Raw genomic sequence first — 72,089 nt, forward strand, 5'->3', positions numbered from 1 at the left:
TTAGATCCATGACCAACTAGAGCCTCATTGGATGAATAGGCTACCAGATCTTTTATCCCCCATCCATCAACCACGTGTTCTCAAACTTAAAATGACATATTTTCAAATAACTACAAGGGGCTAATTGGAGTTGAACAAGGTAGTAATTAGATCCTACTAGAGAGAGTACATTGGCCTCACATATGAACAAGTGTTTCCCAATCACCAAAGAATAGAAATGTGTCCAATGTTTCTTCTATTCTTTTGAATCCTTTTCTTCTATTTGTTCAAGTGAAGATGACATTTTTTTCCATGATATCGGAATCCTCCTGCAATCTATCATACTCTACCTGAGTAATAGGTACCTCTACTAGCATCCCGCTCAGCCCTATCTTGTATCTTCTCTCCTCTTCCTATGGTACATATGCTTCTACCTTCTATTGCACTTGTGCACCTATACCTTCTACTACACCTATGCATGTCCCTACCCCCAAGATACTTGTCCTCCCTACAATGCTATCTCTACTCTCTAAGCTCATACCTACCTCCCCCAACCCTATCTCCCCTGCCTCACAAATCATACCTAAGTAAAATAAATGTAGAGACACAAAAAAATTTCTTCCAAGTTTTGGGGAGATTATTTATTCCACAACAACGCATCAAAGAAGGAAAATATAGACACACTAAATTTGACTATTCGAATTCATTAATTTGGGTTCACCATAGCCTTTATTTTTTTAAAATAATTAATTAAATTATATTTAATTAATTATTGTCCCTAGACATAACTAATTATGTTGCTTTTTATTCCTCTAAGGTTTGATTAATTCTAATATATCAAATCCCATAGCCAAAATCCTAAATCCTCTAATCTAGATTAGTTAATTAATTCTTAATTAACTACTGATCAAAACAATTTCATTAACGATTTTTTTTATTCCTAGCCTCATTAACATTTCTTCTAATTTTAAATTCATCCTATCTACCCAAGCTCACATGTGAGTACCCCTCATAAATGACTTACATGCACATGCCATTTTTTATCCTCCACTCCACCTTTTGGAACAAATATTTTATTTGATGCTCACACATGTGTGAGAAGTGTTATTTCCAACACAATTTCCTCTTTGCTCTAATTGTCATCTCCCTCCTCTTACACCTCATTAACTTTGCCACTTTTGTTTCCAATTGTCATCTTCATGTTCTTCCCAAGATGTGTGAGCACACCTTTCCCTCTTCCCCATTATAAGTGTTCTTCTCAATGTGACACATGTCACAAGGCTATGAGCTCAATCCAACTCATCTCCTTCCTTTCAATCTCAATCCTCCATGCCACTTTTAATCTTAACCATCCATTCCTCCATCAAAAATTTATAAATTGGAGCCTCCTCCCTTCACAAATCCATCACTTGCAATCAAATCATCATTATGCTCAAGTTTAATCGTGAATCCTTGTTGTTATGTTGTTGAGAGAAATCCACATAAAAAATTAGCAAAAGATAAAATCCAGTGAAGCTTGGGTGCACTCACTTTGGCTCAATCAAGGAAGTAATAAAGGTATAATGCTTATGTTTACATTAATTTAGTGTGTTTATGCATTTAGTTAGCTTTGTACTTTTGTTTTATGCATTTAGTTAGCTTTATACTTTTGTTTTTTTCATGTATGCACACACACACACACACACACACACACATCAAGCTCTAAAAGGTGCATATCTACATAATATTTTCATCACATTCTAAGACCAATGGTAAATATATGTTTATAGGTACTTAACGTAGTTATGGACAAAGCATCTAGTTAAGAAGTATCCAACCATGTAGCTTGACACTAAACACTTCTAAATTCACACAATAGAATTCAAATGCATTATACATATATTCTCCTTGGCTAAGCTCCATGCATCCGATTTAATAGTTTTTGATAAAACAAGAAGACAACAAGCATCCATGCAAATGTAGAAGTATGTGAAACATGATACTTGAAGAACGTGCAAAAAGGGTGATTTAATGACCTAGTGCAAGAGATAGACTTGGAATTTTGTTGACAAAGAGGTTGCACAATCAAAATAGTCAATAGAGAGTATTATTATGATAGGTGCAAGAGTGATTCTCAGAGGCACTTTGCTAGCAATGAGTGATTCAAGGTAGTAAGGAGTGGTATTGACAATAAGTGATTGTTGGTGTCCTTTTATACATGTTTTAACCACACAATTTGAAATTTTTGGCTTAAGAGTCAATACAACAGTTAGTTAAAACTAAGTTGGCTTGGGTCTAGTGTAAAATGTATATCTAGACACGAGGGTTGATTCTGAATCGCCAAACCAATTCAAGTTGTTATGTGTTTGCACACTTAACTTAGCTATTATTGGTATTTTGATGATGTTTAGTTGTCATTGTCATTGATGGACACACACTTATTTTATGTATGAGTTAATCTCGATCGGTAATATGTGTTGTATTGTTCACACCGGTTTTATATGTCATTGAATGTTTAGTCTTTGTTTGTACAAGACTACCGGTGTTTTTGCAGAAAATGCTTAATTGTCAAGGCATGACCAAAGACTTGAAGCGGAATGAAGACAACAAGCGGTGTGAGGATATCAAGCGGTATGAAGACCTCAACCGGAATGAGGACCCCTAGCAGTAGTTAATCTTTTTGATCGGAACACTATGTTCCAATTTACTAGTCTTTGTTTTTCAGTACACTGTGTTAAACTGGTAAAATTATAATGTGTGATGAGTTATTATCCACTGACACTTTGGTGGTGTTTTTGTGTCGTGTTACCAAATGTGTCTAGATGCTTTGAACCTAGGAAATTGTAATCCAATCTCATTGGACCGACATGAAATCAACTTCCTATTTAAGGACATGATGTCTAGGGTTTTACAATGAATGTATGTATGTTCATGTGTGTATATTGAAGATAGAAGTTGTTATAGAAGCATTGTGGGATAGAGATTAAATATGCAAAGGATAGAAGACTGAAGTAATGTTGCAATGCATTAACAAAGAGATGTCAAGGATCTAATCAAGCATTTTGTGCTATTGTCTTGATCATTCACTTGTTGATTATTAATCTCTTCGACAAGTTTGAAACCCTTAACCAGGTAGGCCCAGTCAAGCCTTTTGTAAAATCCTCTAACAAGGTGGTTCACAGTTGTGGATCTGAAATCCTTTAACAAGGTAGTCTTTAACAGGACTTATCTCCTAACAAAGATCTAGATTCCTAACAGGATTTGTTTTGGTGAAGAACATTGTGAGGCCTTAACCGGTCTGACCTTAACCGATCTGGTTACTATTCTGCAGATAGTTGAATTGTGAGTTTTAATCACCGTGGTTTTTCCCATTTGGGTTTCCACCTCAAAATATCTTGTGTTATGGTGATTGTGCTTTTGTGGGTGAATGCTCTATTTGCTATTTGGCTTGTTTGTGTTTTAACCGGTTTGTTATTTAAACTACTATACCGGTTTGCAGTAAAATTGCTTAAGAGTTTGGTTAAGTTTTTGGGCATACTAATTCACCCCCCCTCTTAGTATTCATCAATTGGTATTAGAGCTAACCTTTCTCTAAGTCTAACCACTTGAAATGAGATATGGGGGAATATAGCATGAGGGAACTCACTCACCGTTTGGCTAAATATGAAGGAGCCTATCATGAACTGAAGATCAAATATAAAGCCTCTTTAGCCAAAAGAAGAGAGCTTGTTGAGAAAATGATGGAAATCACTAAAAATAGCTCTTCTGATGAAGCAGACATGGATGCCCTAGTCCAAGAAGTGGAGAAACTAAATGAGTCCAAAACTAACCTAAGGAGGGAGTTGGGAGGACTGACTATTAGGATGAGTCAGGAGCTAGAAAATAGAAGAAAAGTTGAAGATCTAGTGAATGACAAGGAGCACGAGATCTCTAAGTTGAAAGTGAAACAAGAGATTGGTACCATCACTGCTTATCTGCAAGAGGGTAACGAAGAGAAAGAAGAAATGCAAGTAGACCTCAATGCAGCCATTTCTCAGAATGAGACCTTGATGAAAACCAATGATGCTCTTTCCAAGGAACTTGCTGAGACAAAGGAGATACTTGGAAAGTTCAACTGGAGTGCTGCAAAGTTGGACAAAAAGCAGGAAATAATGAAGCCATCAAAGGATACCTCTGGACTTAGTTTTTCTGCATATGAGGAAGGTGAAACCTCTGGAACCAACACTCGTGCACCAAAGGAGCAATCGACACCTAAGATAAACCGAAGCAAAGGTAAGAAAATTTTCAAACCTATATGCTTTAACTATCTTAAGGAAGGACAAACTACCAATGTATGTAGGAGCAAGGCTTATAACAATTTCCCTTACATGCAAAAAAATGTGCATAACCACAAGGCTAGAACTGGTAGATTTAATGGTCATTGTTATGCATGCAACAAGATTGGGCATAGATCTTTTGAGTGCAGGACGGTTATGAATAACCCTGGAGTCTATGCACCGAGACCAAGAGGGATTGTCCAAGTACCTCCTATGAACCGGAACCGGAACTGGTATAGAACCTATGACCACCGGTCAAATGGTTATGAAGCACCAACTGGTTGGAGAGAAACCTGTTTGATTTGTCATGGTAGCAGTCACACTACTACAACATGCATGAGGAAGAATGTAAATGTGAACACCGGACCATGGAGAGCACCTGGTATGGTATGCTATCATTGTCACAAACTGGGACATATTGCCAGAACATGCATACTGAAAAAGAATTCATTGGGAGACATATCGGTTGACTCAGAAGGAAAGGTCGATGTTGAAACCATTCAGGCCAATATGGATAAAATTTGGAAGAAGAAATCTGAAGAGGAGCCACAAGATGTACCAATTTCTGCACCTAGTGTAGAGACCCCTGAATCGACAAACTGAGCTTTGAAAAGCTTAAGGGGGAACATATCGGTAACAATGTTTCAGACCCCCGGTGTGTATCGGTAAAGTGTTTTATCGGTATTAGTTACCTGTCAACTGACGGAAGAAATGAAGTGGTGAAATTAGGGTTTGTACCCTATCGATGATGCATTTATTATGGTAGGTAGGAGCATGTTTAAAAGTGACTCTTGTTGTCATTTTACTTACCTATTTTCAAAGGAGTTTTTTTTAAGCCTGATCAATGAAACAAGAGCGATTCATCTTGCATTCGAAAGAATCAAGGAAGAAATCTTGCGCAAGATCCAACAAACATTCAAGCTATTCAGAGTGGAGGGCAGAGTGGTAAAACAAGCTTTTGGAGAAGTGTGTTGTGTTCGACATCGGTGAACCCTAGTTCAAAGTGAAAAGGTATTCTTCATTGAAACACTCTTGTCATTTGAAATTATTTAGTCATGGCCTCTACATCCAAAATCCCTTCTAGTTCTACCGAACTAGAGGAGTCATCCGAGTTTCTTAGGAAGAAGGTGAAATATAATGCCCTATCTCAAATCCTCATCAGAGTCATTATCGCAGGGGATGTTTCAGGATACATTGACTGCAAACTAGAAGATCTAGGGTCTCTAGTGATTCACCCCCAGTTGATTTTGTTCTGTGGAGATGATAAAAAGATCAAACCAGAGTATAGCGTGATTGACAAGATGAAATTCCACAATGCAGTATATTTTCTCGAGGAATTCAAAGAATATCACATAAGGATCATTCTAAGTAGGGTTCATGGCGACAAAATGTATCTTGAGTGAACCCATGATATTACACCGGAGGCAATCCATGTCATGACCAGTTTCTTCAAAGTTGGAGAAGTCCCTGTTCTTCGCAAGATCACCAAAACCAAAGTGATAGAGCTCACCAGTTCTGTGAGCGACCAACGGGTAATGACTGTAAATACCATAAAAGATGATTTGGTGAAGTATGCGTGCATGGTGATCGGGTATATAGTATTCCATGATAGTAGAATAAATTCAGTTCCTATAGCTGTGGTGCATGCCTCTTATAGGATGATCAAGATGCAGATTACGACTTATGTACCTACATGCAAAAGCAACTCATGGAGAATCTGAAGTCCATCAAAGAGGATAAGACACTGAGGTTTAAGTTCGGTCAATTGCTTGTCGGTTTGTTTTTCTATTTTTAAGGGTATTTTCCTAGAGTCGGTGATGTTCAATGGTCAACTGACCTACCTGTTTCAAGACAAATAAAGGAGAGTTTGCAAGTAGTGGGTTCTGCTTATCCAGAGACTCTGAACAAGTATTTTGATGAGTTCAGACTAAAAATGAATGAGAGAATGAGAATATCAGGTGATCTGATTAAAAAGTATGAAGATAATATTTTCTTCACAATCAAAGTAGATCACTTCATAATGGAAGAAGTTGAGCCCAGAGAAGATGAAGTTGAGCCTATTGGCTATGAAGTGGTAAATGATATACTCACAAGGTATGCCTCTACCCTACTTGCTTCACCATTGGATCCAAGGAAGAAGAGGACTGGTACTTACTCAGAGAGGATCAAATATATTGAAGTACAAAAGCACAAGAAGAGGAAAGTTGTGCCATTAGCATCGACACTGGTTACATTTGCTGCTAATCCTAAAGTGACCAAGATGTCACTAGCCAAAAAGAAACCAGAGGCAATTCCGCCTGAGGTATTTGAAAGGAAGAGAAAAACCAAGAATAGCACACCGGATTCAGAAGACACTGAACCGGAGGTAGAAATGAAGAAGACAAGACAATCAAGTAAGAAGACGAAGACAACCGGTAATGTACCAACAACCTCTGCACCGGTAAGTATACATATTGCTTCTTACCAGCCTATGACACATTTTCAAAGAATTATGAAGAATATTGAAAGGAAAGTTCTTGACGATCTGAAAGATTATTTTGATGATCTTAGTGATAGTGAAAAGGAAGAAGTAGAGCTAGAGGTCATTAAATATTCATGTAAAAATTATCAGTCACCAGCTGATATTAAGACTATTGTTTCTAGTTCTTTATATGATTCTTTGGATAACAAATGGCGCATTGTCATAGAAAAAGAACAAGCAATTAGGGAAGAAATTTTTGCCCAATATTTTCCTGATGCCTCTAATTCAGAATTATTTGAGATTCTTAATCAGTACAAAGGTACCTTTTCCTTAAGAAGGAGAAGACTTCAGTTACTTGGAGGCAAAACCTTTGAAGTAGAAAAGGACACCCATTTGCGAGCTGAAGAAGTTGTCAAAATGGAACAGGTAGCTGAAGCAAATCGACAGGCTGAGCAAGAGCCTAAATTATCTACATCCAAACTCGATGAAACCTTCAATAATCTGGGTGAGAGAGTAACTGAACAAAATGAACTAATTGATGTTGATGCACTAGATGTTGAGGACTCCACTCCAGAGAAGGAGAAAGCTGAAGAGGAGAGAGTGGAGAAAGAAAAAGAAGAGAAAGAGAAACAAGAGAAAGAAAAACCAGAGAAAGAGAAACAAGAGAAAGAAAAAGTAGAGAAAGAGAAACAAGAGAAAGAAAAAGAAGAGAAAGAGAAACAAGAAAAAGAAAAAGCAGAGAAAGAGAAACAAGAAAAAGAAAAAGCCGAGAAAGAGAAATAGGTAAAAGAGAAAGCGGAGAAGGAAAAGACAGAAAAAGAGCAAGCAGAGAGAGAAAAACAAAAGAAAGAGCAAGAGGAGAAAGCAAGACAAGAGAAAGAGAGAGCTGAGAAGGAAGAAGAGAAGAAGAAGGAAGAAGAGAAGAAGAAGGAAGAAGAGAGGAAGAAAGTGGAAGAGGAGGAAGAGAAGGCTGCCAAGGAAGCCCAAGAAAAAGAAGAACAAGAGAAGAAAAGACAAGAGGAGATCAAGGCAAAGGAAAGACAACAGACTCCTAAGGCAACCAGAGACCAAGCTAAGCAGGTTGATCCCAGTAGTCACACCGATTTGACTCTTGCCTGTCTTACTCAATCAGTTGATGAAAATGAGTTATTGAGGAGTATTCAACTAGCTTAAGTTAGATTGGAAGAACTAAGGAAAAAGAAAGAACAGGATGTCATTCAATTTGCTGTTGACACTCTTTCCAATCTAATCCTCGCTACTAACCTTCCCAGTACTGATTCCTCGCTGGCCAAGTTAAAACTTCTTTGCACAGGTGTGGATGATCAAGTACAATGTTTCGAAGATGTTGCCCAGGCCACTGCAAAGAAAAATCATGAAAAGGCACTCAAAGTTGCATTGGTGAAACAATTTAATGAAGACAAAGACTAGCTGATCCACTAGAGGGATGATATCTGTTTGGCAATAGTTGAAGGCCATAAACTGTTGAGCAAAATCTACCAGCCTGATCTATTATGTGATGATGTTTTGAAAAAAAAGAGTCAACTCCAATCGGAGTTAAAGCAATATATCGGCAACTTCAAATTGCCATATGATTCCTTCACAGTGTATGAACAAACTGTTCACACTCACCAGCATCAGATTGCAAAGATTGAATTTGAGATCTGCAAGCGAACACAAGATCTGCATGATCTTCAGTTGCTTCTATTACCAAAGCTGCAAGTTCTTCAAAAGTGTTTTCTGAACATGGAGGCTATTATTGTTACACAGGAATTGAGCACCATCGATGCCATGGAGGACTTAGATTTCTAGATGAAGACTCGGAGTGAAAATGTTGCCTCACTCCTAGATACCTAGTCCACCAACATGAAGGATTTCATAAAAAAATTTAAATCTATTTTTGAAAATTTTTACTCTTTATTGTCATGAACATATACTCTATTTTTATGCAATATGACCAGGAGTGTGGTGAACTTACTATGTTTTGTATTACTTTGTCATTGTTGGCAAAGGGGGGGTAGTATTCATGAAAATTTTATGGGGAGTAGCATTGAATTTGTAAATGCTTGTAATTTTTGGCAAAGGGAGTAGTGTATATGCTTAGGGGGAGTAAGTTTTGATTATGACATCATTTTTTGTTTTGTAAACACTTAGATGTCAAATTTTCCTAAGTGTGCCATCAATGCCAAAGGGGGAGATTGTTGGTATTTTGATGATGTTTAGTTGTGATTGTCATTGATGGACACACACTTATTTTATGTATGTGTTAATCTCCACCGGTAATATGTGTTGTATTGTTCACACCGATATTATATACCATTAAATGTTTAGTCTTTGTTTGTAGAGGACTATCGGTGTTTTGCAGAAAATGCTTACCAGTCAAGGTATGACCGAAGACCTGAAGAGGTATGAAGACATCAAGCGGTATGAAGACCTCAAGCGGAACAAGGACCCCTAGCAACAGTCAATCTTTTTGATCGGAACACTATGTTCCAGTTTACCAGTCTTTGTTTATCGGTACACTGTGTTAAACTAGTAAAATTGTAATGTGTGATGAGTTATCATCCACCAACACTTTGGCGATGTTTTTGTGTCGTGTTACCAAATGTGTCTAGATGCTTTGAACCTAGGAAATTGTAATCCAATCTCATTGGACCGACATGAAATCAACTTGCTATTTAAGGACATGATGTCTAGGGTTTTATGATGAATGTATTTATGTGAGTGTGTGTATATTGGAGAGAGAAGTTGTTATAGAAGCATTGTGAGATAGAGATTAAATATGCAAAGGATATAAGAGTGAAGTAATGTTGCAATGCATTAACAGAGAGCTGTCAAGGATCTAATCAAGCATTTTGTGCTATTGTCTAGATCATTCACTTGTTGATTACTAATCTCTTCAACAAGTCTGAAACCCTTAATCGGGTAGGCCCAGTCAAGCCTTTTGTAAAATCCTCTAACAAGGTGGTTCACAGTTATGGATTTGAAATCCTTTAACATGGTAGTCTTTAACAGGACTTATCTCCTAACAGAGATCTGGATTCCTAACAAGATTGGTTTTGGTGAAGAACATTGTAAGGCCTTAACCAGTCTGACCTTAACCGGTCTGGTTACTATTCTGCAGATAGTTGACTTGTAAGTTTTACTCACTGTGGTTTTTCCCATTTGGGTTTCCACGTCAAAATATCTTGTGTTATGGTGATTGTGCTTCTGTGGGTGAATGTTCTATTTGCTATTTGGCTTGTTTGTGTTTTAACTGGTTTGTTGTTTAAACTACTATACCGGTCTGCAGTAAAATTGTTTAAGAGTTTGATTAAGATGTAAAATTTGAAATTAATAAAGATCTCAAATCAATCAAAATCATATGTTAAAATTGCATGATCAAAATACCCATATTAAATTATATAAACAAATTAATAATTAAAAAATTAAAATTATTTTATTAAATATTATATTTTGCTTCTAAAAATTATCTAAAATTTGAAATTAATAAGAATGTAAGTCAATCAGAATCATATCATATGTAAAAATTACTCAAGATACCCATACAAAACCATATAGCAAAAATTAAAAAAAATACAAATACTTTTAACCTTTACAATTATGCTCTATACTTCAAAAGAGTATAAATATACAAATTAGAAAGGATACAAAAGTGATACGAGCACTCCATGAAAGTGTGTAAGAAGGAAATCCATGTAATTAGAAAAAAGGATACAAACTTCACAAGATAGTATGCAAAAAGGGATTAGTAATGATGTACGTATATAATCATCATGAATAAGAGATTCTTGATTGAGTAAGAATCCCATTTAAGAAAATAAAATGAAAAGAGGGCCCATGCAGATATTCCGTTCAAACCGACCAGATGATAAGTTAAAAGGCTCCAACACATGAAAATAACGTGCCATGTTGTTCAATGAGTCTTTGTCAAATACAACTAAATATTTATGTCGCTATCTTATAATCCCCCATTGTCCTAACCGCCACCCATCTTCTGCCAGCAGATCTCTTTCTTTTACACCGACCAACAGAAAAGATAGAGAGCATATGAAGTCCACATTAAAGAAACATTATTTCTTTCTCCTCATATAGTTCCAAAGAATCTATTTTATGACAAATATAATGCTTATATAATTAAAATGTTTTTATTAAAATTAAAGAGAATATGATGATGGAATTAAATGGTTTGTGAAAAGTTAATTAAAGATAAAGTCCGGGTAAGTATCAAAATCTTAATTTTTTTTTAATATAAAATGATTTCCTTCAATTTTTAAAGGAGGTTAATAATTATGGTTAAAAGTATGATTCTAATGGTGATTTTTGTTTTTATAAATATGTATGTTAACAATTTTTTTTAATATAAATTTGATTAACTATTATTTATATTAAATTTGAAATTATGTTTAGTATTATAAATAAAAAATTAGATATTTACGGCACGTTTCCTGTTGTTTATTTTTAAGCGACATCTTAAAATTGGTATTAATAATATTAGTGATAATTTGTGAACAAGAAAAAAATTAGAAATAAAATGTTAAGAAAAAGAGGGAAACAAATTTGTGAAGCCACATGACATTTTTGGCAACAAAAGTCTATTTTACCACAACTTATTTTTATGCAAATCATTTTGTAAATGAAATTATTGGTAATATTTTTTACAAATAAAATTCATAAGCAAAATTCTAGGCAAGTAAATAGGAGAGCAAAAAAATATGGTGAAGCCATGTGTCTTTTTTTTACTTGTAAATGATTGACTAATATTAGTTACAATAAATAAATATTTCTAATAATTATAACAAATATTATTATTAAACTAAAAATTATTAAGACAAGTTCTCGCCATTATGTGACACTTGTTATATATATAAACACCCCCGTAAACAATAGTACAAAATATACAATTATCTACAATATTACTTAACATCTTCTAGCAAATCACACCATTTATTATTATATATAAACACTCCAGTAAATAATAGTACAAAATATACAATTATCTACAATATTACTTAACATCTTCTAGATAACTTTTTTTACTAATTGTTCATACATTTAATCTATTATCTAAATGAACAGTCTTCCTATAAAAATATTAGCAAATATTTGAAATTAGTAAATAAAAAATTATTCCTAAATGTATTTGATAATAGATAAATTTAAAAGTTAAAAAAAAATTACAATGTTGATGGTTTCTTGATTTTTTTGAAATATTAGCAAATATTTGAAATGAGTAAATAAAAAATTATCCCTAAATGTATTTGATAATAATCTTAAAAATTAAAAACTAATAATGCATGCAAACAAAATCTTACCATCCTAAAAGCATATCTAAAATTTTTAAATAGAAACTTCTAATTTCTTTGGAAAAAATCCTAAATTATCTTGTAACAATTTGTTTAAAACAAAAACAAATAATTTTTTAATTGGAGTAACCAAGAACCACTTCCTTATATAAATGTTTATCCTCCCAACTATTAAAAAATTATTTTAACAAATAAGACAGAGTTAAGGGTTACCCATACCGAAGCAATAGGAAAAAAATAAAATGAAATCCTTGTTATAATAACAGATGGTTGTCCCTTAGCCACCGTAAACCCCGCCGTGAGTTAGCGAAACCTGTCATTTGACGAGTTGAATATTTACAGCGCATCATTAACTCTGTTCCTTGTGGCACCCGTGCACCATATATATCTTACAAATATACGCGTTTTAGCAGACATTTTTATGCGATTCACATTTCTTCCATCAGTTTCTGCCCTTTCTTTGAAGAGAGAACAGTTGTTTTGATAATCCAATTGAAGCTCGAAACATAATTTATTTTTTTTCAGTAAGGTTCATACAGTTTTGGATATGGAACCCATTCCTGGCGGCGTTAAATTGACAGGATATGTGGGTGTTTTGGTTTCGGATCCTTGGTTGCAAAGCCAATTCACCCAAGTGGAGCTTCGCTCTTTGAGAACACAAGTATGCGAAATTTTCCCGGTTAATTTTGAGACATTGTGTAGTGAATCCGACTTTAAAAACTGTTAAACTATTGTATGAGCCCTTTTTCAGCCGGTTTAAATGCAGTTTGATGTGTAATTGCTCTGTATAACATGTGGAGTTTTAGGTGATAAAAACTAAAAATATAATGAATAGAAGAATGAATGGTTGGGTGGCAGAAAATCTTATTCAATAGATTGAGAAAAAGTTAAGACATTGGGAGCTTTAGAAGCAAAGAAGAAAAGTACTGTTTTAATTTTTTTTATTCAATCAAAATAGGTTTGAAAATAATCAATAGCAATGAAGACAGGATTGCTTGAAAGAATTTTTTATTCAATGATATTAGTTTTTTGAGATTTTAAAAGTTTTGATAGATTGAGAATAATTTGGGTTTCTAAAAACTCTGAAATAAAATTTGAAACAATTTCTTCAAAGGAATCTTTATTCAACTGATTGACAGGATATTTAGATTTTCGAAACTTTAATAGCAATCAGGAAAATGGTTACAATGTTAATTCGGTTACGTGAAGAAGAAAATTAGATTCGAAAACTTCAGCAGCAGAGAGTGGAGGGATTCTTGAAAGACAAGAAGGAAAGGATTGTTGGAAATAATTTTTATCTTTAGATTGAGAAAAAAATTAGTTTTTAAACCTTGGAAGCAAAGAAGAAAAGGATTGTTAGAAATAATTTTTTATTTGGTAGATTGAGGAAAAAATTAGATTTGAAAGACTTAAAAGTACAGAAAGAATTACTTGAAATTTTTTTTTTTATTCAATAGATCGAGGAGAAAATTATCTCCAAAAAATTTCAACGGCACTGATAAAAAGATTTGAAAAATGCGTTTTTTGACAATTAAAACGGTGTCTAACAGGGGGACTGTCCCCGAAAACCTGAACTCTGTCAGTCGAAAAATCAAACCAGTCGAGATTACACTACGCCTAGTTCTGGTCAATATTAAAATAATGATTGAAGATGAACCAGGACAAATTACATTGAACCAGTTTTCAGAATAGAACCCATTTAAGCTTTAGTGCATCCGTAATGGAGTACTCAACATAACAATGATGGCTGACTAAAGTACTGCATGAAATAATTAATTAATTTTGTTTTATTATTATAGTCCACAATACCAGGCCATCTGTTTATGGGACTCCCTGTGAGTCCCAGCACAGGAGGCAGCTAACTGTGCTTCAATATGATACCCCTGCAGGATTTGAACTCTTGACCTCTATCGCTAGAGTACAAGTTCTCTAAAATAAAATTATTAAAGAAGCTGAGACAAGTTTAGGTTTTAAAACTTGACAAGCAAATGAGAAAAATATTGCTTGAAATTATTCCTTTTTTGCTTCTTGTAAATAACATGGGTTGTCCACCGATGAGCCACAAAAATGTGGTAGGCTTATCACACTAAAATGTTCTATTCTATATGTTTTGGAACCATTATACACTATTATGTCTGCTTTATGAGCTTCTTACAGTCGCTTCGTTGATTTATTCTGTAAATCTGGAAGATAACTCATCTGCATTCACGATGACTCGTTCCTTATCGTTATGAACAACATAAACTCACTCTTTTTTCCCTTTACTGCGCTTTCATTGGAATAACGTGCCCCGAGCACAATAGTTATACACTTTCACCACTCGTCACACTCTACTGCAGAGTGAACAATCAAAATGATGCTAAGTCTATCCATTGCTTCACACCCTAAACTTACTCACCTTCCTTCACATGAGCCCCAATTAATGATCATACAGTCTACTAGAGATCAAAGCTCGTTCATATATATGATTATTGATCACCTTCCCTCTTCTCTTTTTCAGTAACGATATGCAATCATAAAGGTAACACCTAGTCGCTTAACAGGAGCATCTTAATTCAAAGGACTTGATATCCTTAGCAATGAGATTGACAGCAGCTGAAGGGAAACCCGTCCCAAACATTCATATTCCTTTCCGTGTCCTTTCATAATCTAACTCTTTCATTGGCTACCCAGTCAGTAACTGCATTTCCTGCCCTCTTTACATGACAACAGGAGATTGATTCGAACTCCCTAAAATGCGGCCTTAATCTATGGTTTTTCTCAGCATCCATGACTAATACCATATCAAATTCAGAAGATTGAGACTTTGAGTTAAAGTTTGAACAGTGAAATCAGAAATTCAAATTATAGCTGTTAATTTTAACTGTTATATAATTTTTGTCATTAGATATGAATCTGAATTATGGTATATTTATTGCTGTTACATTACTGACACTGCTGTCATGATATATTTAGTTCTGCTGTTATAATGCCGTCATGATATATTTAACTTTTATTTAATATCATGAATGATTTTTTTTTCAAACATTATAAAAGCTTGCCTTGTTGTCGGGGATGTCTGGCTTTCACCAGGACAATTGAGGAACATCTCAGACATTGTCAGCAATCTTGGGGATGTCTGGCTATCCCCGGGATGGTCAAGGGACATCTCAGACATTCCCAGCTATCTTGGGGATATCTGGCTATCCCCCTGATGATCAATGGACATCTCAGACGTTCCCAGCCATCTCGGGGATGTCTGGCCATCCTCGGGGTTGTCAACGGACATCTCAGACATTCCCAGCCATCAAAACTTTTTTAATATGTTTCAAAGAAGAAAAAGTTAACTTGAAAGAAATTTTTATTCAGCAGCTCAAGAAAAATGTTGACTTTAGAATATCAAAGGTAGACCAAAAAAGACTGCTCTAAATATAATTTATGTTCAAAAATTGAGAAAAATTTAGAATATTTAGAAACTTCAAAAGCATAGATAGAAAGAATTGCTGGAATTAAAGAACCATTAACTCAATAGATTATAAAATTTAAAAAGCATGGTAAGAAAGAATTATTTGTAAAGAAAATTTTATTTAGAGAAATTAATTGCTTTAAAAAATTCATGAGCACATAAGAAAAGAATTTCATCTAAGGGCATTTTTTTGTTATTAGAAAAGGTTTCACAGGGTCCTTGACTCCCAAAACCCCAAATTAGATTCAATTACACCAATCAGAATACTGAATGGGGCCAAATAACACCATGCCTGGTTCATAACCAATATTAAAGTAAGCAAAGTGAAGACAAACATGCCAACTTGTTTTGCACCTGGTGAAAGGTGGCTAAAAGGATAGCTTACAAGACCAGTTACTTGCAATTCTCCAAACTAATTTTTGTAAATACAAATTCGAATTCAACTCAACATAACAATGTGCTGGCCTCAGCTAGTGCATGAAAGAAAATTTTAATTTATATATTGGGACAAGTTTAGATTTTAGAAAAGCATGTTGCTTTAAAGGCTTTTATTCAAGAGATTGAAAATGTTACATGTTAAAAATTTAAATTGGAAAGAAGAAATTTATCATATAAGAGAAAAGTGCAGAATTGAGATATAAATTTATATTTAAGGAACATTAAAAATCAAAGATGAAAAATATTGTGTTCAGAGAAAATATAAATTTTACAAAACTTTTTAAAGCACAGAAGAAAAGGATTGTATAAAAGAAAATTCTGTTTAATAGATGGAGAATAACTTTGGTTTTAGCAGGGATGCTGCTATCTATGACAATTCTGACTTTTTGGGAATTATGATTTTTGTTTACAGTTTCGGTCCATGAAGAAGGAAACTGGCAGAGTGACTTGCAATCTATTGAAAACTGGCTTGACCAATCTGAAGGCATTTAAGGAGTTGTTTAGCGAGGAGGAAGTGGGAGATATTGTGGCTAAAGACCATCCAGATGCTGAAGAGGATATTGATTTTGAAGCTTTTCTAAGGGTGAGTCAAATTACAATTGAAATAAATTTGTAAGAAAAATTAATTGTTCTAACTATATTATTAGTTTGAGCTGCTGATTTCAAGGCCCAAATGCGAATCCATGTTTATTAGAATCTGTTTATAGCATTGCTGCAGAGAAATTTGTATTGAGAGATATAACTGATTGAAGGGATAATATCCCCCAGCCCTCCTGGACCAAAACATGTTAATGCTGCATTGCAAAAGCTAAAGTCCTAAATGAAAACTCTCTAGGAGATTCATGGCCTAATTACACAGTTTCGTGGTATGGAATAGTTTGTGGCTTGTGCATTTGCATGGGATATTTCTTTCATGGTGGAGCCCAAATTAGTGTTTTTATAGCTGATATTGATTTTAATTTTTTTTTACCCCGAGGTTTAGGGCTCCAAGACTAATGCATGTCATTACAATTTAGGATATCAAAACTCAGCTGCAGGAGGATGTCTCAGTAGATTGTAAACGCTGTCATTGAATGCTGATGATCCAGGTGACTCTGAGACTACGCCCAAACAAAAGAAGAATCACCTGTGGCCTGCTGGATCAAAATATGTTAATGTGGAGTACTTGTTTTGATGCCAAAAACTAAACCATTCTTGTGTTACATGGGCTTTGTGTAGGATTAGTGGTCCGATTACCCATTTTGTTGATGTATTGAAATGCTTCTGGAAAAATCTGTGCGAGCCTTTTTGAATCAATCTTTCAGATCACACTCCACAATCCATCATTAGCAATGGAAGAAAATGGGTGGTGGCTTGTTGGGTGTCATGATGATACTTCCACACCAAAGCCTAAATTGGCTGTTCTATAGCTGATATTGATTACTTTGGTTTTGAGATGATGAGGCTTAGGGCTTAAATCCTAAGCCATGCTTATTAGGACACCTGATTTTAAAGCCTGGCTATTGAGGATGCTCTTAAAAGGATTACGTACCTTTCACCCAAGGCCAGGCAACCCATAAGGATGCTCTTATAAGGATGTTAGAGGTTGAAGCTTGGCTGCAGATAAATCCTTGGGGAGGGGGAATGTCATTATGGAAGATCAGGCAATCCCAGTTATTTATGAATTACATCTAATTCCAGGATGAAACGCCCAGACTTGCAGAATGACATAAGCCCAATAATCTAACCTGTATGGATGTTCCCTACCCAAATGGTTGTTGCTTTGTAGATTTTATGTTGATATTGCGTGTATTAAACTTGTTGACATCAGATTCAAAATGGTGTAACTATTCTTAGGCGCCTACACCTAGCAGGCTCCTTGACCCCAGGGACTCTTTTATCGATGTGTGTAGATTGCCTGTGGAAATCATAGCCACAGAGTACAGTCCTCAGTACTTAAAATTTTCTTCCCTTTTTTGTGCAACACCTAGTCCCATGAAATCTAGTCAATTTGATAAATGCAAATTCCAAAATCTTCAGTAAAAACTAAAAGTATAGAGCAACTACTGTTTAGGAAGAAGACTTCAAGGGTCTGCTGAGGAGAGAGCAGTTGGCAGAGGATGGGTTGTTTACTGAAAGTTGCTGCTTCTTCTTTTTAATAGTTCTCCCCAAAATATTATGTGGTAATTTCCCCACAAAAGGCTCATAAATATTCACAGCGGCAGGCACCTGAGAAGAGTTATGATGTGTACAGGACCATTCCTTGCCGAAAGATGACTCTGGTTTTTTCAGCAGCACCTACCAAGAAAATTTAGGAAGTTGCTTTCATGAGATGATGACATTGCTGTAATTTGTAAACTCCTTAAATTGGTTAATGCTATTTGACACAGATTGGATACCCTTTTTACGACCTGGTAGAAGTTAAAGTTGCAAAGGGAGCCTGTTTGTCAGAAACACAGTGATCAAATTCAACCTTGGTCCATACTCACAGAGTTGTTTGGCAAGATTCGACAAAACCTGGAACAAAAACTCCATGAGAGAGAGATTTGGAAAATTGAAGATCATATAGTGTATTGAAAATTAAAAGTTTTTGGGGGTTACTCAATTCTAAGAGAATTAAACTTCAAAGTTCATAGTGATCGAAATATACAGATGCTCCTACTATGACTTTCTTTCAATCTAAAAGTTCCTGCCCTACTGTTTGGACACCTAATTGCAAACAACAGCATTCAGAAATGTGTCAAATGGTTTCTCTTCTGGTCATTGGTTCTTACAACGATGTTGATGAGTCTTCTTTCTGAACTTAGTGGCATCTGAACTGAAGTCACTGGATTCAACTATTTATACATCTGTGCTTTCCTACTCTGAAGCATACATACTTAAACATTGCCCTATAATAACTATGGTTATTTTTTTAAGAGGAAGAAACTCCTTTCTAGGATGTTTAATGAACTGGGTCTGTTTTGCAACAATAAGAAGTTGGATCACAACGACCTTGTTTTAAGTTTTAATGTATGCTCATGAACCCATATATTTCTATTTCTTGAAATTAATGCTGGATTTTATCATATTATTTTCAGCTGATGAACTTTATTCAAAGGGTCACTGAATTTCTAGCTGAACCCGCTCTGGTAACTTAGCCCTGGAGGGACTCACCAGTATTGGTGATACTGTCCCGAGTTTGGGCCAACTGACTAATTCATTCATGTTTACACAGATTTCTGGCTGAAAATGATTTGTGCATAGTCTGGCTGAGCCTTGTAACTGGCTTCTGGAACAGAACTCAGGGCGCATGTTTCCCATAGTGTTAACATCACATGCCAATTTTAAACTTTTTATTGCAGGGTTTATACATGGCTATAGGTTTTGTCTAAAATTATGTACCTTATCTGTTTTCTGTTTGTATTTTCCAAATATTGGCTTTTTTGTGTATTTACATTTTACATGTCTAGTATCTTGGGATTATGTTTATTGTTACTCAAGGAAGTTAAACTGATGATAAGAAAGGTGTATTGTTGATGTTCTGAACTACAATATTTAGATCCATGTTGTTTTTTGTGTATTTACATTTTACATGTCTAGTATCTTGGGATTATGGTTATTGTTACTCAAGGAAGTTAAACTGATGATAAGAAAGGTGTATCATTGATGTTCTGAACTACAATATTTAGATCCATGTTGTTTTCTCTCACATTGAAAGTATGATGCTAAGTATAATACGTTATCAGCACTTGTGGAAATGATGCTGTTTGTATATGCTACTGCTCAGACAAAATATGAGGACTGAAGTATTTGTACAGTGTATTTACATTTTACGTGTCTGGTATCTTGGGATAATGGTTATTGTTGACTCAGTGAAGTTGAACTGATGATAAGAAAATTCTATTAGTGATGGTGGGAACTATAATATTTGCATCCACAGAGTCCTCTCTCAGATTAAAACCACGATGCTTTGTATAATGAATAATCTGTAATTAGCCCTTAGAGATGATTTTGCTTGTGTATGCTATTTCTTGGATGATATAGGGGTACTTAAGTCTTTGTCCACTACTGTATAAGCATCATTAGCATTGGGTTCTATAGTTAGAGTCAATACCATGGGGTGTTACCTGATGAACTTGCGAATAAGGAGCATAGAACATTTGTTTAACACTCTCAATATCTCTATGCTATGGAAATGTCCTTAATGTTTTTTTTAAAAGTAGTTTTTGACTCTTTTTCTACAATTTTTTATGTTTTTTTATAAATCCGATTGATTCAAAAAAACTTTTATACTTTTGGTTTGCTGATTTTTTCCCTAAAAGATTTTTGCTGCTATAATTTTGATCCATCAACCTTTCTATTTATAAAAACAATAGACAATTGCAAATTGAACCTGATGGAGTTGAAACACTCAATTTAACAATATATAAACAGATGAAAGGGAATGCCATGAATAGATATAGCTATGGCTAAAAGTAATAAAGTTAGTGCCAAAAGTTATGGAGATCTGAACTTATTTCATATACCAGTATAACAATTTCAATTTTAGTTTTAACTGATGTTCAATAATACATGGATATAATGTTTTAAGTTTTAACAATAGATATACTACTATTTTGCAAAGCTATTTTTTAACTTGGGGCAATGTTTTGGCAGATATACCTTAATCTGCAGACAAACGCAACCACAAAATCGGGTGTTTCAAAGAACAATTCTGCATTTCTGAAGACTGCTACAACCACCTTGCTTCACACAATCAATGAATCTGAGAAGACTGCATTTGTGGCACATATCAACAGCTACCTTGAAGATGATGTGGTGATGAAAAGATACCTTCCCATTGATCCTCTGACAAATGATCTTTTTGAGATCGTCAAAGATGGCATTCTTCTATGGTATGAATAGTCAACTCACATATTTGAAACTTTGTATTTAATTTCAACCAATAATCATAAGGCGGGAATGAATTTGCTTGGCTATTAGTCCTATGTAGAGATCCTGGTTTTGTTTTACCTCATTAATATATGTTTGTCATGGATTTAAGAATGATGAAAATGACTCTTTCATATTTTTGTGGGCACGATGCAGTAAATTGATTAATGTAGCTGTTCCTGGTACCATTGATGATCGAGCAATAAATACAAAGAAGAATCTCAATCCTTGGGAGAAGAATGAAAATCATACACTTTGTCTCAATTCTGCAAAGGCAATTGGATGCACAGTAGTAAATATTGGAACACAAGATTTAATTGAAGGGCGGGTAAGTAAAATAAACAAATTAGTAAATTTGCTGAAAGTCTGTTTTGGGGTTTTATGGATTACATGCCTGCATAATTGTTCAGATCCTTAAATAGCTATAAGATTTCATAAGTTCAGCCAGCCAATCATAAAGTGATCCTTTTGTAGCTTTAAACTAATGGATAAGAACACCGTTGTTTTTTACCTTTGAAATCCTTTGAAACACGATGAATTTTGCTTTCTTTTAGATGCATTTCAATTTCTCTCAGTGTTAAAGAAATTCTACAATGTCATATAACTAAGAAAGTTTTGAACATGGATTTTGATGGCTCAATTGCCTAGAGTATGTATGAATTCACATAATTTCCATAAGCAACTTGTGCAAATAGAAATGGATGAAATACTTTTAATGAGGATTTCATAGGCATTCTTTCTTGTTATTTGTTCAAAATCTATATTGTAGGCTTCTAATCTACTCTTTTAGTAGCAACATGCTTTGCTTTCATGAATATTTTGATGTTTTCTTCAGTTCTGTAAATTGCTTAAATGTAAATGGTACTTTCGACTTTTTCTTGATAATGTATTTTCTATATTATCTTGCAGCCACATCTTGTTCTTGGCCTGATATCTCAAATTATCAAGGTACATATAGAGGAGCTTTCATATTTAGTATTTACTTTAGCTGGTAGGAGCAATGATCTGGTATGGTGTATTTAATTTGTGTTATATATATATATATATATATATTTATTTATTTATTTATTTTTGAGCTTATTTTCCTGTGATATGGAATTTTACAGTCATTTTCAGTCTTGGTGTAAGGAGGATGCCATCATTTGCTTCTCACCTATCTAAAATATTTTAGTATGACAAGCTTCTAAAGGGTTGATGATTGTTTAAATTCAGATTCAATTGCTAGCAGACCTAAATTTGAAGAAAACGCCTGAACTTGTTGAGTTGATTGATGATAGTAAGGTCTGGAAAAAGAAATTCTTTCCTCTGCAAAGTATTAGTCTTCTTGAATCTTATGCTATTATTTGTGAATTCTTATGTCAGTTGAATGCTGATAACATGCTTTTCTGAGTCAAATTTACAGGATGTGGAGGAGCTCATGAATCTACCACCTGACAAGGTTTTGCTGAAGTGGATGAATTTCCATCTTCAAAAGGCAGGTTACAAGAGAAATATTACAAATTTCTCTTCAGATGTAAAGGTAAATGAATGCTGAAACTATAAATTCTTGTATTTTGGGTAGCCTGATTCTTTTCTCATATCGATTGAATTTTGGCTACGGTAAAGCCCAATTTATGATTCACCAAGCCCGTGTAAAGCATCCTAACTTTTTTTGTTTATGCATGAAGATTGCTTGGAATTTCTGTATCTTCCCAAATTGTCTTTCGAAAAATCACAGCCATGCAAATGATTTCCTCAACTGTTTACTGCTTTAATGACCTGAAAAACCTTCACATTGCATTGTGCTGTGTAAGGGGACATGTTTGTGAGCCAGATGTTGTCATTTGAAAATTATTTGAGCATTTAATAATACATCTAAACACTTGTTTGTTTCTAAAGGTGTTTTGTTTAGTTAATTTCTATATCCTACTTTAGGATGCACTTTGTGTGGGCACATGGATTTATGTGCATGAATTAAACCGTTTTTACAACATCTTTGTTGCCTGAGTAGAAGTCCTATTGTTCTCCAGAAATTTGGCATGTAGAGCTATCCAAACTTATGGATACTTTTATGATAATTTAGTTGCTTTTGCAAGACCTTTTTTTAATTTTCTATTGGGTTTTCTACAGAATTAGGGTCTATTAAATTTTTTTTATGAGCATAGTGTCAGTGAATTTACCAATGCTAAAACAAAATTAACCAGTATGTTTAGCTCTTCTCTCCAAAAATTGCCTGCTTCTTTTATTTAATTTTTTGATTGATACAGGATGGAGAAGCTTATGCTGTCCTGCTAAATGTCCTGGCACCAGAGTATTGTAGCCTCACTACCCTGGATACTAAGGATCCTATGGAAAGGGCAAACATAATTCTTTCCCAGGCAGAAAAAATGAGCTGTAAACGATATTTGTCTCCAAAAGATATTGTGGAAGGGTCACCAAATCTTAATCTTGCATTTGTTGCTCACCTTTTTCATGAAAGGTAAGAGGGAATCATAATGTAATTGTAGTTCTTTTAAAGTCACTGCATGCTTTTCTGTCATTTTCAAGGAAGCATTTTTTATGATAGTGTGTATTACTAACTTTTTTGTATTTAGAACATGAGGGTTGTATATAAGTTTGAAGGAAAACATAACTTGAAGGTGGTTCCTATAACCTTTTTGGCTTATACATAATCTCAAATACTAAGTCTTAAAATATGTGATTACTATTTAGAAATCTTTATATTACCAATGATGCCACTGGATATATATAGACGCTATTCCTTCAGTAACTTGGTATTGTAGAACAATCTTCTTGTATCAAGAAGTTAGTTTGGTTTTCATACCAATCTTTTAATGAGGTGAGGGACTTGGAGTACAATATCAATTCTTTCATATCTCTTTTGAACAGTGACCACTTCTCTTTCCTTGCAATTCAATTTGATGGGAAGAGAGATGTCAGATTTTTACATTGTTTGTGTATGATCACCCATGCTCTGCCACTGCTAGCCTTCCCTTACGAACAGGACATCACAAAGAAAACTAACAAAAGATAGTAGAGTGCTGAATGTCCCAGGCATTCCCTTTTTGTGGTTTGAATCCAAAAGCTGCCGGTGATCTGATTACAGTCTTTAGCACCTAGCAGATCACAACATATTCTTGAAGCTATTGCGCAGTCTTAGACTCTTAGTGCATCAGATCTCCGTTAGGAGGAACCCCAGGAGTGTGTTGCACGAATAATTGACCTTAATGACAAGATGGCATGGTGGGCCAGAACTTGGGATTTGCCAACCTATGTTTTTATTGTCCACAGCTATTTTATTCATTTATTCAGTTTCTGAAGCCCAATCATGAAGTTATGGTTTGGTGCTTTAAAGAATGATCTAAGAGGTAGAGGAAATGCTTAATAAACTGCATTTATTATCATATTCATTTTCCTTACGCTATCATTTGCTACAGAATAAACTTGATCTAAGTAATGGATTCATCTTATACTATCAATATCTGATCTTACTGTATGACTGTCTTTGGGATTTTCCTGGTTACAAGTTAGCACTTTCTTGCTTATTTCATGATTGAAATTATATACTGTAGTACCTTAAGAGTGCTAATAAACCAAGCTGTCCTTTTTCATACCTATATGTGTGGTTCTTGGAGTTCCCTTCCATTAAATATTGATATTTGCTGCCAGTATCGAGTGACCTGCTGACATGATTAAACATTTCAATTGTCTTTGCTCAAGATCTGAGTTACTTTATAGAAAGGTAACTCCTTTACTATTATCTTGTTTTCTTATATTAGCTCTCCTGTCATTACCACATGTTGAAAGGATCTCATAGAAATTGAATGCACTTAACTGTGGGGTAAATCTGCCCACTTGAGGCTTTTTATAGAGGAGCACAGCCAATCAAGTAATAATGAGACAAACTGTAGTGGGGCACATTTTAATTGCAAGCATTCGTTGCAGAATAAATTACATAAAACAAGTCATAGTTGGCCTCTGTGTACAGGATTTCTTTGGTTTCTCAATTAGTGAAGAGTCTATTGAAAGAGATATAATATATTCCAGAGTTTTCTTGTACAGCTTATACACTCTGGAGATGTAGATGCTTTACTCTTAATGATTCCAGTTAGTATCTCTAGTTTCCTAAAACTTAACTTCTTAACAGCTCACAATGTGTGCCTAGACTCACTTTCAAGTTGAAGTATCTATTTCTAATTTTCTATACTAACATGTTCTCAGTTTGTTTTTTCCTACATTAAAGTTCTTCATTTTTGGGTTACTCAACTGTTGGTCCTACGTGCAGAAAATAGCAGAAATATCTTAAATATAGTAAACTATATTTAGCTTTCCTAAATTTAGGACACTATATTTAGTGTTAGCTTTCCTAAATTTAGATGTTATATTTTTTTTAGTTTTTTTTCAGGGGATAGGAGCATTTAGCTTTAGTTCTATAAGGTTATGGTTGACCTTTTGGAATCCAAAAGAGGTGGGGGAACACATGTGAAGTGCTATAAGGATTCCAATTTGCTGGCTTTCTTTCCTTTCTTTTCATTGTTAAATGCAAAATATTAGTCTGGATGGTGAAGTTGTTAGGGGGTGGGTAACTTTTCTCTAGAGTCTGAGGACCCATATGCCAAGTTGGCTGTTAAGAAGGGGGCATGGCTTGGAAGCAATCAAAGGTGATCACAACCCAAGCAAGAGTATAACCCTTATTCCAATTTCTTTGGAGGGAAAATTTCTTTGCCAACTAAATATTACCAATATCACTGAGGATAAAGAAGCATTTCCAGGAAAGTGTAAAGAGCTAGTGTTTTTGAATATGATAGTGAAGCTGCTGCAAAGGATTGCTAACTTTAATTTTGTCATAACGGAGTGTAAAGCTGTCTTGAGAATTCACTTGGAAGAAGAGGTCAAGGAAGTGGGAATAACTCCTGATTCAAACCAGCAAAGACAAGGAATTTCTTTGTGATTCCTTTTTGAAATGCTTTATATTCAATTTCATGGGGAAGAGGAAATATTATTTGCATCCATGCCGTAGGAGGACAATAATGTAAATGCCTCCACAACTAAGGAGAAGCATGAGAAGACATAGTTTTATTTTAGCTACAAACTCTGCTTTGTTTGAAGTCAACTAAGGTCTGGACTCCCGGAGACTCTAGAACTGGCCTTGCCTTGCAAGTTATTTTAATTTGTCTTGTGGATGCTCTGTTTTGACATCTGTTTGTCTTAGCTACCATGCAAATGAGGGAATCATCCCATTTTTTATCACTGAGCTTCAAATTTATCAAATATAATTTAAGTACCATTCGAAATTTATATTAGCCATGTCACTTGCTAATTATAAATAGCATTTTTTTCACCCATGAATTCATTGCCTTCAATAAGGATTCTTTGAATAATGTTGGAAATTCATGCTTTTCTTAAAAAAAATTTGCACTTGCTGTGATGAAACTGTGAAAGATGAGGCCACCTGGCTTGGATGGCTATATTGGTTGCCAACTGTGCAAGTTTGTCTCCTTCTAGAAAAATCAGAGGAAGAAATCAGATTTATGCCAGCTGTTAGTCTTATCTTTTGTAGGAACAAAGAACCAGATTTGGTCTGGAATCTTCTATTAGAACCATCGACTTCTTGAAGAAGCCTAGTTTTGTTTTCTAGTGGCAGTTGTATCCATTTTGTCTTGTAGTGACAGCTGTATCCTAGAAGGGAAATTAGATCTGTTTTGTCTTTAGCGTCAAACCGCCCTAGGATTTCTCTTTGGCAGCTATGTGCCAACTGTCTGCAGCTTTTTGTGAACCAGAAGCTTCTACCAACTTCAGCCAACTCGTTGCTAACTGTGGTTGACCTCTTTACAGATTGGCATCCCTTCATTGAAGGCAATCAGATTGTTTACTTGCCTTGCACTACAAGTTAATGTACTGCCCGAAGTGGGTATGTATTGAAGAGACTACTTTGTCTTTTGGTATGCTGAATATTTTGGTCTGCCTTTCTGCATGATTTGGATCGTGGGACGGAACCCCCAAGAGATCACCACTGCTGCTGTGTGTTGCTATTCGAGCTTTATATGGTCTTGAGACGAAACCCTCAAGAGCGTGTGTTGCTGTTTGAATTCAATATTGAGTTCCATGTAATCTGAAAGCTCAAATTGCTGTTGTAAAGAAACTCTATATCAGTTCAATAGCAAATATATTCCTGATTTTGCATTTCCTAAGTTGAAACGTGTTTATTGATACTCTAAATCTGGGTAAGCACTAAAAAATCTGAATGTTCTATAAGCAATTTTGTGCTCCTTACAGTGTGTATTTCTTTTTCTAAACTAGTCTGAATCTATATTGTGCAACCAGTTTGTATCTTTGAATTTTGGTAAGGAATCAACTTGAGATTTGGATAGTGATAATGTTCATGTATATGAGAGCAATATAGAATTTCGGTCATGTAGTGAGATTGATTTTCTTTGCCACATGTCCAACATGTCAAGAACATATGACGCATGTTGTCTTAATGAGCTGATTGTGTAGACTAAGAGATTGCTTAATAAGAAGGTCGTACGGTTTGATAATGTTTGGTTTGTTAAGGACATTACATCATGGAGTTGGTCGGAGGTAAGAAACTTAACAGCTAAGGTAGTCAGGAGAATATGTGACTTCCAACTGAGCTTACCCCATAGAACAGCTCTTATGAAGAAGCAACTTACCCTAGAGATAGATGTTCTAAAGGACAACAATGACACCTTGAAGAGGCAGGAACATGATTCTAATTTTTTGAGTTTAATTAGCAGTCCTTTGTTATCATATGATCCTTGCATGGAGGATATTCAAGAGTGGATTAATAAGCGTGGGGTAAAAGATAGATTTCATATTAGAGGAGGATATTCACAGTTTGATTTCATATTAGAACTTGAGAAAGGGCATGAGGTAACTTCTTCTACTCGCAGTTATGTTGGTGAGCATTTGATTGAGTGTGATGATGGCCTAACTACAAAACATAAGTTTGGTAGAAGAAATGATATGAAAGAAGCTGAGTTGGAATGGTCTGATTATGAAGGCAAATCAGAACATAGGTTTCCATTTGAAGATGTTAGAATTCAAGAGTCATATCACTTGGAAGGACAATTGGGGTTAAAAAAAGACATGAGTATTGCATCTCTAACTCACATTGTTGATACTCATAAGATAATGGCAAATTATTGGGAAGCTCAAAGGAGACATAAAAGCCTTGAAGGAAAACTATCTTTTGCAGCCTCACCTAAGGAGGAGGAAGATTATGCAAGAATGGTAGAAATTGAGCAAGAAATGGAGGATCTTCATAGAGAAGGGGATTCAGTTTGCAAGCATGAAGAAGGTATGTGTAATTTTTATAAGGATGCTTATGTTGGACCAGTTTTAGTTATGGAGCAACCTTCCCCTGAAAAAGTTGCAATGAAGATCTTTGGGGAAAAAATTATCTTTGATTCAGCATGGAGGAGATTTTCTTATATTTTGACATCTCACTGTGAAGAGGGTGTCTCTTGATTAGACATGATGCTGTCCTAAACTCAGAAAATTCTGATTTAAAGATTGTTGACAGCAGTACTCCAGTCGGGATAGTTGACAACCTTGTGGAGGGTGGTCTTTGGTGCGGAACACACTATGGGACAGCAAAAATCAATGGCACACCTATGAACAAGACAGCCAAGAGGTTGGAGGCTCTAATTAAGCCTGAAACATGTAACTTTCAGTTAGAGATCTCTCTTGTATCAGCACCTGTTGATGACCAGCCACTCAAGAACCATGATGGCATCAGTGTCACAGAAAGGCATGAGAAAAAGGCTGATTTACTGATTGGGGACAACAGTTCCTTATCTTTACAGAATCATGAATTGGTAGCCCGTATACACGAAGATGTTATTGCTACAGAAACTTCCAATGCTGGTACTCTAGATTTGAGAGTCAAACACGAGGCATTGATTATGGATTTAAGGCACAAGAGGTCCAAGTTAGTACATTCCAGCATGGAAGATGTAAAGAAGACACAAAGTATGTGTGGAGGGCTACAACGAGCAAGGGATGCAAAGTGGCCGGCTGCCCAAACAAGACAGCACTTACAAGATGTCAAGAAATGCTGCAACCATATAGATCAAGCAGGACAACGAAGAGAAATTTATCTTCGTTCACTGTTCCTTCTAAGTAAAGAAAACATGGACCATACAAATGATGAGAGCCTCGAGATGAGGAAGCAAGAAGATCATGATGTGTCTGAACAAGCAAAGAGGTATGATCCATGAAATTTTACTGCGATCTCTAATTTGCATCATGAGAATCGTAAGTTTACTCTTTTACAGAATCCATTGAAAGATCAAATCATAAGAGAAGATGGGATAGTGGAGCACGCATTGGGAGGATCAGTCGCTAATGTTAGACCTACACATGTAGAGGGAAACATAAGTGCATTGGACCTGGTTAGGCCTTTGATCACTCATGGTGAGTTTGGGGAGTTATTTCTTTTGGGGGTACACATGGTAGAGCATATATATTTTGGACCAGCCTATGTAGTAGTGTACATGGATAGTGGTATTGCTGATTCAACTTTGCTTAAGCATGTGGATTCTCTTGGGAAGGCCATTGATGGAGATGCTCAATTTTCAGAGTATGAGGAATGCACAAACAATGTTCTTCATATTATGTGGCTTTTACTTTGGGTGGATAAGTCTCAGCTGAGCTTTAATGGGAGGAATATTGAAGTACACATACAAAGAAGCACTTCAATCCTAATTTGTTGGGTTGTAGTCCACACATTGGCATTAGGCAGCTGTTATGTATTGTTAACCACAAAGATGTCAAGTTGTCTTTTGGGGATAACAGCTAATTGGAGTTGCAGAGGATTGTATCATCTTTCTCTTTTTGGAGGTTGGCGTATTGTTGAACATCCATCGTCCCTTGTCATGGGAGGTACTCATTGTTTCACTTGGAGTTATGTTCATAGTTAGATAGATGCTGTCTTGGTTTATAACAGCAGCACATGGTGTATTGACATAATTGAGTTTGCACTTGGGACGATCATTAACCATACCCTTGGGAACTCATACAGATGTCAATGGTCACTGAGTGTTGATGGCATGATAAGAGGCATCTACCCCTCCACTTTTTGTTGGTGTGAGAATGTGATGATTTAGGATCTAGCGAGCAACTTGTTAGTGGGAATGCTTGAAGATAGCAGAGTTGTAAATTTCACCATGGCTGGGTGCATCGAAGTGGAGCAGCAGAATGGTACATTGTTTTTTATATAGTTAGTTTGGGATCCAGGTGGAGCAGCAGAGAATTGCTTGAGGAATCTTAGGGAATACTAAGTACAATACAACTTACCATATGTTGATTGGGATGTTCCCCTTAAAAGCTTTGTATGACTATGATCCCTTGTGGATTTGATACTCATTGATAGTAAAGTACCCAGTGCTAAGGATTTGATTCAGCAGAGCAAGGATATTCTAGATGCCCTCAAAGATAACTTGCAATAAGCTCAAAGTCAGCAAAAGCTGTATGCAGATAGACATCAGATAGAAAGAGCATTTGTAGTGGGTGATATGGTGTTTTTGAGGTTACAGCCTTTTAGACAATCGTCTATGAAGGGAAGTAGAAAAGAGAAGTTAAAACTTAAAACCATGCTTTTTTGGTCCTTATCGAGTGATTAAAAAGGTTGGACAGGTTGCTTACGAATTGGAATTACCATCTGGCAGCAGGATCCACAATACTTTCCATGTTTCATACTTAAAGGAAGCCCTCAGACAATAGATCAACCCGTGTATGGAGCTTCCTCCACTAGACTGTGAAGGAAAATTGATCGTTGAACTTGCATCTATTTTGGATGTAAGGGAGAAGAGACTAGGTAACAAGGTTATCCCAAAATAATTGATCAAGTGGAAGAAATTACCACCTGAGGATGTGTTGAGCGTGGATTTTGTACACGACCAAACACAGAATAAAATACCTAAAGGTACCTTATCCTCTCTTGAATAAAGTCTCCGAATGCTGAAGATGTCGCGAAAAGGATCAATTGGGATGACTTCAAGGTTCTTTGCTGTAGGATCTCTACGTGTGGATAAGCTCTCTGTGGTATGATGTGATTTGCTGGAATCACAAGGGGACTTACACTTGTCGACCTAAACGTCTGATTTGCTTTGAATATTGCTGGAACACAAGATTTTACTGGCTTAGATTTAAAAAAAAGGAAAAAGGACGAGGTCGAGGAAAGGATCTAATTCTGACACTAAGAATGTAGGAGCAATGAATGATCTTTGATGAAATTCTAACTAAGTCTTGTTTTGACATCCTAGGACCATCTCCACAAGGTTAGTGCGATCTTCGGAGGAGAGCTTTATGATGTTTAGATCATCGCCACAGGCATAGACACCATCAAGTTGATGCATATCAATGAAGAAGCGACAATTGAAGTTAAGCTTAGGCTGAACGATTCCAGTTGACTACACAAGGCAAGTCTGCAATCAACAAACTGCTAGTAGTATGGATGTACGAATTTCACCATCAATCAAACACATTTCTTCCACTCATCTAATAACATGAAATCAAAACTGAGAAGTATAGAGACCATGCAAATTGTTGAATTGACCCATAGATTTCACCATTTCTTCAATGAAGTTTTACAAGTCTTTTACAACATCTTGGCAACAATCTTTGCCTTCTCTCTCTACTCTACTCTAATTGCTATACTATTAACTGGCTATCCACTATTAGCTAACTATTCACCTTCTAACCACTCTCTATTCACTAACTCTTTCCTATTAGCCTTTACAAATGAAGAGCCGGGGCTTATATAGTGCCCTTAATACAATTCAATGGCTAAGATCAATTTGAGATCAATGGCCAAGATTCTACAATGAAAACCCTAATTAGGGTTTGTTACAACAAACTTAATTCCGACCAATGAAATAATTGTATTAATTGGACACATGTCTTCTATGGAAAATTCGACCAATGGATAGCTGGGGTAGGTACATCGAAGTTTGTGCCACCTTTAATGAGTCAGGTACATTGAATCTGGACACGCCGAGGTGGACCAATCCGACTGGAGGAGTGATGACTGGGATGCCACCTTGTCTGATACTTGCAACTTGGTAGATATCCAATTTGATGATGCTGAGAAGCTAGCTTTAATTAATTCATTTGAAACTATTTGCTTCTTCAACGAACCCTTGCTCTGACTTCTTTTGTCTTTGATGTGCAGGATGATGATGTACCTCGCCTTGGAATGCTGGATTGGAAGAGGTTATTCCTGATGATGCTTGACCGAAGAAAGCCGTCCTTGTCGATGCTAGACTGGGGAGGTCGTCCTTGTCTTGACTTGATCTTCTTTGATGAGGGTCCTCCAAGTAGTTGATCTTCCGACTCCGGGGCTGCCATTTGATGCCTACACAAAAGATTTAAAGTTAGTCTTTGAGCATCAAACCTTAAAGCATGAAATTTAAGACCTTTCAAGGGTATAACTTAAGATATTAATTTGAAAAAGACATGATAAATCAAGAATTATACATTTTCAAATTAATTATGAATGGAAATTGGATTTTCAAGACTTAGACTTTACAAAATTGCTACGAAATCACAATAAGTCTTGAATAAGAACTTAAAAAAAATGATTCTTCATACCTTTTCCTTGAATGCTTAACTACAAAACCTTGAAAAATGATGAAAGAAGACCGGATTTCGATGGACAAGGCTTAGATTATAGTCCTCCCTTGGTGAATTTCACCTTCTTTAGTCTCTACACTTAGCAAAAAATCGCCTTCAAACACCTTCCAAAATCTGGAAATTATCCTCCAGCGTGCCCAATTTCGCACCTCCAAATATGCTCCTCTAAATTCACATAAGAAGGAATGAAAGAATGATTCGCATTTGCCACAACACCCCTCTCTTATAGAGCGCTCACCTTGATTCACCATGAGGCCGACCTAGCAAATAAACAAAAAAAATAAAATAAAATCCCTTTTAGAAGGAGGCCGACATAAGTATTTAGTAATAAAATAGGATAAAATCCCACTTAAAAGGAGGCTGACTTGTTTAGCGCTCACCTTCATTTAAAATTTGAAAATTAATTTCAAGGCTTTAAAGGTGGGTTTTTTCATTTGTTTTAAGGCTTAGAATTTAATTAATCAAATTATGAATGCCTTAATTTATGCGAACTTGATTTAGCTTCCCATATGTCTTGAATTTGGCAATTTTGGTGATTTAGTGCAAACTGGAGAATATCAATTTTTGATCAAGGCCTCAATGAAGCTTGCTAATGATTTTGCCCTGGACCCTCTCCAAGGGTCAGGAGCAATTTTCCAAATTTGGCCTTGAATATTTCATACCTTGACTCTAAAATCTCCTGGAGGGTGAATTCACATCCAGTTAAGGTCTTGCATTTCAAATTTTGGTTTTCTGCATGAGGAATTTAGGTGGAAATGTGGATTTCGCCCTGGACCTCCTGAGAGGGTCAGGAGCGAATTTTGCAATTTTAACCAAAATGTTCCACTTTTCACTTTGAAATCTCTTTGTCAAGTAAGATCTCACCCTGTGATATGCTATGAATATGATTTCATGTCCAAGAGAGGTAAAATACTATGCTTATAAAGAATTTCGCCCTAGACCCTCAGTAAGGGTCAGGAGCGAATTTCCTCTTCTGGGCAAAATTCCTTCATCTTCAAGCAAATTAGGGGCTTTATTAAGTTCATCTCACTATTCATCATACCTTTGGCATTTCAATTCAACCAAAACTGAGGAAAAAAAACATCTCCCACAAGATTTTCGCCCTGGACCCTCAGCAAGGGTCAGGAGCGAATTTTAAGTTTTCAACAAAATCCTTCACTTTTTCAAATTGACACTTTCTCAGGTGGGTAAAGGGAGATGTCCTTATTTCACTCATGTTTTAAGACTTGTTCTTTTTCACTACAAAATAAGGGAAATTCAAAATTTCGCCCTGGGCCTTCAGCAAGGGTCAGGAGCGAATTTACCTTTGTTGCCCAAAATTCACCATTTTTCATGCTTTCAAACCTCCAAATGCATCAAGTGACATCCAATCTTCCTTCCAGGAGACCCTGCACATAAAAAATTTAGCCAAAATTAGTGACAAATAAGCTCAAATAAGATTTTTCGCTCTGGACCCTCTGGAAGGGTCAGGAGCGAAATCTTCATCCCAGGCTAAACTACTCAATGTTCAAGTTTCAAACCACTTCACAAGGCAAAATTATATGGTTTTCCAAGTTAGGAACAAGTTTTCAAGCTCAAACGAGGTGGCAAATGAATTTTATAATGAATTTCACTCTGGACCCTCTGGAAGGGTTAGGAGCAAAATTCGCTTTGGACCCTCTGGAAGGGTCAGGAGCGAAATTCCTCTTCCAGGCTAGAATCCATCATTTTCTTCAAGGTTTTCAATCATTTCCAATTTTCCCTTCAAAATGCCTTGCAAATCAAAATTTGGTCAAATAAGGCAAGAAATGAGTCCTAGGTTGATTTTCGCCCTGGACCCTCTGGAAGGGTTAGGAGCGAAATTTGACTTTTTGAACTCTCCGTCAGGATCATTTTATGGAATATAACATTTAAGTATAAGAAAGAAGAAAGATAGCTTATACTTTAAGTTATATTCCATATATACTTTCAAGATGTTTGAGAGTGGTTTCAGACCTCCAGGAGTTATATTGCAAAACCTAGTTTTTGGAGGATTCTTCAGTTTTCCAGACTTAGCCAAATTTCAGGATCAGGACATTCCAGACTTCATCACTCACCAACTTGACCCAACTCAAGCAGAACCTGCTATCCAGGTGATCCCCTTGGCGACACTCGAAAGCTAAAGGCTAATAGACAAAACCCTAAAAGACCTAGAAAACAAACCCTAGAAAGCAAAAAGCAGGGGTCCCCATTTGCAATGGGGCGATGTGTGAATACGTCACAACAGGATGCGCTTGGGAAGGAATTGAAATCTTCAAACACCCTAACCTGAAATTGCTTGAGGACAAGCAATTAGGGGATGGGAGGACTGTGATGAACCCGTGAAAGATGAGGCCACTTGGCTTGGATGGCAATATTGGTTGCCAACTGTGCAAGTTTGTCTCCTTCCAGGAAAATCAGATTTATGCCAGCTGTTAGTCTTATCTTTTGTAGGAACAAAGAACCAGATTTGGTCTGGAATCTTCTATTAGAACCATCGACTTCTTGAAGAAGCCTAGTTTTGTTTTGTAGTGGCGGTTGTATCCATTTTGTCTTGTAGTGACAGCTGTATCCTAGAAGGGAAATTAGATCTGTTTTGTCTTTAGCGTCAAACCGCCCTAGGATTTCTCTTTGGCAGCTATGTGCCAACTGTCTGCAGCTTTTTGTGAACCAGAAGCTTCTACCAACTTCAGCCAACTCGTTGCTAACTGTGGTTGACTTCTTTACAGATTGGCATCCCTTCATTGAAGGCAATCAGATTGTTTACTTGCCTTGCACTACAAGTTAATGTACTGCCCGAAGTGGGTATATATTGAAGACTCTACTTTGTCTTTTGGTATGCTGAATATTTTGGTCTGCCTTTGTGCACGATTTGGATCTTGGGACGGAACCCCCAAGAGATCACCACTGCTGCTGTGTGTTGCTATTCGAGCTCTATATGGTCTTGAGACGAAACCTTCAAGAGCGCATGTTGCTGTTTGAATTCCATATTGAGTTCTATGTAATCTGAAAGCTCAAATTGCTGTTGTAAAGAAACTCTATATCAGTTCAATAGCAAATATATTCTTGATTTTGCATTTCCTAAGTTGAAACGTGTTTATTGATACTCTAAATCTGTGTAAGCACTAAAAAATCTGAATGTTCTATAAGCAATTTTGTGCTCCTTACAGTGTGTATTTCTTTTTCTAAACTAGTCTGAATCTATATTGTGATCATATACACTTAAGGTCCTTACACTTGCTCATGTTTATTTCAACTCTGTAACTGTAACCTTTGTGAAAAAGGTTGTCATAAACTAGTAGTTGACAAGTCCAACTTGTTCTAAGTGAGGATCTCTTTAATGAAAATGCTTGGCCTAATGAGATTAGATAAATTATGGAAAATTTTGCCATAATTCTTGTTTCATTTTTTCGGTTTTTTCTGTATTCCTTTTCTGGATTTATTTTTGTTCTCACACTTTACTTTAGATACATGTTTGGAGCTTATTGGGTGGGCTATCTTGTCCATGCAAAGCGACTTTGATTAGCATAATATTCCACTAACATGAAAATCTCACTGAATCTATTTGGTGGGTGGATTACATTTCCACAATGTTTCTGCTTTGGTCCACATTTTTTATACTTAGTACAAAACGAGGACTGGTACTCCTTCAGAATTCATGACAATGAGTGGTTTTAGTGATTATCAGAAGCATAGCAGCATCTGCACTCTTATTGAAGGGTCAAGAGTTCTAGTAGTGCAGTAAACTTTTTAATTTAATGTTGAACAGTGAGATCCTCTTCAAATGAATTCACACAACTCTTGTATTTATGATGATGTTTCAGGAATGGATTGTCGCTTGATTCAAACAAGATATCCTTTGCGGAGATGATGAATGATGATGTGCATGTATCTAGAGAAGAGAGAGCTTTCCGCTTATGGATTAACAGTCTTGGTATTGACACATATGTCAATAGTGGTTTTGAGGATGTTCGAAGTGGGTATGTATGAACTGGTCAATTATCATGACTTTATTTGCATTTGAATTGCAAGGCATTCTTCATTATGTACCTGTCAATTTTATTTCCTTGTCATTTATAGCTTTCCACTTTGTTGCAGATGGGTCCTCCTGGAAGTGCTTGACAAAGTGGTCCCTGGAATTGTAAACTGGAAACAAGCAAATAGGCCTCCCATAAAGATGCCGTTCAAGAAAGTGGAAAATTGTAACCAAGTAATCAAGATTGGGAAACAGCTTAAGTTTTCACTTGTTAATCTTGCTGGAAATGATATAGTGCAAGGAAATAAAAAATTAATTCTAGGTATGTTTTCTTAATTATATCAAAAACTTATGACCTACTTATGTTCATACCAATATACTTAATTGATTTTGATATGAGTTCAAATCTGCAACTATATTTCAGAATCATTGACCAAACTGTTATGAACATGGTGTGCTAATGAACAAAAGAAATGCCTAGAAGTTGAAGTTCAAAGCAGATTTATAGACAACAATATTTATGATCTATTGGAAAGGAATAGTTGATGCCTAAGAATAAATATCTTAAGAATTATCAACTCATTTTTTTGACATGAAATAACCTAGTCATTTGATTACTGCAATAACATTAAATCTACACAACAACATATGTGAATACAATATAAAGTATAGGGTACAATATACCCAATAATCTTCACTCTAGCAATGAATTAATCAACCACTTCAATGATCTATTTGGGATATTGATTAACTCTTTCTATCGATCACTAATTGATAACTTTCTCCCAACAGTTTTTGTCAATATAGCGGATGTAGGGAGCATAGTGGGTTTCAGCAATGGTTGTAGCTTTCACTAACATAGCTGACTTGGGGAACATTTAACATTTCTGTTTTACGCATTATCCAAAGGATGCCAAACCAACCTCGATAATTCATTGGGATGCTTATCCAATGCTTACAGTACTATCCCCTCTTAAATTTGACCAAAGGGCACTAGATGAAGTGTACACGCTATCATATCCCTCGTCACTTGGGGCTCTAGGGTACAAGATGGTGGGGCAAACAACCATGTGTCTATAAGAGGGCCGGCCTACACTGGCAATCTGCTGGGACAAAAACTCTACTCTTAAAGCTGGTGGGTGCCATTCACGATCAGTCTGGGCCCTTGGCATAGTGGTTGCCTTGTTATGTCATCAACCTTGCTATGTCATCAAACAGCAACATCTCCTCATTATAGTACAGTGGGACTAAAAGATAAAAGGTGACATTGCTATGATCACATATCAACAACCCTATTTACGCTACATTAACATCCCTCATTAATGACACCTTCCCCATTGACTAGATATCTCTCAGTGGGTGTTGAAGGAAACATGGTTTGCCTATGATGTGCTTCATCTGAGAATCAAAGATCAGCCAATGCTCCAAGCAAGATGCTTATGCTCCATTATAAGGCTTGAAAACATGGTTTGCCTATGATGTGCTTCATCTGAGAGTCAAAGATCAGCCAATGCTCCAAGCAAGATTCAAAAAAGATATCTTCTCCCAATAAAGTGGAGAACTATGCCAACAACAGAGGTAAAATCTTTGGTGAATGGCAACTAAAGTGGAGAACTATGTAGACCGTTATTTGCCTATATGATCTTAGCATAGCAAAGACCACCTCTATCTGGTCTATTCCATGGCTCAACGGGGTAAGAATAGGTCATCCATTCTTTCCATTCCCGCCATCTGTATATTTGATCTATTGTAGCAATTTTGAATGAATTCCTTTTATATGCTACTCAAATTTTCCATTGCATAGACTTAGAGAAAGTACTCATTGGTAACAATTCAATCTTCTTGTTGGATTTTAGGTCTCAGATTAACAGTAAGAACAAAAATCAGAATTGTATCTTTGACAACTTATATTAACATGAAGGTTAGCTGAACAATTTAAACAAACCTAGTCTAAATGAAATGCATAAACAATATAACACAAAACACGAGTTACCCTGGGAAACCTCCCTCTTGGAGGAAAAACCCAGCAAGGAATGATCCTCAGATCTGATCGTCACCAATTGGATAGATTACAATACTTATCCCTTCAATGCTAATGATGATGAACAAACAGCAATCTGTTTGTTCTAATCTGATAACTAGGTCAGCACACAAACTTGACCAAGACTGCACCAAATCAGATATAAACAACCTTCTTCTTTAGATCTGCTCCAGGTCTGATATGATGTCTCAGAGCTTTGATAACCTGTCTTCAATATCAATATGAAGTACACAGGTCTGCACCTTTTGATGATGAAGTCTGCACTCTTTAATGGAGGTATTTGCATCTAGGATTATGCCCATGAATGGGATTCTATATAGCATCAGTTCTTCACATACAATGGATCAGATTCTTCAGGCACGGATTGCTCCTAACAGCAGAGATAGTTCACACCAAGTTGGCTCAGATTCTTCATATACTGATTGCACATAATAGCTGAGAAGGTTCGCACTGTACGACTAGAGAATTTCGGACCATAGGGCAAAGGTAGAGTTCGCATCAATCTTTTGGAGCAGAATTATTTGCTTGAAAAACTTATCTTATGCACTCCAAATGACACCATATATATATGGTGCTTGCTGACTCATTGGGTCGGCCCAATAAGTAATTGGTGCCAACTTCAAATTTGATTTCCCACGCTAATGTATATGTATTTGAATGCTTCCACCTTATATTATATAGGGTCGGCCCTATATTGAATTTGGCGCCAGTGTTAGATTGAATGCCCATGCTACCTTTGGGTGTGGATACAAGTAAGGGCAGGCCCAACCCTATTTAGCAAAAATCAAATGTTGCCTTGGGCAATTTGATTTTTGCTTTATAATTAATTTTTGAACTAGTTACAAACAACACTCCCTCTTAACTAGGGAGAAAAGTAATCTTACAACCAAGTTACATGATTAGGGCCCGGCCCTAAGTAATACATGCAATCTATATCTTGTATTCTGAACTTAGCCAACACTCTTTTAGAGAGGATTACAACAAGTAGCCAAAAATAACATCATGAATAATAACCCATAGTATTCATCTTGCATTGCCATTCATTGTCTGCTAAGGATGAAGGAGAACTTCCATTTTAATCTTCTTTATTTGCATCTTGCACACACTATTCTCCTTTAATCTTCACCTAGAGAAGAATGTAATACCTTTACCTCAATCTTCTCCCAGAGAAGAGTATAACATCAGAAATTCATAATCTTGCACACAAGCAAAGAAGGGAATAAACATAATCTTCCATCTAGCACACCTTCCATCCAGCACACAAGCATAGGATGAAGTTTCATCTGCCACACAAGCATAGAGTGGATCTAGCACATCTTTCATCCAGCACACAAGCATAGGATGAGATTCCATCTAGCACACAAGCATAGAGTGGATCTAGCACATCTTTCATCCAGCACACAAGCATAGGATGAGATTCCATCTAGCACACAAGCATAGATTGGATTCACCTTACATAGCCCACAGAGGGTGGTTGATGCAACACAATGCATCACTGAGGTTGAGACTTCTTCTCAACCAAGGTAGTGTTCTCCATAGCTCCAAGTCTATCTTATGAAGTATTCAAGCTTCAAAAGACTTGGTGAGAACATCTGCAACACAGGATTGACCTGTCATAAGACACTGAATTGTCAGGTATCACTATACAACCCTGATAATAAATAATTATAAGAAACAATTCAACAAGAATTTGAAAAGCCACACAGTTTCCTTGATACAGTTCATGCTCCAATGAATTCAGCTTCGGCAATACTCAGTACAATTGAGGACTGTTTACTGTAGTCCTAATAGATCATAGAGTTTCCAAGCTGGAACAAGGTGTTTGAAGTGTCTTTCCTATTTGTGTCACTTCTTGTCCAATACTCTAGGTGATAACAGCTTCAACTCACAATCATCTGTGCTTAACAAAAAATACTTTAGGGTATGCTTGGCAAGAACAACATACACAACCTTGATCATGCATTAGCTGAAGAACCCACCAATCAACTGCCTATCTTCAGATGGATTTAGCTGCAGACATCCTCAACTTCTCTAAGTTAGTTTACATAAATGTTTACAATCCATCAAATATCAATAGTATACTTGACGTAGAATACTTGGTTAGATCCTGGACATACTTCTAACCCCAGAAAGTAAAGCATTAGATTTTAGATTCTTAATTCATCCACATCAAAAATAAGAATTCACAATATATTACAAAACCCTACGCTTAATAAATTATTGTTAATTCTTTTATACCAAGTATTCATTGAGGATTGAGGGAATCCTAGGACTCCCTCTTAATCCTTAACCAAATAGAAGAATTAACAAAAGAACCAGACATCGTATAAAACTGAAGATGCTAATTTGCTTTTCTCTTATTTTCACATTCTGTGAAAGGACCTATGGCGTACCTTTGGACATCTTCTTCAGTAAGTAAATGAGTTGAAGGTTTGTATAGGTTTTCATACCTTTTTCAAGCTCTCTCTGAAACTTTGAAGCAAGAACTATCTTGAAGAGAAATCATCAAACACAAAGAAAGCTTATCTTTTTCATTGATTGGCAATCCTCCAGGATTCTTAACCCTTAGAACCTCTGAAGACTGAGAGGCCACCTTTATCTCAGCAAAGAGGCATAGCAACCTGTGAAGTATCAAACACATACAAAGATTCATGGATTAAGAGATACTAATATTACCTCAAAAATGTATTTATGAGTTTCATCCTAATTGTATTGATATCACGAGTGGAATTGTAATTTTCCTAAAGGATATAACTTTTAATATCCGAATAGCCAAACCTGAAAGAGTCTTATAGATTAATCACAATATGGTTGATCATGTACATATAATATCAAGTAGAACAAAGTCTTCATACTTAGCTGGGCAAGAACCTAATTATATTCAGCTAGGATGGAAGAGGCCCAAAACTATCAAGTGAAATGCTTACCTCAACCTGAGGCATCTCAAAATCACAAGCATATGAATAAAGAAGAAGAAACCACTATTGTATCGAATCATTCATCTTTTACCGCATATGCTATTTTACTGAACACAGACTAACTTCAACTATCAACACATCATCATAACTAATTAACAATGATATGTTGCTCTCATGTATAGATAGATCATTGTCTAGAGAAGCACTATTCAACAATAATTGACATACCTTGCCAAGGTGAAGAAATGATCAAGGCCAATAGAAAGAAGCCTTTCTATGACATTAGGAGCACAAGACAACAATAATGGAACAAGAGAAGATTTGCAATTTATGTCCAGCAACACCTAGGTCCAATAATAGATGTTGCATATCTAGAAGCAAATAAGTCTATCATTTAAAAGACTTCAACCATTGTCAATATTCGATCATATCACATCAGGGATTAAGGATCATGAAAAATATGTCAATCTAGGGTTTGGACAAGAATACTTATCACAAGGAAAATTACAAAGCCTAGAAAATATGCAAACCCTCGATAATACTCTTAATGTGAAAGAAAATAAGTTAGAATGACCTTATCTTTAGATGGGGTAAGAAAATAAGTTAGAATGACCTTATCTTTAGATGGGGTAAGAAAATAAGTTAGAATGACCTTATCTTTAGATAGGACCCCAACTAGGGTCATAATAGCAAAGTACATCAAAGCAAATGTTCAAGAGAAGTGAGCCTTTCTTGAAGGCATCTCTTGAATCCTGCATACCCATGATGTGGACCTACCAATGCCCTTACTCTTCAACCTGATTCCCAACCTTTAGTAAAATATTCTCCTTAAGGGTGAAAGTAGTACGAACCTTTCGAGAGGCAAAGTTGAGTGCCCCATCAAGTCTCTCTTCAACCCTGCTATCATCTGAATCTGAAAAACAAAAAAACTTTACTGAAATCTGAATATTAGTATGACCTTAGCTCTGATACCATGTTGGATTTTAGGTCTCAGATTAACAGTAAGAGCAAAATTCAGAATTGTATCTTTGACAACTTATATTAACATGAAGGTTAGCTGAACAATTTAAACAAACCTAGTCTAAATGAAATGCATAAACAATATAACACAAAACACGAGTTACCCTGGGAAACCTCCCTCTTGGAGGAAAAACCCAGCAAGGAATGATCCTCAGATCTGATTGTCACCAATTGGATAGATTACAATACTTATCCCTTTAATGCTAATGATGATGAACAAACAGCAATCTGTTTGTTCTAATCTGATAACTAGGTCAGCACACAAACTTGACCAAGACTGCACCAAATCAGATATAAACAACCTTCTTCTTTAGATCTGCTCCAGGTCTGATATGATGTCTCAGAGCTTTGATAACCTGTCTTCAATATCAATATGAAGTACACAGGTCTGCACCTTTTGATGATGAAGTCTGCACTCTTTAATGGAGGTATTTGCATCTAGGATTATGCCCATGAATGGGATTCTATATAGCATCAGTTCTTCACATACAATGGATCAGATTCTTCAGGCACGGATTGCTCCTAACAGCAGAGATAGTTCACACCAAGTTGGCTCAGATTCTTCATATACTGATTGCACATAATAGCTGAGAAGGTTCGCACTGTACGACTAGAGAATTTCGGACCATAGGGCAAAGGTAGAGTTCGCATCAATCTTTTGGAGCAGAATTATTTGCTTGAAAAACTTATCTTATGCACTCCAAATGACACCATATATATATGGTGCTTGCTGACTCATTGGGTCGGCCCAATAAGTAATTGGTGCCAACTTCAAATTTGATTTCCCACGCTAATGTATATGTATTTGAATGCTTCCACCTTATATTATATAGGGTCAGCCCTATATTGAATTTGGCGCCAGTGTTAGATTGAATGCCCATGCTACCTTTGGGTGTGGATACAAGTAAGGGCGGGCCCAACCCTATTTAGCAAAAATCAAATGTTGCCTTGGGCAATTTGATTTTTGCTTTATAATTAATTTTTGAACTAGTTACAAACAACACTTCTGATGGATATATGACTTGGGGGAAATGGCATTATTGGATTTTAGCAGAAATAAGATTGTTAGGAGAAGCAGAAGTAACACCATCATTGGAAAAAGAGCTAGTTCTTCCTGCACTATTTCCATCCAAAGCCTCAACATCATCTTGTGATAAAGAAGTGGATCCTTCAGTCATATTCTTCTGCGATCGCTCAACTATTTCTTGGCTCTCCATTTCTTTTCATGAGATTCTAAAATACATGCTCAAGACTATGGTCCATGATATTAATTCAGTGATTTCAAATATCAACATGGTTATATTATTTTAAGCAAAGAGCAGTAGCATCTTTGCTAATGCAATCTTTTATATTATCATGGGGCTTCTTAATTTAATAATTTCTCATAAGGGATTGATAAAGGAATTTTGGAGTTTAGGATACCCTTATTCTTCTCATCCAATTGCATTAAGACTATAGTGATCCTTGAAGGCTTGATATTGTTTCCATGTAAGAATACAATCTCTTCAACTTCATACCTTCTAGGCTGGATAAATCTTGATTAGATTATTGAAGTGCTTCTCAAAAACTTACCAAACATCCTTGGTAGAATCAATGTTCTCAATATGAACAACTCTTAAGAGGCATAAAGCCGATATAATCAACAGCCATATCAGATTTATCAAGCCAATTCGTTTTCTTACTTGAATTGATAGGTTCCTTCTCACCTCCCTTGATAAATCCTCATAAGTCATGGGTCAGGGAACTTTTCTCCATTTTACGCCTCCAAATAATTAATCAGGGGCCTATAAGCTTGCTAGGAACCACTGGCAGAATTCTCAAAAAAATTGTGCAATGGATTAGAGAGCACATTGGCTTAATAAATAAAAAGCAATGAAAAAATAATGAAGGGAAGTGGGCAACTATTAAAGTTAGAACGAAGGGTGCAATTTTTGTTCCAAACTAAAAAATAATCTAAGCCCCTCTAAATAAGCTCGTAGATGTACATGCAATCTTACTACCCTTAGTACATAATTTGTGTAAAACTGGGAGAAAGTGGGGATTTAAACACGAGCTCTCACACAACATGGATATTTTATCAATTCAGTGTTTCAGTTGATATGAAATGTATCATGTTGAAAAAGACGAGGCACTTTTTTTGTGGAAAACCTTCTAAAACAAGACTTCGAAACATCATTATTATCTAGCTGATGCTACTTCTAGTTTTGACATCCAAAATTTGTAAATGTAATTTTGGATATATTCCGAGGCTTTGTTTTGTTTCCCTCAATGACTGGAAATGAATTTTTGGATTTATTCTAATGCTTTGTTTTATTTCCCTCAAAATCACATCCATATAAAATAAATTTTTCCAAAAAATATTGTTCAGGACCATTGGTGAAGTGACAAAGACTAGGTTTGAAGATTTCGTAAGGTTCAGTTTTGGGTGGACACAACTCATGAAAGATCAAGTGAAAACATGCCAAAGCTTTAAAACCACCCAAGTCCACTATTTGATTTCCAACTAAGTCATTTTGAGCTAAGAAACTGGAATAAATGAAGGCAACAATTGGGATGCCATAGCAGTGCACCAATTGGAGAACAACAATCTTAAATCATCATCAAAGGAGATGTTTGATGACAACAGGATGGTAGTCCACAATCAAAGGAGACCAATATGATTTTTCTTATGTGAATAAGGATTCATAGTGTAATTTTTGTAACTGTAGTTTAAAAACTCGGTCTTGGCAAAAAGCACGGCAGGCCTGAAAAGTTGACTCAGACTTGAGACTTATTAAAAACTTGCAAAATTTCCAAACATTAAAACAATACATTTGCAAAACATTCTTTTAAAAAAATACACAAAACTGAATTTATAGATTAAAAAGTATGTTCAAAATACACCATAGTGTCAACAGTCTATGATCATAAGTTAAAAACATCGTAGTGTCCATTGTCATGTCATATGTTATTAGGTCCTGCAGCCACCACTTTTGCTTCTCTTCATTTGAAGAAAGGACATCAATTACCTCTCATATAACATTGGACTCTACTTTAGCACAAAGTGAAACATCTCTTCCATGGATCGATGCAAGATGATACTCAAGGCAGTTGATGCCTCTCATCTTTGTCGCACAATAATTACACACTACTAGTCTTGTTTCTTGATCTAGGGTTCTATTCTTCCAAGTAGGGTCACCAAGGTTGGCACTTGATGCAATATCTTAAACAAAAAACTGAATTTTAAACCCTAGCCTAAACAAAAAATAAAATTAAGATTATAAAATGTAAACTTTAACAGAGGCAGATAACAGAAAACAAAAAAAACTGAATAATAAAACCTTAGAATGAGAGGGAAAACAAAAAAAATAAAAATAAAAAACACAAGCAGGGACTTTGTCATGTGCCTTGCAAATGCTGCCAAAAAATCAGTAAAATGAGCTCAAGGTCACACAAAATTCGCTGAGATCATTTGCAAATGCATCGAATGTTGTCAATGTGTTGAGGGAGTGAGAGTTGGATGAAGAAATTGTAAAAATGAGGGGTTTTTTGATGCTTTTTTGTCCGTTAACTGTTCATTATGTGAATGTGGGCACCTGTTCCCCATGAACATGCGACTTTTGAAGAGTTACTCACCAAGAACTTTCCAGTGAGTTTTCAGGTGAGTTACACACCTGAGAGTTTGTCTCGATTCTCGAGTACTAGTGAGTTGGCAAGTTATTAACCCATGGTTTTAAAGTGAACTTATTCCTCTAAATTTTTCATTTGGGTTGCAGAAGGAAAAAAGGGCATGGGAGGACAAGAGTTTTTTATAACCAATAGAAATGGTTTACCTTTTATTAGCAGATACAGTAAATGAAGAGCAATCCTCTATCATCGTTAAGGGCCAGTTATGAGGGCAAGAGTAGGGCAGTCCTAAATTTGTTATAAATTATAATACATCTGAAAATTGAAAACAAAATACGAAGTCCTGCATTCAGTTTCTTGTACTACAATTTTATTTTGTATCAAACATGTACACGATAAAATGTAACTTCAAAATAAAGGACAATATCTGTTAACTTTTGGATACATCACCTGCTATGTTAAAGCATATCGAACTTGGAGGCTTATCACGAGATTGATTTTGCATGTGACTCTCCTGAATCATAATTTTGTTCACCATGCCTTAAAGAACAAACGAGTCATGAAGGTAGACTTGAGCTTTATTTCGAACAATACAGGTTATGTTATAATTGATTTATAAGCTGGTTTCCAAAATGTGCCTGCCACTTTCTTATCAGAGTATCATCCAATCTTTCCAAATGTAAATTGTGTTTGCATGCATGTTTCTCGTTGTCTTATAAGTCATGCCATACATGTGGCATAATGCATAAATAAGAACATCGCTCCTTTACCATATTTGTGGCATAAATATAAATAACAAGATTTCTCGTCTTCAGCATATTTATGGCAGTTGATGCGATATAGCATGCTTCAACTTCTCAAGAATCTTAGGCTGCAGTCAAATGGCAAAGAGATATCAGATTTGGATATTTTGAATTGGGCAAATACAAAAGTCACAAGCACAGGCAGAACTTCGCGGATGGAGAGCTTCAAGGTTTTGAATATTATTTTTAGTGTGTTTTCGAAGAATTTTTTTTATACATATTTGGCACTTGGCACCTTTTCTGTTCGGTAGTATTTTTTTAGGATGAAGCTGGTTTATTTCTATCTACATTCTGAACTTTCACTCACTTAATTGAATATGTTATATTTCAGGATAAAACTCTTTCAAATGGAATATTTTTCCTTGAACTTTTAAGTGCTGTTGAGCCTAGGGTAGTGAATTGGTACATTGTCACAAAAGGCGAGGATGGTGAGTAGTTTTTTTCGTTTGTGTCTCCACTTCTAATTTAGATTTTACATATTTGGAAATGCTAACTTATATCTTGAAACACATTTTAATGTCCAAATTTAGGGCAGATTCTTATAATTCTAAGTGCTAAATGCGACGCCTTTTTGCAGATGATGAGAAGAGGTTAAATGCAACCTACATAATTAGTGTGGCAAGGAAACTTGGGTGCTCAATATTCCTTCTACCCGAAGACATCGTTGAGGTATTTTGTTGGAGCTGTTTACTTTTTGTAGAAATGGTATTAACATATTAATGAATGAAAACACACCCACAGGTATCAAAATATTATATCATATTAATTATTACTAAATCATTGTTTTGGTTGCTTTTATGAGCATACAGGTTAATCCAAAAATGATACTTACACTGACTGCAAGCATTATGCTTTGGAGTCTCACAAAACAAGCCAGTGAAGACACTTCTACTATAGTTTCAGACAGTGAAAATGGAAGTATCGCCGGCAGTGTATCAAATCTTGTTATTGATGATAGTGCTTCAGAGACTTCTTTACCTCCTGATAATGAAAGTGAATCAGCTAGTGAATAGATCAATTCGCTGAAAATAGAAGTGCCAGCAGTTATTTGATTAGTATATTTGGCATATTTTGACATCCAACTATAATGATTGGAACTGGTTCAGGGCATCACTTACAGAAATTTTTACAGGAAGGGAAAAATTCTTTTGTATCAGTAGTCACGGTCATGCGGATTCTGCTGTACCAATTATCCAACAAGCTTGTGTCCATGCCCTCTAACAGAAAAATGAATATGTAAAAGTAACCTTACCAACTGCAGGTTATCTTGGTGATTGTGGTGTGTTTTAAGCCACGTCAGAACTGATTATTCTTGTAAAGACTAGAAACCTGCTGGTGATAAATGATATCAATAGTACATATGGCGTCCTTAGTGGATCATATACTCGGGGTTTAAAAGTTTATGGTGCTACTTGTTGCACGTTTTCATTTCTTTGGAAAAAGTGTCAAATAATTTTTTATCATTTTGTTTTTCAGATACTCAGTTTTGGTGGCAAATGTGCATTTTCCTTGAATATATTTAATACTTCAACTTCGTATTCTTGTAGATTATAACAAGCAAGGTTGATTTGCGATAGGCAGAAAGACACTTAAAAATGATAATGGTTGGTACCTTTAAATAAGTAATTACAATGGTTGCTATTTGTTTTTGCTATGAACAGAGGTTTTCTCACAAATTGGAAAAACAAGAGTAGGAAAGCATTTTCGGACTAACCATCGTTTAGAAACAAGAGGAAATATATTGGCAACAAAAGGCAAGAGAACAATGGATCAAATTAGGGCACTTCAATGCCAACTTTTTCCACTTTACAGCTCAAAACATAAGGCACACATAAATATGATAAGAGCAATTCAAAATCAAAATGTGGTATTTATCTCAAGTTTAGAGATTATCATAAATTATGCCTCGAGAGTACATCTGTAATGCCTTAGTTGAATCTTCTCTTTAAAAAATATGGCAAAGTTCATTATTCAATATATCGTAACTTTGATAAAAAAAAGGATATTAGGCTTCTTATGCAGCCAGATGCGGGGATAGAATTTAAGCGAAAAGTGTTCTCTTTCAACCTGGATAGAGCTCTCAGACCAGATGGCTTCTTCACCGCTGTTTTCTACCAGCACTTTTGAGAGAGAGAGCACTTAAAGCACATTAAGTGTTGTTTACCAAATGGAGTTTCTTCTGTATACCAACCAAATACGGGCAGTTTTCTGGCTCCCTTCCCGCTGAAATTGGAAACACGGATATATTCAATACCATGATTTAGATTTGAATCAGCTGAAATGAGTCTAGAAAGAAAGCTTATTGCAGTATTTACGACGTCTATCAAGGATGACCTAGTTCGTGTGGAAGTATATAAGCAGAAGAAACAATTGCTCAAGCAAATGAGCACCATAAAATTCATCCTGATTCTCGAAGCAGCTCAAGCCCACAGGTTGGACCAATATAGAGAGACAGCTCTTTGCAATATGGTCTATAAAATAATAAAACTATATCCATGTCAGTAGCCCAATGGCTTAAACTTCTCCTTTCTAAGCCGATTAACGAGAGCAGTCTAACTCTGTTTTAGGGCGATAAATCAGAGAACATCACAACTATTAAAAGAAAGAAATGCACTTTTATTAAATTTGGTTTGAGTCAATAGATGTTCATGGATTAAAAGTTGCATCAATACTGTTAAACTTAACAGAGAAATGGAGCATCCTTTTTCAGGCATGAGGGATTTACCACAAGAAGATTCTATTCGCCTTTATTTATAATAACGGGAGAAACTCTTTGCAAGGCAATTCAAATTGCAGTAGAACAATTAATGGAATTCCATGCAGGAAAGAATGTAATTAATTCTTCATCTTCCATTTTGCGGATGATGCACATCTCCACCTTAATGTAAAAGAAGATGCATCAACTTTTAAGATATTGGATATAAAGCGGTGAAGCTTCAGCACATAGCAAACTAACAATATAAAATGATATATTTTTTCATTGAAACCCAACAATCAGAAAAGAAAATCCTTGCGAAGGATGTTTGTCTACAGAATGTAATCGACTATAGAATATCTACAGGCTGTCCCAATATATTTGTTAACTCTACTACCATTGCCGGTCAAGGTAGAAAACCACTTTTAACAGATTCAATGAAATTTTCATTGGCGAGTTACTGCTGAAAAATTTAAATTGCCTTTGGAAATTGGTCTACCATGATGCTGCCTAAGTACCGAGGAGGACTGAATATAAGAGTTGCATCTTAAACTTTGCCTTGACGATAAAAATAACCGAATGGTTGCACTCATTCTCCGACCTTCTGTTGGCCAAGAAAACTACTTAAGAGATTGCATTCATATTCTGTGGCCTGACTTGGTCGAAGAGAATTCAATGAAAGCACAATCTTCTGAAACACAACGGGTTTATCCTCTCCCCTCAATGTTTAGGAGTCCAACACCTTCAAACACATAAAAAACGAAATGGCTATTCTTAATGATCATCTCTCCCGAAAAGTAAGAAGCGCGACAATAAGTTTATGCAAAAGCAAACGTATTTGTTATGCTGAACTCTCCTTAGGAATTTCCGCCTTGCTTCAAAAGTTATTTCATGACATGTATAAAACTCAATTGGGTGATTACTGCATTACATCGAGCAACAAGGTACTAAATGGATTCAGTAACTCATCGACAATTAAAGACTTCTTCTAGAATCCATTGCAAATACTGAAAAAATGAACTTTCTTATAGAACAATCATACTCAATTAAAATCAAGATAGTGATTTGACCATACATGAATGAGGCTGCATTTTCAATAAGAATGACTTACACGAGAATCACCCAACTTTGCTTTTAAGGTGCCTGAATAATGTCTGGTAACAACATACATGTTTAAAAATAAAGGCCTTTTCATGGTTGCTCTTATACGAAAGTTCAAACAGTTGATAATCTCCAGATCTAAAGGCATATTGGGGCTTCAATTTGTACTCTAATGCAATACAAAACTATCACCCATCTCTCTATACATGGTCCCTTCGCATTCCAAATTCAGAATCATTTCGATCAAATGCGCAATCCCCGAGGAACCAAGATCACTTCCATAGAGAACCCTTCAAACGAAGGCTCTTGGCCTATGGCATATAATAAGGCTGCCCCTACCGTGGTTTGCATCTATGATGGATCGAATGAAATGCTGGACTCAACTACTCCCAAACATTTGCCACTCAATTCAGGCGAACAGTAAAAGAGCAATGTCCGTATGTCTTTGATGTTGACTTAGAAATGTCCGTATGTCTTTGATGTTGACTTAGAGCCAAAACCCTTGGCACCACCAATATGATAGAAACCCAAGAATAGTGAGAATAAACAAAATTAGAAGGAATGACATGGAAAATAATTATAATTTTCTTCAATTTCCATCAAGAAATGGGTGACCAAACAAATAACTGGCTGAACTTTTTGGTTCGCTTTCATGGAATTCGTCTTCTCTCATATAATCTCTTCAAAATAAAAACCTTCTATATCACCACAATAAAGGATATTTTGGAAAAAAATGGATAACCAAACAAATAATTTGGCTGAACTTTTTGGCACGCTTTCATGAAATTTGTCTATCTCATACATAGATCTAGGAGATTTTACAATTAAGGAGACTCATCTCTCACTCTAGATAAAAAACCAACAAAATTTCTTCAAAATAAAAACCTTCTAAATCACCCCAATAAAGGATATTTGAAAAAGTAGGACATCTTTATAAACATCTGAACTATTCAATTGAAAAAACCTTCTAAATCACCCCAATAAAGGATATTTGAAAAAGTAGGACATCTTTATAAACATCTGAACTATTCAAAGATGGAAAATATGACTCATTTGCCTTAAAAAAAATTCATTTATTAAGTTTTTAAGCAATCTAACTTTTGATGCAATTCAAAATTTTGTGGACCTACAAAATACTGTTACAAGTGCTTCAATGTTGCTTCAATGTCTCTAAATGGTCTTGGGTTCTTTAAATGATGGAGCTTGGAATCCATGGATTAATGATTTGTCAATGTAGCTCTTAGGATGTACTAATGGGTAAGTTATGGTATATGAGGGTAGCTAATGTATTGGTGCATTGTAAAGGTTGGATAGCCATTTTTGTCTTTAAGTGGTTTTGATTCTTTTGTGCTCTACTTTAGACCAATATTTTCTTTCTAACTAGAACTTATATTAGGTATATAATATCACTAAAAATAGATCATTGGATGCCAAACTCCATGTGTGAAGGAGGACAAATCAAAAGGAGGAAAATGATCTATCACAAACCATGGAAATGAGCAAGACTAGAAACAACAATGGAATTACAATAATAGATAAATATTTGGACATCAAATTTTATACAAAAATTCTTGATGGTACCAACCATGGCCATTTGATTAACTTCTCAAGACTTACTAAGTTATTATCTTCACCTCCTATCTCTTTTCTTCCCATTCATTGAGAACTTCTCACGCCATTGTTTATTATCTCATTCTTCCTTTTTTGATGTCTTATTTTTTTCTTTTAAGTTTTGTTTCAACTCCCATTTACCCCACATCCTATATCACAACCCCTCCCTCCCACCATAAAACATTGTTTATTCTTGGGATATTGACATCATGCCCCCAAGTATTGTCATGCTACCCCACTATATATGTGACTCCGTTCTTTTCTCATCATAACCTTTTGACAAACTGAATCCCTTTATTCTCCTTACTCTTGTCTTTTGTTGGTGTCATTATACACCATCCTTAAACTTGCCTACCACACAATTTAGTAAAGGACATTCTAAACTCCTTAAGTCAACCAAATTTAACACATCATAGTCCAGAGCCTTCCCCAAATTCTATCTCTCAAAAGCTACAATAGGGTTAGTAAAAAAACAGAAATGAGAAGTATATTAAACAAAAAACAGAAATGAGAAGTATATTAAACAAAAAACAGAAATGAGAAGTATATTAAACTTATAAAGTTTAATATTAATACAGTTGTCCATCAATTTGAATGGAAAAATGGTGCAGGGGAACCAAGTGGACATAATGAGTCCAATCCATGAGCAATTTAATCTTTCTTGTTTTGAATGTAATAAGGATCTTAAAGATCCAAGTGGATCAATATCATGTTTGTTAGGCTTTATAGCCATCTTGTTTATCTAGTCATGTAATAGGATCTAGGGGGTCAACTTGTTCAAAAGGACCAAGATGAGTCCTAAAAGATGTCATTTGTGTTGTGTGGGCATATTGGACTCCTATGTAATGGTTTTGTGTTGGTTTGGTCGGTTGTAAGGCCAAGAGTGTAAAGTTGTACATTGTTGCCAAATTGTCATGACAACTTTTGTTGTCAACTTAACAACTTTTGTGGTTAGTTGATCTACAATGGTCCTATGGTTCAAATTTCAGTTGTGGATGTTGGATGTTGCATATAAAAGCCTCTAAGGCCTAACTTGTACATTTGATGAAGATTTGATGAATGAGAAGTCATCTTTGTTGCAGGAAATTGTGTCTTAGTTCGTGTATTCTCTTTGTTTCTTTATTGTATCCAATTGGTGAATGCATCTAATGTGTTTGGAGGGTTGAAACGACATTATATCTAACATCTCCAAGTGGTTGTAGGGGTTGAAATAGAGTTTGGAGCCAGGGGATTGCTTTTCTTCAATTTTGGGTTCTGAGGAAACCCTCCTGAGGGTTTTATAAGACATGGTTGGTTTCTAACATTCACAAGAGTGAAAATTCCTCAAACTCAAGGGGATGTTGGGCCAATAGGTGTATCATAGCATGGAGGGTTGACAGAGTTGGTCGTGAGTATCCAAATGGTTGTGAAGTTTTTGTGAGTCCATTCTAGAGGGGTTGCTTTGTAAAACAGGCCTAATTGGGGCTCTTGACCAACTAGGACAAGTAGTATTCCGTATAGTTGGTCCAAAGGAATCCCACCTTAATCTCACATATGTTATAGAGGGCCCAAAAGGGTACTCAAATCTGCAATTTTTTTGTCTAGTGGTTTAGGAAGTTTGTGAGTTATTCCTCAAAGACTTAAAAACTAGGGCTATAAGGACTGCAAAGCCTTTGTGAAGAACAAGGATATTAGGAAGTTTGTAGACCACTTCCAATGCATGAAACATGTCAAGAGGGATGTGAAATGACATGGTATGAAGGTGGTTTGGGTTTGTACTTTCTTGTTGGTGTTTGAGCTTTTTGAGTGCATATAGCCTAGGGTGAGTAAAGGCTATAGGTAGAGGTATGTTGTCTAGTACTAAGTGATGTCCACCATTGGTGTTGTGAGTTTTTTGTGAGGTTGATGTGTGAAAGTAAGATCTTGTTGATTGATCAATTGGAGCAAGTTGAGTGAGTGTGTTGGGATTGGGAATCCTACCTAGTTTCCTTGTGGCTCTGCATCAAAAAAAGTCATGTGAGATATAATAGTCCACCAAAATAGCACAATTAAAGGCATAAGAAGAATACTCATCCACTAGATCAAATATGATATGGATAATCAAAAGATTTTATCATATAGAATGGAGCAAGAATTCAAAAGCATTATTTGTAATGCTAATAAATTTTCTTTTAACATATTAGACATAACACTTGACCCTATCATACCATTGTTCATCTTATTCAACAAAAAGTCATCTTGGTGATTGCTTATAACTCCAACAGATCCAATAGAAAAACTTAGGGTGCCTTCTCAATCTTATGCAATCACATCAAGGACATACCACTCATTAGAATACAAGCATCACTAAAACCAACAATAGTGAAACGCGAGGATCTTTGTTAATGAACTTTGTTGAAATGATTAAAGAAAGAAAGCTCTCAATTTTATATGAAAAACAATAAAGTGTAATGAAAGAAGAACTAGATGAGGACCTAACTAATTTAGAGCAAGATGAAATGATCATCGTCTATGATATCAATAGCATGATTTTTTATAATTAAGATAATTCTCTCCCTAAAAAATTAAATGTTATCCATATCATGTGAATTATAGTAGTTGATAATTTAAGAGGAAAAATATTTTCTTATCTAGACTAGTCTAGACCACAAGTCTCTATCTATCTAATTATAGGTGTAGACCATAGCCTTATTGTGTAGGGGAAAAAGCGAGACTAGGCTAACATGTCCTAATCCTACCTTTTGACACACATTGTGGAATACGAAAGAGCCTAGAGGTATCACACAATTGGTTACTTCTTTTTGTGAAAGAGAGAGCCATGGGCTACCTATTAGGGTTTCTATTCCTTTGTTGTAATTGAAAGATAAAATGATGCAAGTTCAATTCCTAACCTCAGAGTGCAAGTATGAACTAGTAACGAAATTGCAGAATTGAAGTTAAACAATGGAAAGCTGCAAAAACAAGGACAAGACAAGAATGCAAATGCGTACCCGGAGTTAAAATCTGAGTGAAAATGTTCGGGACGGGGGCGCGAGCACCACTGTTCTGATTCTGCTCCTGAAACTTCACCGGAAACTGCTATTTTACAACCTGGAAAACTGTCGGAAATGCTGTTTGATAGAAGGACCAGGGCGCCCAGCGCCCCTGTCCCAGGGACCAGGGCGCCTAGCGCCCCTGTCCTAGCAGGACCAGGGCGCCCCACGCCCCACGCCCCTATCCTGGTCTTTTGCTCTGAAATTTGGTGTGAAGTTCAGTCTTCGTCTGCTTTCGTCGGATCTGCAATTTGCGGCGTCGTCCGAATCTCGAAACCTGCATTTATATCTGAAAAAGGTATGGTGGGCGACTATATAGGGTTTTGCCTTAGTCAAACCCTCGCTTTGGTGATTTCCACCTCCACGAATAGCCAAGTTGTATTGTAAAATTAATGTGTGTGCAAACCTTGTGTGTGTGCAAGATCCTAAAATGCAAGTAAGCAAACTAGAGCAACCTAGAAAGTAAACCCTAATTGCTTGTAAATGATAATGTAAATGCTCCAAATCAAGATGTAAAGAGATCTAAAGCATGAATACAAGTGATATAATGAGGCTTATGCAAAGACATGAAAACAACATGAAATCATACCCAACCCCAAGGGAGGGGTACAAGCCAATCTTCAGTCGGTGATCCCTTATTGCTCTTCAATGCCTCCAAAGCCCTAAATGGATGAATGAAATTGATGAATGCTTGATGGATGGATGTTGAATGTTGTTGAAGTCTTCAAAGATCTGCTCTTTCGCTGCATAGAAGGTCCTTGAAACCAAAATTCGGATCCTTTCAAATGAAGAAAGAGAGCTCTTATATATGAAACCCTAGGTCTTAATTTCAACTTTTGGCCAACCTAGAGATTGAATCTCCCGCCAATTTCTTGGGGTTAAGCTTTATTTTATGATTGGATCGCACTCCTAAAATTTCGGGAAAAATGTTCGGGACCGTGTGCACTCCGGGCGCCATGGTCCCGACAACTTTTCACCAAATTTTCAGGGCCGTCGGATATGATGATTTTAGAGAGAATCCCGAAGTTACAGGTGATTTCGAGATGTTTTGACCCCCGAAATCAAGCCCCCAAGTTCAAAATAGGACCTAATTAGGGTTTTTGATTAAATGATGTATTAGAGGAATAAAATGAAAGGGGCACACTTTAATGAAAGGGCCCAGCTTTATGATGTGGAAGATGATGAAATAGAACCTTAGACCTAATTAATTTGATTAATTAAGTGCTAAAGAGGAAAATGTAATGCAAAATGCAAAATGCGCCAAGGCGGGTGCTAAACTAGGTGTGAAATTGTACTGCTTTAGCAAGTGCGTACAATTTACGACGTTACATTTAGCCCCCACTTTAGCGGTCATATGAGTACTACGTGCATATGCAAGCTAAAGTACAGGAAAGTAAACATTATTTGAAAAAGGATATATCCATAAGTCCGTCGAACGAAGCCCCCAGCGGTATCTGCAGTACACAGTTAGGAACCGCACCCTACAAAACACACGTTAGATCACAAAATCACCTAATGCTTACTAAGGAAAGTGATGAAATTTGCGAGTAGCTATATGCCCCCCCTGTTTCGGCTTGCTTATTAGGGAGGTGAAACAGGATAGCATGTTTACTTACGACAAATTATGTGAGAGATTATTGATGAGAGATGTTCACTAAAGAGGCTTCATCAGAGCACATTTTGGAACATCCCGGGAGTAAGGGGACGGAAACACAATTCCGACACAACAAACGGTTCGAAAATCGCATCTCCCAAACTCAAGTTATGATGAAATGAGTGATAGAGGAAAATTAGGGTTTTGAAACCAAAATGAAAATATATACCTTGAAAGTGACTATTGCATTTGTCACTTTGTTGATTTTTGAGTATTGTTCATTGCAGCGGAGCCCACATAGCCATCATCATGCCTTCACGACGATCGGAGCGTCCCACGAGGATGGAGATCATGCGACAAGCCGTGATCGACGATGAGCCACTGGACGAGGTGAGTTGACTGAACTTTGACTTTGACTTTCTGCATTTCTGTTGACTTTGAGTTTCTGTGATCGAATGTGGGCCCTGGAATTTGACCCTGGGTCCTACCCAGGGCGCCATGGTCCCTGAAGGGCGCCATGGTCCCTGAAGGGCACCATGGTCCTCTCAGGGCGCCATGGTCCTCTCAGGGCGCCATGGTCCCAATCATGACTTGGCAAGGGTTAGCTTTCGATGTTCGACAATTTGCGTTTTTGGCATAGATGATTTTGATGATTAAGTACTGATTACACTGATGTTTTTGTATTGCAGGGTCTCCCATACATGAGAGAGCACACGACGGGGCAGATTCTTCGCAGTTTGCGAGATCAGATTCCCCGGCTGACTCAGGCAGAGAGAGATACATTATCTATAGTAGGTTTGTGGTATATGATCCTTATGCCGGCCATTCGATTCCATCCTGCGATGCTGATGGCACTTATGGAGCGATGGGATCCTGACGCATGTACATTCCAGCTTCCAGTAGGAGAGATGATGGTTACACTTGAGGATGTGTACCGCATACTTCGCCTACCGATCAGAGGAGCTACCGTGACATACGCGACCGATCGGTCAGCAGAGGATCATCAGAGGGAGCAGGTATACTGCATAGGGAGAGTCATGCCAGGTGAGACAAGAGGTTGCATCATGGTCAGTTGGCTCTTACATCCTACAGTAGAGGTGCCCCTTGTGAGACATCTTATGATTGCCATCATTGCACTAGCCGTCTGCCCTAATGGGCGAGGTACGCACATGCATGGGGGTCTCACATGGTGCATCAGGGCTATGGAGAGACATAGGAGAGTATATGCCTGGGGTCGGAGTATGCTTGCACATCTCTATCACGACCTCGAGGAGTATGTTTTTGGACAGGGTTGCAGCTTGATGACATGCACACTTCTACAGGTGTGGATATTTGAGCACTTTACATGCACCAGGCCTGTTGGCTATCCAATGAGTGCGGCTAGCGAGCGACCTAGGGTGTTTGCTTATCCACTTACCAGCGAGTGGAGATTTGGGGATCTACTATATTGGAGAGTGACATTCGATAGATTGATAGCTAAGATGACAGTATGAAGACCATATCTGCGGATGCACAGATGGGATGGAATGGAGAGGCAGCTAGCATGCTTACAGAGGAACTGCCTACTGAGAGGACGATACCCACATATCATAGTCCCATTCTACTTTGACCGAGTACGGAGGCAGTTTGGGCTAGAGCAGTGTGTTCCAGCCGATGTACCCATCTACACTCGACACTCACGAGTCCTTCCCAGACCCAGAGCAGTAGCAAGACCTACGACAGATGATATCGAGATCACAGATATAGAGGGGTCCGATCAGGATGTGGTCACTGATTATGTCGCAGATCCCGGAGCACAGCGCAGGTATCTCTCATGGTTTGTGAGGACATACCCGGGGCCTATCTTTCCACCAGATCACCCGATAGGCCATCCAGGTCCATGGAGACATGGAGACCGAGATGAGGATCAGGGATCCAGATCGGAGGAGCCAGAGGAGGGAGAGGGTCATGAGGAGGCAGGAGATCCTGATCCACCCATAGGAGATCAACCTAGTGCCGAGGAGGAGGAGGAGGAAGGAGAGGAGGATGACACAGATAGAGATGATGATGAGGAGAACGAGGATGCGGATGAGGACGAGGATGATGAGGAGGAGGAGGATAGAGATGATGAGGAGGAGTCAGATGCAGCTCCCCACCATTCAGGAGATGATACCATAGCCTTGGATCCTCCTCCTATTCCCCAATAGGGGGAACACGAGGCGATACGGAGACCTGTACCCATCGCGCACAGATCATTCGAGCGTGGGGAGCCTAGTAGTTCCCAGTCACAGATGCTACCATATCACGATCCCTACTGGCATGAGGGAGATCCAGGTATAGTAGGTTTATATTGATTGATTTAATGTTTTGATGATATAAAATGGTACTAATACAAAATCTGTTCTACTGCTACAGCTAATGTGCAGGAGTGGCGTTCCTTGATCCAACAAACAATGACAGATATTTCCATGACAACACAGATCCCTAGTTCCTCACAGGTTGCTTATAGACCTCAAGGGAACACGGGTCGGCATGATGACTTGTTTTCCCCATTTCGAGTACAGGTGGAAATATGGAGGGAGAGAGAGAGAGTTCTATCAGAGAACCTTCAGCAGGCACAACGTGATCTAGCAGCAGCTTAGGCCGAGGCTACCTCGTATCGCGCGATCCTTATGGATAGGGATCGTAGGAGTTCCTCTCGGAGTCATTCACGATCTATATCACGCTATACACCTATGAGTCCACCTTCACGGCCGGATCAGGAGGGAGCGTCTAGTCGTCACTCTCCAACCACTAGCCCTAGGGATAGGAGATGATCTCATGATGTAGGATAGGTCACATTTTGGATGTATAGTGACCTACTTTTGTATATGAACACACGATCCACATATATATATATATATATATATATATATATATATATATATATATATATATATATATATATATATATATACATGCTTCTCTTTGTCTCAAATGTGTTATCTTTAATGCCTAAAACAATGTATATTTTGATTAAAGTTAATACATTTGGTAGATGTACATGTATGTTCTTAATTTAATTTCCATGTGATTGATTTTTTCAATGCTCCATGATTAAATTGATACATGTGTGACTTAATTAAAATATTTAATCAAGTACTACATTGATGATAGGGAAGAAATATGTGTTAAGCCTAAGAATCATATAACTAATGTGATTTAATTTAAACACAACATGATACAATTCTACTTAACACATAAAGACATTGTATAATATGCCAGCATAATGGAAATGTAAATCTTTTGCAATTTACATAAATGAATTCAAGACAAACCATAGAGTAAAGAAACACGCTTGTCAAGAACAAAGCAATATAGATTAAACAAAACATCATTTAATTCTATTTGCTCTAACAAAGATATGCTAACATATTATCCAATTTCGAAGAACTACAAAGAAGATAGATGAAATGAAAGATAAAGAATGAGGAATTAAGCATAGTATCTACGCAAGTGCATAGCATTTATAGGTTCTTTAAGAGGCGTACTGTCTACATCCACTATTTTGTAAGCACCTGATCCATAATCTTCAATAACAATATACGGTCCAAGCCAATTAGGCCTAAATTTTCCCTTTTCTTCAGGTAAGGCATTCACATTGCGCTGATTCTCATAGAGAACTAAGTCACCCACTGAGAAGGAACGTTGAATAACCTTATCATTATAGCTTCATTGTAGAGTTTTGTGATACGCTTGAATATGCTCAAGAGCATTTGTACGCTGTTCATCAAGCATCTCAAGCTGTTGAAGTCTTTGTTCTCTATAAGAGTCATCATCTACTATACCTTTGAGAGAAACTCTAAGTGATGGAATCTCTAATTCTAAAGGCATAATAGCATCAGCACCATAAACAAGATTATAAGGGGTGGTTCCTATAGCAATTCGTACACTCGTTCGGTAGGCCCAAAGAGCATAGATTAGCTGAGTACTCCAATCCTTACCATGCTTATTCACGGTTTTAAGAAGAATTTGTTCAATTATCTTATTGGATGATTCGGCTTGACCATTTGATTGAAGATAGTATGGTGTAGAAAATCGATGTTTGATATGATATTTCTCAAGGAATTTCTTCACGTCCTTGTTCTTAAATGATGTCCCATTATCTGAGATTATAGTGGAAGGTATCCCGAATCGAGAAATAATGTTTTCTAGAAGAAATCGACAAATCACTTCAGCAGTAGTAGAGCGAAGGGGAACAACTTCTACCCACTTTGTAAAGTAATCTGTTGTGGTTATAATGAAAGTGTGTCCTTGAGATGAAGGAGGAGAGATTTTACCGATGAGATCCAACCCCCATGCAGAGAAAGGCTAAGAAGCTACATGAGAACGAAGTTCTTGGGCAGGAGCATGAATCAGATTATTGTGTTGTTGACATTGATGACATTTCTTAACAAATGAAAAAGAATCCTTCTGCATAGTTTGCCAATAATATCCCATACGAAGCAACCTTTGAACCAAGGATTTGCCTCCAAAATGCCCCCCACAGGCACCTGAATGTGCCTCTTCAAGAGCAATAGGGATTTCCGATTTGTTAAGACAACGAAGGAGAAGACCGTTATAACCCCTTCGGTAAAGAACATTAGAAAGAATGATATATCTAGCAGATAGCTTGCGAATTCTAGCCCTAGTATTCCTATTGGCGGAATCAGGAAAGGTACCATCGGTCAAGTATCTTACGATATGCGAATACCATTCATCTGAGTCTATAAAGTCACAACATGTCACCAAGCTAGAATCATCTACAATAGCTGGAGAAATAAGGTTGTGAATAAAAAATTTAAGATCAACCACAGGGTCCTCTAAAGATACAAGAGAAGCCACACATGCCATTGCGTCCGCATGTCGATTATCTTTTCGAGGAACAGGTTCCATGGTATAAGAATCAAATTTTTGTAACAAAGAGATAGCAAGGTCTTTATATTGTGATAATTTGTCTTGTTTTGCTTGATACAGTCCTGTTACTTGTCTTATAATCAATTGAGAATCTCCATAAATATGTATGTGTTTTACATTCAAAGCCAAGGCTGCCTTTATTCCTGCTATAAGAGCCTCATACTCAGCAATGTTATTGGTGCATAGGAAATTGAGACGATAAGATAAGGGAATGGATTTCTTTGTAGGAGAAATCAGAACAACACCTGCCCCCGATCCCGTACGACACTTAGAGCCATCAAAGTACAACTCCCAATTTTCATCTTTCTCTGTGCAAAGAATGAAATCATCGGGAAAAGACTCAAGGTTAGGGAAGGAGAAAGGTGAAGGGCCCTCAACTAAGTGATCGGTCAACGCTTGCCCTTTAATTGCTCTTTGTGAAACAAATTTAAGGTCAAATTCAGTTAACATCATAACCCACTTAGCTAGGCGTCCTGATAAATCAGTTTCAGAGAAAAGATGCTTCAACGGATCAAACTTTACCATGACGTGGACTTCTGAATTTAAAAGATAATGTCTTAATTTCTGAGTCGCAAACACCAAGGCCAAGCATTGTCTTTCTATCGTAGAATATCGGGTCTCATAATCGAGTAAGGTTCGACTTATATAATAAACTAGACACTCTTTACCATCTTTATCATGTTGTGCCAATAATGCTGCGAGAGCATGAGAGGAAGCAGCTGTATAAAGAAGAAAGGGCTTAGAAGGTTCGGCGGGTTGAAGGATAGGAGGATTAGCCAAATATACTTTTAAATCTTCAAATGCTTGCTGACAATCTTCGTTCCATTGAAAAGTGATATCCTTTTTGAGAAGTTGAGTAAAAGGAAAAGTACGATCCGCAAGTTGAGATACGAACCTACGAATAGCTTGAATTTTTCCTTGTAAGCTTTTGAGTTGAGACACATTTCTAGGAGGTGGCATGTTGACAATAGCATCTATTTTCTTAGTTTCCACCTCAATCCCACGATGCGAAACTATGAATCCTAATAGTTTTCCACTATCCACACCAAAAACACATTTTCGGGGATTCAAGCGCATGTGATATTTACGAATTCTTTCAAAGATTTGACGAAGGATCTTAATATGATCTATACGGAGAATGGATTTGGCTAAAATATCATCAACATAATCTTCTAAAATCTTGTGCATATAATCATGAAAGATAAGGGTCATCGCTCGTTGATAAGTTGCGCCGGTGTTTTTAAGCCCAAAAGGCATCATCACCCAACAGAACGTACCCCAAGGAGTGGTGAAAGCAGTTTTGAATTGATCTTGAGGATTAATGAAAATTTGATTGTATCCTGAAAAACCATCCATGAAGGATAACAAAGCATGTCCTGCTGTAGAATCAACTATCATGTCAATGTTTGGGAGAGGGAAATCATCTTTCAAAGAAGCCTTATTTAAATCTCAAAAGTCAGTTCACATTCTTATTTTATTATCTGATTTAGCCACAACGACAATATTTGAAATCCACGGGGAATAATCAATAGGGCGGATAAATCCAGCCTCCAATAATTTTTCAATCTCAGCCTTCACAAGCAGAGCTACCTTAGGATTCATTTTTCAAATCTTTTGTTTCACATGCTTGGCATCGGGAACTAAGACAATATTATGAGTAACAATCTTAGGATCTATACTGGGCATGTCAGAATATGTCCAAGCAAAGATCTTAGGGAATTCATGCAATAAATCTGCATATTGTTTTTGTTCTTCTTCATCCAAACATTTCCCAATTCTAATAACTTTTTCTTCATTGCAAGGATCCATGTTAACATCAATGGTGTCACTCATAAGAAGATTACTTTGTTGAGGAGTATCCTTTAATTGAGGGAATTCTTCCACAATCTCATCATTATCAATCTCTTTTCCAAAATAAGCTTCAGTGTTCAAACAATAAGGAAATCCCCTATTGTGATGATAACGAGGAAGAGTATCATATGCTCCTAAAAACTCAGCTAAAGCATCATCGGTAGGAAAGACATCCAAAGCACAGGCACACAAAGGATCCCCATCAATATACTCAGGGTGTCACATTGGTAGAGATGTAGAAATAACATTAACACTAATACATGGTCTTTTAGAAGCTTTAGTGCGCTTGCAGGGATTATAACCAAGTCCAAAGGTCACATCATAAAGATTATTCTCTAGAGGAACCTTTATACCTTGTTCGTGAGTGCCACAACCATTTCCATGATACCCATGCTTAGCTAGAATATGAAAACCATGACCATAATGATCAGCCATTTCAGAAAGAGAAGGTGGTTTTTCATAAGACAAAGAATCAAATCCTTCAGAATTAGAGATGTGAAGAGAAGAAGTTTGAGAAGCGGCCACAAAATTATTGCTCATAGGTTCAGGTAAGATTGATTGATTTTTAGTTTCTTCTTTCTTTTCAACTTTAAGCTCCCTAGAAGTAACCCTATACTCACCTACAAAGGTGGGATTAAAATCAAGAGATCCCCAATCGTCTTCTGCGAGAACCTTCTCAGGATCAAAAGCCTTCTCATATGTAGATTCAAGTCGAGAAGAATCTTCTTCAGAAGTTTCAGACTCATCCAAAGAATTTTGATCATCAGAGAGTGAAGATTCATCGATAGGTATCTTGTTTAAAGAGTCATCACTAGACGAGGAAGGCTTAGAAGAACTCCCTTTGGAAGTAGATGTTTGCAAACAAGCTTGGAAATTAGTATCACCTATCAAGGTATATGTCTTATTGTTATAAATAAATTTAACTTGTCTATGCAATGTAGAGGGGACAACTTGCATACTGTGAATCCAAGGTCTTCCTAATAACAAGTTGTATGTTAGATTTTCTGACATAACATGCATAGGAGTAGGCAGAGTAACAGGCCCCACTATGAGGGGTAAGGTGATAATACCTAATGAAGACTTAGCCACATTATCAAAGCCTCGAATGGGATGAGACTCAGGCTCAATAAGGGATGTATCCACATTCATCTTATGCAATAGATTAATGCTACACACATTAAGGCCAGAGCCATTATCTACCAATGTTCGTCTTATAGCAGTGTCATTTATAATAACCACAATCATCAAGGGATCATATTGATGTTGAATTTCACTAGTAGGCAATTCATCTTGAGTAAACACAATTTGAGCTTTAGGATTCATCACAGAGTTAACCAAAGACACTATATTACTAGATGTATTTGGTGGAGGAACATTCAAATCTTTCAAGGCATCTTGTAACATCCCGTGATGAGCAGAAGAAGTTTGAATCAAATCCCAAAGGGATATCTTGGCAGGGGTAGCTTTAAGTTGTTCTATGAGATCATATTCCTTACCAAGAACTTGTGAAATACGTGGAGCTTGCGGAAGAATTGGTTGAGGATTAGGAAGAGAAATTGGAGTAACAGGAGGAGGATTAGGCTGCCTATTATTTCTAGTATGATAAGTATGGGCAGCCGCATGATAACTCTCTCTAGTTAATTGCTTGGCGTAACTATAAGGACTCATAGGTTTTCTTCCTTGCACAGTGATGATAGGTTTATTCGGAGTAAGAAAGGAATCATGACCACACCCTCCTTGGAAAGTAAGGAGAGGTGATTTAGGAACTTGAAAGGTGGGAGAAGGATAAGAACCTTGGACTTCAAAGAGGGGCTTATTATGCTCTTTTAGGTTTATCATGTTAACTAATTTAGAAATTTTGTTCTTGTTTAAAGATTTCGATAAAGCCACAAAGTCATCAAGAGCATCATCCAACAAAGCATGATCATATCTATTAAAAGGTTTATCTTTTGATTCAAAAGGAGACATCTCTTCATAGAGGGGATAATTGAAAACCACCATGTTACTAGATTCAGTGGAAGAGTTGATAGGAATGTACCCTTGAGAGGAACCATTCGACTTATCTTTCTCATCACAACGAAATGGCATAGTAACAAGGTTTATGAGTCTTTGGTAAAATGAAGGTTTGGCATCTTTAGGATTCAAAAACTCATCTAAAGCTTCATCTAATTCATCTTGGCTATACTCATAATCGACATAATTGCATACATCATCATAAATATGAACATCTTGCAAATAAAAATCCGACATTTTGAAATAAAAGTTGCATAAACCTTAAACACACAATGCAAAGAAACAAAGAAACACACTCTTTTTTTTTTTTTTTCTTTTTTTTTATGAAAATGAAACTTAAATGAAACACACTAAATCTAGATCTAGATCTAACAAATGCAATACAAGAGAAAGCAATAATAAGATTCACGTCAGGTTCACCAAAATGTGTAGGGGAAAAAGCGAGACTAGGCTAACATGTCCTAATCCTACCTTTTGACACACATTGTAGAATACGAAAGAGCCTAGAGGTATCACACAATTGGCTACTTCTTTTTGTGAAAGAGAGAGCCACGAGCTACCTATTAGGGTTTATATTCCTTTGTTGTAATTGAAAGATAAAATGATGCAAGTTCAATTCCTAACCTCAGAGTGCAAGTATGAACTAGTAACGAAATTGCAGAATTGAAGTTAAACAATGGAAAGCTGCAAACACAAGGACAAGACAAGAATGCAGATGCATACCCGGAGTTAAAATCTAAGTGAAAATGTTCAGGACGGGGACACAAGCGCCACTGTCCTGAAACTGCACCTGAAACTGCTATTTTACAACCTGGAAAACTATCGGAAATGTTGTTTGACAGAAGGACTAGGGGGCCCAGCGCCCCTGTCCCAGGGACCAGGGCGCCTAGCGCCCCTGTCCTGGCAGGACCAGGGCACCCCATGCCCCTGTCCTGGTCTTTTGCTCTGAAATTTGGTGTAAAGTTCAGTCTCCGTCTGCTTCCGTCGGATCTGCAACTTGCGGCGTCGTCCGAATCCTGAAACCTGCACTTATATCTGAAAAGGTATGGTGGGTGGCTATATAGGGTTTTGCCTTAGTCAAACCCCCGCTTTGGTGATTTCCACCTCCATGAATAGCCAAGTTGTATTGTAAAATTAATGTGTGTGCAGACCTTGTGTGTGTGCAAGATCCTAAAATGCAAGTAAGCAAACTAGAGCAACCTAGAAAGTAAACCCTAATTGCTTGTAAATGATAATGTAAATGCTCCAAATCAAGATATAAAGAGATCTAAAGCATGAATACAAGTGATATAATGAGGCTTATGCAAAGACATGAAAACAACATGAAATCATACCCAACCCCAAGGGAGGGGTACAAGCCAATCTTCAGTCGGTGATATTGCACTCATGACTCTTTGGATGGAAAATGCAAATTTGTCTCTTTGGATAGCAAATTCAATTTGTGTGTGAATATCATTTTTAACATGTTTACTAGGTTTCTATCTTGTGCCCAATCACAATTTTCTCCTAACATGTTAGGATTTTTTGTATCCTAGGAAATGTTAACAAGAACTTGCTATAGAATTGTAAAAGAGATATATTCAAGAAGTGCATTTTTTTTAATAATAAAAAATTGTGGTTTTTTTCTTATTCTTATGAGTAGAAGACCATTCAATGAATTCTTTTGTTCTGTTCGTTGATTCAAGAGCGCACATTGAACTTCTTCTAAAGCGGGTGGGAGAATCGATCCTCACGTTGTTGAAGTAGGCATGTGACATCACTCGCCACTATCTATGTCCATCTGTTGCATCCAACCACTGTGTTTCCCAACCTCGATTGTCATTGTCATCAGAATCAGGTGTTGCCGTAACCAACAGAGTTTTAAAGAGCCTGTTCCAATTCATGGAGTATCTGTGGTAAAGGTGGATGTAGATCGAGATACAAACCCATTGCTAGTTCAAGATTCATCCTTTCCAGGTCCTATTAAAGAGTAAGCGAGACCTATAACACAGAAGCAAGGGTAGCACCACCAGCAACTGAGAACCTAGAATCCTAGTCTAAGTCCATAGCCATCAGTAGCAGAGTCCCCTGTAGCGGATCTATATACTGACCGACCCGGATGACAGGTGGATTAGTTCTCCAGGGGCCCGACCCCCCAATCACGATTCTAGCACTTATTGATGCAGGTTTATTAGTTCCTGTCGATAGGATGCATTAGTTTTGTGAGGCTATCCAATCATATTGTAGTATTTTGAAACATTTATAGGTGTTTCTATAGTTTGATTCAAGGAATTATTTTCATAAAATTATTTATCTTCTTTCTCATTGGTCTATTCTTGAAATAGTCATGGACAAAAATACATTTTCCTTTTGATTAAATCATCCAAAAAAATTATTTATTTAGAACAATCCAAAATGACAATAAATTTTGGTCTTCATTGTCAATTGATTTCCACAAAAATCTAGAGAAATCATTCAAAGATCTAGAAAAATCTTTTTTCCTTTTAATGAATTGTACGAAACTGTGATAAAATATACCAAAAATCCAAAATGACAATAAATTTTGGTCTTCATTGTCAATTGATTTCCACAAAAATCTAGAGAAATCATTCAAAAATCTAGAAAAATCTTTTTTCCTTTTAATGAATTGTACGAAACTGTAATAAAATATACCAAAAATATAAGATATTATATTGTAAGATTTGTTCGTCTGACAAATGAGATTTAATTCAGTGGAGATTTAATTGTATTTTTGACAAACGTGGCATGTCTTTAATGCATTGAACTGTTTCAATAGTATAATGTACATAAAACTTCCCTCTCGCATTTTTCTTTGGACAGTACAAGTTGAATACTACTATTTTTTTAATTAATGTAATGGCTGTGCATTTGGTCATTGTATTAATTATGGTTTGTCCAGTCTAGAATGTTCATTCATCTGCCTCTATCAGCTTCTGTGGCCTTTGTATTTGAGCACAACCACAGGTTGTTCTTTTTGTCTTCCCACTTCAGAAACCATCGAGTAGCAAACGTTGCTGTGTGGTTTGTGCTGCAGATTTAGGTAAAATGATTTTCTTCTGAAGTTGTTCCTCTATGTATACCTCTGATTCATATGTGCTTGATAGGCTAAAGTAATATTGTCACATTTGTAGGCTTGTTGAGGACCCTGGGTATTGAGGACAGAGATATCAGTATTTGAAGATCAAAAAAGGTATGCTTTCAAAGTACTATGAAACCATATAGCAGATTTCTCTATATTTTGTTTGTCCACAATATATTTACCTTTTGTTTTCCACTTTCTTTTTTTGTTGAGTTCTTCAACGTCTCGCTTGTCTATTACAGATCTAGACAATCTGCTTATAGATCCCCTATCTAGCAGCTAAATTTCCTGTCATAATCAACATTTGTTTTAAAAGATAAAAAAGAAAATTTGAATAGTTACTTTTTAATCATTAATAATACCACCCAAAGCGTTGTTTTGTGTCCATGTCACTGGAGAATGTAGTATATTTGAGTTTGATAGGGCCCTGGAATTGCATTCAGTCTGGCTTTATTTTTTTGCCTGTGTTAGTTACTGGGTTGCATAATTACTAAGGGAGTGAGCCCAGTAGTCTTCAATCTCAAATTGTCATCTTGACAGTGCTCTGACTAGTCTATGCCTGCTGGATCAGGAATTATTTTTGATGTTTCAGAAACTTGCTGAGAGGTTTTCCATGGGCTCAACCCAAGATTATCAACCTGTCTAAATTAATATAATCTGAGAAGGAGCTGCAAAACTGACTCTCCTTGTTTTTTATTGCCAAATGTCTTTGTATTACTAATTATAAATTATCCTCTATGTAAAATGAGCCCTCCAAAGAAGCCCACGAAAAATGGCTAGGTTGGATTTCTGTAACATCAGCCGCTCTTCTGTATATTATTTTGGTTGGGCTGTGGTGTTGTGGTTGAGATGGGGTGTGACCATTCAAATGAACAAGGCTCAATCTCCGGCAGGACAAGGGCCCAAAATTGTACACTAACTACAACTTTTCAATGATGAACGCCAATTTTTAGTGTAGATATGGCTCAGGCAACTAGCCTCAAAAGAGTAAGTCAGGACACACTAACACTATATATCAAAGAGTTAAGAGTATTGATAAGTGGAGGAAAGGTTATCTCCTTCACCACTTTGATCATTGCCATCATATGTACAAAAATGCGTTTTCACAGGTTAAGAGATTCGAACTTTTCTGGTTCAAGCTCTAGCAGTAGGACCATTAATAATACCATTGTTGCCCCTCGCCCACATGGTGCTCTGAGATTCATAAAGGGAGTTGTATCCTAGTCCTTACCATATTAAGTGACTTTTCTGAAAGTGTGTGTTTTTTTATGTCCAAACAGTGTGAATGTATTGCAAGTGTTGTGTCTCAGGTAGGGTTTTGCCCCTCTGTTCCTTTAATCTGCATTACTCTGTTCTATAATCTGCATTAAGGAAGTGGTATTTTGATCTTTATTTCGCTATTAAAATCGACAACAGGATTAGTCTTGGACAATGCTAATTATTGCTTTGTTGTACATTTTGGTACAATCCACAAGTCTTAAGTTCTGTTACACCTTATGGAATGCGACTGGCAAAAAATCAGCATCATATCTTAAATGAAGGTGTCAACACTATCAAAGTAAATAGTCATCTTAAGCACTCTAAAAAAGGATCAAGTAGACATGGTAAGGAGCAAACCCAAAATAAATGGATTTTTGTTTCCTCTTTTGTATAAAAGTTTCGCTTATATGCTGCTTAAATTTTAGACTTGAATTTTGATGGAAAGCCGAGTGCATGAAATACTGAGTGAAGAAATAATCTTTACTCTCCAAAGAGCTATTCAGACCAACAATAGTTCTTTCCTACACTTGTGAATACAATCATTACAAAAGAAATAGATTTAGGAGCATAAGCATATAGTTTAGAAAAAGGGTTCGTTCAAGGACCTCAACAATGCGAAATATATTTCTATTCAGATAAATGTAGGAGATGGAAGGTCACATTAGGTACATTGTACAACATTTTGGTCATGCATCAATCAAATGTAGAATGAACAAGTGTGCAGCATAAGGAGTGATGTATTTGTTCCCAAGATGTATCATAATCTTAATTTTACCAATGAGGGTTAAGTTTTATCAAGAGGAACAACTTGTGATTTGGATACAATGGATGCATATAGATAGCAAGGCAGAGTACAGATATTTCCATGGCCAAAAAGGGGTAACATATTAAACTAGTTTGCCTAGACTTCTATATCTTATAGTTTGCCTAGACTTCTATATTCTTCAGTTCATGCCGTGCATGTGTGTGTGTGTGAATGTGGAGAGAAAACCTTCTTCTATGTGCAAACTCAACCCCTGTAGTATGCCAACCATCACAAGATCTTTACTCTGCTGCCATTAACAAAACCAGATCCTCTAAATCTGTAACAGGTATCATCGAGATACAATTTTTTTTCCCACATTAAATTGTTTATGGAAGCTTATAACCAGAGCTCTCAACTCCAGCAGTTGAGCTCAACAAATAGCCTGCTATGCCAAAAAAAAGGGGCGCTGTTGAAAATACCCTGTGTTTTCACCCATGTTGCATACTTGAAACAGTGAAAAGACAAATGCCAAACGCTGAAAACTCCACATTTTTGCTTTTGAAAGATGAACACGCAAGACAAAACTTTTTCCACCATGCTACGTGGCATTGTTTTAAAACATTATACTTTGTTTTTAAGTATATAGCTATTTATAGTGCCCTTTGAAATGCATTAATCTTCATTTCTCTATTATTCTTGTATTCAAAATTCTCTCACTTTTAAATTACTTTATAAGAAGTGAATTAATAGCAATTATTTTAAATTAAGTTTTTCTATTTCTAGGTAATTTATTTACTGTTTAGTTTTTGTTTTTACAAATTCATTTACACTTACAGTATATGTTTTGAATCTGGATTTATTTGTGAGAGTGTGCAGTGTGCAGAATTTAATTTTTTTTTGTTTTTATTTGCATTTTAGGGTAACTTGCATTGCTCTTTTCTAACCATTTATCTTTCATTTGAAATAAAGCCAAATATTTGAGATGTCAAAGATTGCTAAAGATAGCCAATAAGTTGTGTAAAAAGAATATGCTACAAAATATTTAAACTTACTTTTCTGCTTTTTCCTTCATGAATAAATTCTTCAATTATTATCACAAAATGTAATGTAATCTATTAAGGTTTATTCCTAATAATTAGTAAAAAGATTGGGTGTGAATGTTCAGATTCAAATTTAAAAATAGGCTTTTTTAGGGTCATTTTTATAGTATTAATTTTGTTAATTTATATATATATATATTAAAAGGATAAAATGATTAGTTCAATAAAGAGAGTAAATGCATGAATTTGAGTGAAAATGAAAAGTAAGATTAGTTATACTAATATGGAAGTATGCTATTTTTTACACGTTAGAGGATCAAGAAACTACTAATTTCACTATTACAATTATTTCTAATCAAGAAT

General features: G+C 36.4%; 1 protein-coding gene across 1 annotated transcript; it reads left to right on the forward strand.

Moving 5' to 3' along the window:
* The first annotated feature begins 12,327 nt into the window (after window positions 1-12,327).
* Window positions 12,328-48,287, forward strand: LOC131068758 (fimbrin-5). Its single transcript, XM_058004013.2, has 14 exons — window positions 12,328-12,699; window positions 16,334-16,504; window positions 20,539-20,777; window positions 20,971-21,142; window positions 21,724-21,762; window positions 22,027-22,095; window positions 22,217-22,333; window positions 23,061-23,272; window positions 36,273-36,428; window positions 36,547-36,746; window positions 46,825-46,982; window positions 47,144-47,240; window positions 47,390-47,481; window positions 47,622-48,287. Exons 1-14 carry the CDS (start codon window positions 12,586-12,588, stop codon window positions 47,823-47,825), a joined length of 2,040 nt encoding a protein of 679 aa, XP_057859996.1. The 5' UTR covers window positions 12,328-12,585; the 3' UTR covers window positions 47,826-48,287.
* The last annotated feature ends 23,802 nt before the right edge of the window (window positions 48,288-72,089 follow it).

Source organism: Cryptomeria japonica, chromosome 5, assembly GCF_030272615.1.
Source record: "Cryptomeria japonica chromosome 5, Sugi_1.0, whole genome shotgun sequence".
Taxonomy (NCBI): domain Eukaryota; kingdom Viridiplantae; phylum Streptophyta; class Pinopsida; order Cupressales; family Cupressaceae; genus Cryptomeria; species Cryptomeria japonica.

Bases quoted from the DNA above. Each gene is read 5' to 3' on its own strand.
- LOC131068758 (XM_058004013.2), top strand. From the start codon at position 12,586: ATGGAACCCATTCCTGGCGGCGTTAAATTGACAGGATATGTGGGTGTT. The intron at 21,143-21,723 runs GTAAGTAAAATA...ATTATCTTGCAG, and splicing joins AAGATTTAATTGAAGGGCGG to CCACATCTTGTTCTTGGCCT. The intron at 47,482-47,621 runs GTATTTTGTTGG...ATGAGCATACAG, and splicing joins TACCCGAAGACATCGTTGAG to GTTAATCCAAAAATGATACT.